The following is a 72,089-nucleotide window of genomic DNA, read 5'->3' as shown; positions in this document are numbered from 1 at the left end:
GTTGATTTTCAGCACTAAGTAGTTGTTAGGGCTAGATCTACCTGCCTGGGTGACTCCCAATCCAGGCCACAAAACAAACAGGCCTATATTCCATGGTGTTGGACTGTTGAAGGCCCTCTATTGATTGAAATATGATAATTCACCTGAAGGCATTCTAATCCGAGAAAAAAAAAATTAATTTTATCCACGAAATTTGCTTCCGGTCAATGTGAGTTATGCTCCGAGTGTGCACATAAATTTGCTCCCACTTGTAAACAAATTAGCACCGAACTCTGTGTCATACTTCCACGGTTCTAAATTATAAGACGTTTTGACTTAATTAGATACACTGTTTTTTTATAATATGTAAGTACCATATCAAAAACTATATATCTAAAAAAGTCAAAACATCATACAATTTTGAATAGAGTGAGTACTAAAGTTTGTGAGTTTTTCTTAGGTGACTCTTTAAGAAAAAAAACGGCACCAATAAACAGGTCATCTTGCAACCAATAGAAAAGAACATACCCAGTGCAAAGAGCTCCCGCTCTGTGCAGGGTCTAGGAAAGGGTGTCAGTGACAAACCTTACCCTCGCCTGTGCAATGCGAGAAGACCGCGACTCGAACCCGGGACCTTCCGGTCACAGGCGGTAAGACTCTACCGCTTACGCCAGGCCTGCCATTCTTGCAACTGATAGAAAGAATCAAATATTGTGGGGATACAAGAAATCTTGTTTACAACTCGGGGGAAGAATAATCACAAATGTTACACGCTGCCAGCCACATGTCCGCAAGAACGACATCGACGACTCATATATCTTACTTATCTATCATACAAGAGGCGGGAGAAAAGCGAAGCTTATGACCCAGCATTTTCTCCTGGGTTAGTCGCCCGCGCATGCGCATTCAGCAGGGGTTGTAGCGCCTTGACAACAATGCTCATGTTTGGCCGGAAGTCTGCTTCGTACTGAACACACAAGGCGGCAACAGCCGCAAACTGTTTCAAAGACAGGAGCACAAACAGGGTTAAAACCTTAGAATGGATCATCGCCAAAAAACACATGAACTCAAGAGCTAACACTTGATAGCACCAGCAGCAAAGGATCAAAGCTTAGCATAATAAACTGATACTGAATGCAAATATGCTTTGAGAACAATGTTCAGTAGCAGGTCAAATTCTATGAGCGCAACATAAGAATTAGACATTTCAATAACAGAAGACAGTTTACTAATCTTTTCTTCTACAACCATCACTTTGTTCTTCATTAACCAGCTTTCTTTGACACTTCCTAAACAGTTAATAAAGCCGACTTAAAAAGTCATGAATAGTTTGAGAAGAAAGGTTGTTCACGGTACCTTTGCAACAGCTTTCGGAGGATAGTCCCCTCCAAGTCTTGAGTCAACACATTGTCTAACCTTGTCTTCGCTAAGTCTTGGTGTAGCCTGTCAGTGTTGAATAAGTCATTGATTTGATTCACCCAACAGAAAAATACAAGTTAATTTTATCTTATAACAACTGGCATGTGTAGATGGAACTTACCCAAGTCACAAGACTCTGCTGTCCCCTTGGTAATGTATGGTCGACAGGTTTCCTTCCAGTCAATAGCTCAAGAAGAACAACTCCGAAACTATATACATCGCTCTTAGAGCTGAGTTGGCCAGTCATTGCATACCTGACCCAAAAAATGTAAACTTACGTTAAGCTTAATTATCTCAAAAGGTCTGTAGAGCAATGGAAAAGGAAATCACGACATACTCAGGCGCATGATATCCAAAAGTTCCGAGAACCCTAGTTGAGTGAAGCCGAGCTGCCATGTCAGGAGCTTGGTTTGACAAATCAAAGTCAGCTATCTTAGCTACATCATCATCAAAAAGAAGAACATTGCTAGACTTAATATCTCTGTGTATGATATGGGGTTGTGCTTTCTCATGAAGATACTCGAGGCCTTTTGCTGCTCCAACAGCTATCTTCACACGTTGTGACCATGATAAGACTGGACCGGGTTGAGCCCCTTTAACACCTTTCCTTCCTGTAAAGAGACATATTCTGCATGTGTTAAGCATGGTTTCTTTTTGGGTAATTTCCTTATATGTCACCGAGAAAACTCACAATCCCTGATATGCCATCACTGTGTGTATGACACATGGGACCCCCACAGTCAGTGGCATATCGGGATTTAAGGTTTAGTCCGTTGCATATAAGAAATTATTCCTTTCTTTTTTTACTTGGACCATGAGACAGTACAACTCATGCAAAAGATAGAGAAAAAAGATAGCACAAGACAATACCATGAAGCATATCATGAAGAGAACCCATAGTAGCAAACTCATAAGCAAGGACGCGGAGTGTCCCATCAGCACAGTAACCAAGCAACTCAACAACATTTTCATGCTTCAGCCTTGATACCATAGACACCTGAAGATCAATTTCAGAATGACATCAAACCACAGACTAAAAAAGATGCGCTGCATTTCATAAACAGGGAAACACAGACCTGCGCCAAGAATTCTTGGTCTGGCTGCTTATTAGAATCCAACTTTTTGACCGCGGCGCTCCTACCATTTCTCAAAACACCGAAGTATACTCTGCCAAAGGAGCCCTCACCAATCAAGGCTTCATCACCAAAACCCTTAGTCACCTCCCGAATCTCATCTACAGGAATAGCAGGGACTGCAATTGGCTGCATTTTCACAGGCTGAGGACCCTTGGGAGGGTGATCAGCAGGGCGGTATGCATCGGCCCCTGCAGGTCAGTTGGAGTTTATCAGAAAAATATTGACCAAGCATCAAAAGCTAAATATATGGTATGAGAAATGGTGCTCTGCAAAGGATTACAACCAAAAAAAAGGTCCATGCTCTTACTTGCTGGATGGTGTCCTGGGTATTGAGTCCTGGTGTCTGGTACTTGGGTATCTTCATCACCGCAGCATGCAAAGCACGACATGTTCTACCCAAAGACAAAACCTGGAAGTTGGAATCAAACGCCTTTGTATTAGAAGCAGCGGCGATATAGCATCAGTCAGAAAACAAGAAACAAAGAAAACAAAATCTGTTAGAAATCGAGCAACCAATTCCATAAGTAATTGATATCCATGACATGCACTCATCGCATCATCCATGGTGTAAACAGGACCATGTATAAATTCTCTCCATCCCCTCTCCCCTGTAGTTCCGCATCCATGTTCTCCACTTACGAACCAAATGTGAGACTAACATAGGTGCACAGCAACCAAATTGACCCACATGTTGCAAACAATTTATGCAAAAGGAAAACTTAAAATATGGAGGTATTTCTGTGTTCTTTGTTGTTTCCCAACTGCCCCCAGGCAGATTAAAATATATCTAGCAGGAAGGTACTAACTACTCAGAGTCACCACTTGCTATGAAGCTGATCAAAGGACAGCTCATTCTGCAATTCTTAATACGCCACAGGTTTCATGCCACCTTAGCTAGAGACAATAATTATGCACATTGGTTGGAAATCTATTACTACTATTAGATTAAGCATCCCACCAGTCAGCTTTGGGGTCATTGCACCACTGGACGAATACTTGCAATTACCCTTCTTTCTGAAAACAAGAAGAAATTCCTGAGCCTGAAACGACATTAGTCACTTCACTTCGCCTACAGATTCATCTCAATCGTGGCTACATTAAAATTTATTGCCGCATCACATGCATTTCATGCACTGCTGCTCCTCCACAGTACCAGCAGTCCAGCACCAAAGGGGTCACCTTTTCCCTCATGCCCACAGCTCACAATCATGCCATTCTCACACACGCCAGCTCGGCCAATCCAAAAGGCTAACATCGTGTTCGCTCCGGCTCTTTCCTTAGCCCTGCCAAACCTGCAATTGCTTCTGCAGTGAAGCATCATTTCGCTGAGCTATCAATGCAGCGATGAATCCCCAAATGATACACCGTGGCACGCCACGGACGAGCTACCTATCCAATCCAAGCAGGGTTCCCAAAGCGGCGCGACCGCCTTGGTGGAGCAGCGGCTGCTGGCTCCAGCCTTGGCGAGGGCGCGAGGCGACTGGCGAGAGGCGGGAGGGGGAGCCGCTGACGCCGCCGCCGAGCCTGGGACTGCCCCGCCGTCCGTCGCTACCGACGAATCTCCGCAAAACGCGCTGAGAGAGAGAGAGAGAGAGAGAGAGAGAGAGAGAGCTGCGAGAGATGGAGGAGCTGGGGAAAAAAAGTAGATCTCACCGGCTCCTTGTCCCTTCTCAGGCGGGATGGACGCCGCTGCCCCTGGATCCACGCGCTGCGGCTCCTCCTCCCTCCTCACGCGCGTAGCCGGCGAAGGAGAAGAAGCCCGGCGGCCAGGAACGACGGGGGGAGGCGGGGCGGCGATGAGAGACGAGACGGCGCGGGAGGCGGGGCGGGCGATGCACGACGGCGCGAGGCAGCGGAGGACGACGCGGAGGGAAGCGAGTAGGAAGGAAGCTAGTACAGCGAGGGTAGGCCTTCCGAGTTCCGACGGACGGAGCTGGCTGTGCCGCCTGTGCGGTCACCAGCGGTGAGCCGTGAGCTTATATACAGCTGCTTCAGCGAGTCTACTGTCCTCCGTCTTCTCCGTGTGCTGTTGGTCGTCTCGTCAGAAAACTCAGAACGCGTGTGTGAGAAAGAGCAAAAGGCAAACCCCCCATGTGCCTGTTCCCATTTTTCTTCTCTTTTTCCTTTTTTTAAAAAACTCCGACGCTTTCATCTCACGCACGGGGAACTTTCAGCTGAACCCGTCCCTCTTTCAACTGGTCAAATCAAATTCCAAAACCTCGGCGATCAGCTTTCAGCAAATCAGCTCGAAACCTGAAAAATGTTCTGTTTCAGATTTGAAAATTAAGGGCGCGTTTGGTTCCCGCCACAGTCCCTGTCCGCTGCCATAGCCGTGGCCGCGCCACGAGTGCGGCGGACGAAACGGCCGCCAGATAGTTGGCGAGTTGTGGCGCGCGTTATGAACTAGCAGCTGCGGCGCGCGCCAAACCTTTCGCCATGTGTGGTGGGAACGTTTGGCTGTTTCAGCATGTCGCACATGTGGCGCACGTTGACCGTGATTCAAACATGCCCTAAAAAGCTAAACAAAGAGACTCTCGTGGAGCTCTCCTGATTTGGAAGAGGAGGAGACGTCAACGAAGCCAAGAAAGAAAAGGAGAGGAATAAGTAATAAATTGAACCGAGAGTGATTTAGTTGTAGCAAGCACCAATTCGATGTCCTCTTCTTCTCCTATGAGCGCCAGAACGACAACTTCCTCTTCTCTCGAGAATTTTGGATCTAGGTTTAGGGTTTCGGATTCAGATTATAGAAGGGAATTTTTGTGGTTGCAGAATTTAAAGGGAGCTTTGGGGAGGGGGGGCTTCTAGAACGGCAGCGATGGTAGGGTGCGCTATGGGTGGGACTGCAGGCAACTACGGAGGAGACTAGTTAGGGATGCACTATGGTGGGGGTGTCCTGTCGTGGCGGTGGCCGCGAGAACTATGGAGGAGGCTAGTTAGGATGGTCCACGGCAAGGTGTCCCACTGTGTCGGTGGTAGCACAGGGTGTCTTGTGCCGTGGCGGCGGTAGCGCGGTGGTGGATTTGGCATCGCCAGATCGGGAGGGGTGGCAGTTGTGGCAGAACCACCTGAAATAACACGCTTACAGGAGTGCTCGTCTTCCACCAGACACTAAGCACCCCGAAAGCAAGCTACAGCGGACGGTATCCGTCAGTCACACCCGAAGGGAGAACGTGAAATAATGAGAACGAGTTACAATATAGGTCCATTTCATACATAAGAGTTTCTTAAAAGTACATTATTACAATACCAAATATCAGAATGCGGAATAATAAACAGTGGAATTTAAAATAAACATCTAGCGATAAGAACGATGATCCGTCTGAGCCCACCAGAAGAATCCTCCACACAAAGGTACTTCTCATGCATCACCTGTAATAGGGGTAAATAAACCCTGAGTACACAATGTACTCGCAAGACTTATCCGATGAGTGAAAATAATTTCCTGACTCCAAGAAATATAAAAAGCTTTATGGTTTGCTGGTTTATTTTAGCAGAAAGCAATACTAATAGTGAGTCCTTATTTATGTTATTATTATCGGCCGTATTAAGTTATTATCTATCAGTCTATATAAGCCCCTATTCTACTTTCAAGCAAGAGTTGAGCAATCAGTTCCATTTCATCATCTTTCATCTTTCAGTTCTTACTACGATGCTAGACCGCAGACAAGCTGTACCGGATTTTCTGGCGATTCGTGAACCAATGTGCCCAGCTGGGTGCCCCAAAGACACACATCCCGCTTGTACCCTAGGCACAAGCAAGACCAACCCATCACTCTCCTGTCCTAGGTGTCCAGGTCCCCGTCCAAACTTGGACTCCAATCCTCCACTCATGAGTCCCAGACTCAGTGCGGTGCAAGGACCTCCACCATCTCCGCTTTCAATCAGTCGGTCTGGAAAGAGCCGGATCCACGACAAGAGAGCAACAAGTCTTCTCTGTGCCCAAACCCAAGTATGCGCTCGGGACAATAGATATGTGACTTGCCTAGAGACTTATGCAACGACCGGTCCTTAATCGACACAGATAGAAAAAAAAATATAACTGAGCTATGCCCTGTTGGCCGCAGGACATAACCCTTTACACTCACCAAAACCCAACCACATCCCTGCCCGGTCACCATTTTCCTTTCCAACATTTTATCACGAGTAATCATATTTATCACCTAGTTATGAGTAACGACAAGTTACCCACGCTACCGACATCCTGAGCATAGCGGCTACTCGACCTATACTAGTAGGACTCATGGGTGGATATATTTATGCACGTAGTTTTTATAAAATGCCTGTAACGTAAATGCACAACACATATATATATATATATCCAGTTATTATTCAAAATAAGGGTTATGCACCAGGGCTTGCCTTGGGCAGGCGGGGTGTCAGCAAACTCAGCAACTAATGGCTCTGGGACTCCCTCCTGCACGAGAACCTCCTCCTTGTATTCCTCGATCACCTCCTTGTACTCCTGCTCGCCCGCAGTCACGAACTCTACCAACTTGTTATCTACATGCATAAAACGATGATGTAACGCTTAGTAATATGGCAACAACAACTCTTAAAATAAGAATACATCTACCAAGCTACTAAGCTAACTCTAATGACTAATACGCAAAGTTACCTATTATTCCCACTAAACAGGTATGAAACATTTCATATATTATCTTAGCAACTAAAGGCATCCTTATTGTTAATATCAATTTACTATATATATGATAAAACAAGGTGCACTAGCTACCATATTTATCAACATATTCTAAGGCCACAAAAATTACAGTGAGCACATGATAATACAATGAACCTACTGTAAAAGAATTCTAGGGCTAGCACTTCTACCAATGCATCACAAAAATCCATTATCTAAATAACCATAATAATAACAAGCAACCTAGAATTAATAAGTAACCCTAAAACATCGTAGAACCATACAAACAAAATATACCAATAGATAGATAAGGAATTTAGAAATCTAACAAAATTTATTTCACAATAAATAAATAAATTCAAATGAGCTCTAGGAAAGAAGAAGATGATAAGGATGGATAGGTCTCGATTTAAATGAATTTAGGAAGAAGAAATAATAGAATCGGAGCTTGGATGAAAGAGATATTGATTTTGCTAGGTGGACGCTAATTAATCCCATAAAGGGTGATTAAGGAAAATGATTAGTGGCATTTGGCTAGCTGGTCACGTGAATTGGATTTCACGTGATGGATTTGGAGTGGGTCTTTGGTCATGGGTGAATTAATTCAAATGATGGACTTTGAGTGGTCTTTGGACTTAACGAGCACATAAGGACTGGAGTGTGCTTTGGGCTAAACGTGCTTGGTGGTGGGGTGCTGGTTCATTCATGCATGTCAAGGAAATATTAGAGAATGAGAAGATCATTTGCAGACTAGCTACCTCAGCTGATTATTGCAGCTCGGGAGAAATCGATAGACGCAACTTTCACGGGCAAGAATAGAGAAACTTGATTTGGGAGAGCAAGATAGTGAGCAGCGGAGTGGGACGGCTTGGTGGCTTGGCGTGTCCTTTTAAAGATAGGAGACACGGGAATGGAATTAAGCAAGAGGAGGATAAGGAGGACGGCGAGAAGGTCAGGCATGGCTACTGTGAATGAACTGGAGAAGCGTGCAACAGTGTGTTGTAGTACTTGAGACTTCAATGTTGATAAACGAATGTGGTGTGCAGTAGACCATGGACCTGGACATATGTACTAGCTAATGAAGCTTTGCCTTGCCATGTTAGCTCCGGCTGGACAGATGAAGTTTCTCGCCAGCCACTCATCAAGTCTCAAACGAGGTCATCGGTCAAGTCTACTTCTGTACCCAAATTTAGAACGGCGATCGTTTGCCCCGTAGCGGACACGCCTCTTTGTGCTAGTGAAAGGGTCAAGATGGCGACTAGAGGGGGGTGAATAGTCCTTTTTTAAAACTTAATCAAGTTGGCTAACCGAAACAAGTGCGGAATTAAAACTATCGGTCTTGCCCTCTATCTATGTTCACTAGCACCTTGCAAAGATACTAATCAAGCAACAAAGGTGCCAGGCTAGCTAGAGCTCTCCTAACCAATTCTAGAAGCAAGGTCACACAAACCTATGCCACTAGTACTTTAAGCTACAAGGGAGCTCCTACACATGCTAGTAAGCAAAAGCACAAAGCCAAGCTCACTAGCAATGCTCAATAACAAGGCAATCAATGTCAAATTAGAGAGCGCAATTACTTAGCTACACAAACTAAGTAATGTGACTAACAAGGTTACATAAACCAAATTAGCCACGCAAGGGAGCTACTTCTATGCTACACAAGCATGAAGGTAACTAGCAAGCTACACAAGCTAACTAATTACAAAAGCAACAACACAAGCTTAATGTATGTGAAAGTAAACGCAAGCTTGTGTAACGGGGATGCAAACCAATGGGAAGAACAAGGTTGACACGATGATTTTTCTCCCGAGGTTCACGTGTTTGCCAACACGCTAGTCCCTGTTGTGTCGACCGCTCACTTGGTGGTTCGGCGGCTAATTGGCATCACCCGCCAAGCCCGCACGTCGGGCGCCGCAAGAACCTACCCCAGAAGTGAGGATTGCTCAATGACATGCTTTACTAAAGTTGCTCTTCGCGGCTCCTGCGGGGCAAGCACAATGCCCCTCACAAGCTCTTCTCCGGAGCGCCGCACAAGCTTCTTGCGGACTTCCACGGAGACCACCACCAAGCCGTCTAGGAGGTGGCAACCTCCAAGAGTAACAAGCACCACTGGCTTGCAACTCGATCACCTAGTGCCACTCGATGCAACCTCATGATGCAATCGCACTAGAAACGCTCACTCACACAATCGGATGATCACTATCAAGTATGTGTGAGATGGAGGGCTCCCAAGCACTCACAAGCATAGACACTAAGTCCCCCGAGGTGCTCAGCACTCGCCATGGCCGAGACCCACTTCTATTTATAGCCCCATGGGCTGAACTAGCCGTTACCCCTTCACTGGGCAAAAGTCGGTCCGACCAGACGCTCCGGTCGTGTTGATCGGACGCTGGACCTTAGCGTCCGGTCGCCCGCAGACGGCCACGTGTCACTAGCTTCAAACGCTATTCGTCAGATTTCAACAGCTACGAAACTGACCGGACGCACTGGCAAAACTGACCGGACGCAAAAGCCTCAGCGTCCGGTCGTTTCCAGTAAGCTCCCCGAGGCGTATTTCTTCGACCAGACGCGTCCGGTCCACCTTGACCGGACATAGACCAGCGTCCGGTGCAATACCCTCGGTACTGTGCAGACCCGTCAGTTTGACCGGACGCACGCTGCCAGGGTCCGGTGCTTTCAGACCCAGCGTCCGGTCAGTTGACCGACACCAGCGTCTTCGTGATCAACTCGTTTTTCAATTCTAACTTCTTCACCCTTGCTCCAATGTGCCAACCATAAGAATTTGCATCCGGCGTAATAGAAAATAGGCATTCCATTTTCCCGAAAGCGACGAATCCATCTCAACCCTGCAAACACCACCTCCTTTGTAGATGTGCCAACACCACCAAGTGTACACCACCATGTGTATGTGTGTTAGCTTTTCACAATCATTTCTCAAAGGATGTTAGCCACTCAACTTGCCACGCCACTCGATCCTAACGATGATGCAAAGTTAGATCACTCGAGTGGCACTAGATGACCGATATGCAAACAAGTTTGCCTCTCTTGATAGTACGGCCATCTATCCTAAACCCGGTCATAAACTTCTCTACACACCTATGACCGGTGAAATGAAATGCCCTAGGTTATACCTTTGCCTTGCGCATTTCATTCCATCTCCTCCAATGTTGATGTAACACATGCACCAACACGATCACCAATGATATGATCCACTTCATATCATCATGTGATCATATTGGTTCATCGATCTTGACTTTACTTGCTCTTCACCGTTGCCATCGTCCATCGGCGCCAAGTCTTGCTCAAGCTTCACCACCACGCGGTCCGTCACTCCAAAGCCTTCGACTTGCCCTTCACGCTTGCAACCGGTCCATCAAGCCAAGTCTTGTCTTGATCTTCTCCACCTTGATCACATGACTCAATGTCATGTCTCATGTGCATTTAAGCTCCTTCATCATCACATGTGTGAGCTTTGCAACATTTCCAAACTATTTTCACCTTCATGGCATATGTTGCTCACACACATGTACCTATGGACTAATCACCTGTGTATCTCACATAAACACAATTAGTCCACCTAGGTTGTCACTCAATTACCAAAACCAAACAAAGACCTTTCAGCTAGCGCGGTCACCAGGTGCGGCGCGCACACGCCTAGACGGTCGCCCAGCGCGGAGTACAGCTCAACAGCGCCCTCACTTAACGCGCAAAGCCACAACCAGCAGCAATGCATGCAAGCGGCAGGAGGCGGCCAAGCGCTGTGCATTGACCTGTTGGTCAAAAGCAGCTACTTGTGCACGACGTGCTGCTTGATGAACAGTGTTTTCTATGGTGAACAGTGTTTTCCTACTGTGCACAATGTTTTCTGCGGTGAACAGTGCACGACGTGCAAGACACGATGAGCCGTGTTTACTTCGTGCTACCGTAATTCTGCGTTGCTACAGTACTAGCACGTGGAAAGGGTGCCTGAGCCATGTTTGCAGAGCAGCAAGTGAGCGGTGTGCTCAGCGGGCCGAGCTTGTGAGTGAGATTAATGTGTAGCGTGTGCGATGCTGTTGCTACGGTCGATCGTCGCTGTGCGCGTGCTGCGCAGGCTAAGCAGAGCAGTGTGCCTTGTGTGCGCTCTAGGAATTAGGAAGAACATGAATACCGAGAGATGGAGTTGGATCAGGATGACAATAGTGAGTTGAGCTGTGCAGGAGAGTATTTGGACAAGGAATAAATTAGAGCTCAAATTAAGAATTAGTGCAATAAAATTTAATTTCTCATTTACCACATGCAATAATACATAAACATGATGCTCATGACATGGTTTTAGCAAAAACTGTACAATATAACACCGAGGGTGTTACAGGAGTGGAGGTGGGGCGCATGATATGGGAGGGGGGCAGGGAGCTCCCAACGTTGTTGCAACAGTTAGCAGCGATGATAGTCATGAGGGCAACGATGATGCCGCTAGATTGGGGAGGCATCGGTGAAGGTAAGGGAGCAGGATCCAATTGTGGTAAGGATAGAAAGAAGATGGAGGAGGTGGTGGAAGGGTGGCCCTCATAGGCATCGGAGGCGACACTTGCAAGGCGGAGGCTGGTGGTTGGACAGGGTTGGGTGGCGTGCACACCGAGGAAAAGGGGGTAGGGGTGGTGTGAACTTACGAAGGAGGAGGTGGTGGGTGATGATTCGTTGTATCTAGAAGGAGAGAGAGTCCTCTCATGCTTATATTATTGTGAGAGGGTTCTCTGTATAGACGAGTCCATTTAAGAAGTTTCGAGACACTTTCCCCAAAGAAAAGTTTTAAGATATGTCATCTTGCATTTATTGTCACTCACACTACTTGCGCGGACTACTACTTTCTCTAGGCAAATAAATATGGAATTTGAGACGTTATACGTGACTTGTTTTTTTTACCTTTTTTGGTTTGTCGATAACATTAGTTGTAGACAGTAGGTCATTGACACTGATGACTTCACATCTCTACCCCTTCTTTACCACTCTCTCCCGCTCTTTCTCACTCCCTCTTTCTCGGCACCAACTTTATTGCCATTTTGCCAAGAACCTCTTCTTAGAACAACTTCAAGAGCCTCTTTATATCTTCCATATTGATAGGAATAGAGATTTTGGTGAAAAAATCCCTCCGACAACTTCTTCAACTAGATCTTTAAATATTCCCATCCTCTATTCTTGATTTCTCGCTCCTCAAAGATAGAGAAGTTGTTGGAGTGTAGAGAGATATATAGAGATTTTTTTATTAAAATGACACTCTCCAATTTCCAAATAAGGATCTAGAGAGTGGGTTTAAAAAAGACTAATGGAGATGCTCTTAGCCGCCAACCTATGAATCATTGAATTGCTTGCCCTAAAGCTAATCTTCCTATCATCCCACATTATGATAAAATGTTTTTGACCTTTTGTAAGATAGTTTCTCAAAGAGCATATGAGACAAAATTTTCGTAGTCAAGTAACCCTCATGAGTTTCTTGACGGACTTATAGTAGTATGATTCCTTTTATCTCCTATCCGGTTACTACTTCCTTGGTTTCATAATACTCCTTTTATATCTCCCATCCGGTTACTACTTCCTAGGTATCATAATACAGCTACTTATAGCATAAAACTTTAGAGTTGTAAAGAAGGTTTTCCAAAAAGGGATGTATGCCAGAAATACTATTCACCTTTCATTTCCATTCCCCCTATTCTAATTTTGCGTGCACGCCAACCATCTTTCCATGTAGATGTGCCAATCACATGAACTTTAGTTTTAACTGGCATGCTGCCAAAGAAAAAACACCAAGAATGTCTAAGAGTAGTTATATTACAAGACATATGAGTCTTTTGCAAGCGTGGCGATGCAAGCATTATCATGAGCGGAAAGGGAAAGAAATGGCAGCAATCGAGAAAGAGTCATGGTCTTGAATTTTCCATTTTTATTTAGGGCCTATTTAGAACGCAAGAATGTAAAATAAAGGAATGAAAAAAAAGCACAGGAATAACATACAGTGAAAAGTAGAAAACTATAGGATATCAAAATACAGGAATAGAAACTTTGGGGGTGTTTGGATTATGGGAAAACAAGAATGTCGCATGTGCCCAAGAAGCAATGTTTCAGGCTTCAAAACGTGAGAAAACATTGCAAGAAAATTTCCTTTGGGTTTCCTGGATGCTTTTTTTCATGTGTTTTGTGAAGCATGGTTAGTCTTTCCTCCGGAATGGAATGCATATTTTTTCTTTATTCCAAACAGTAAGATGAGAAAACTTTCCAAAAGAATCCATTCCTTTGCCTTTCCTTTGAAAATCTTCCATTCCAAACAGACCCTCAATATACAAAGAGTTACCATGATGATGGATGCCTCTAAGTTGCATTACTTTATTTGAGATGCAAGAATACGCAGGCCGTTGTTGTTGGGTAATATTTATATCATCAAAGAAAATAAAGGCATACCATACATATATAGATAGGGCTGGTTAACGAGCCAACATAGGTTATTATAGCTCCCAACAAGGTGGTTTTGAATAAGCTCGTGTAGCTCACGAGCTAGATTGTTAACAAATGCAAAAACAGTAAGCAGTAACTAGTTCATGCAAATATGATGTCACAAATAACTGAGTACAATATACAGCAGACACCACAAGTCACAACATTAAGTTAATTTGGTACTTTATCTGTGTTATTGACTTGTGATGTTCTCAGCTAAAATGCTGGCTTAGATCATCATCATTAATAAAAAGAAAGAAACAAGCGAGAGAGTCGGTCAAGTCATGAGCTTTTAATTTTTTTTTCCAGCTCTAGACTTGCATACTCCCTTATTCTAAAAAAAAAATACAATTGTAGCTACGGTGCTAAGTCATGCCATCTTCAATTTAAATATTTTCTAGGAAAAATGCATTGATATTTAAGATATCAAATAACTGCATGCACCGGGTCAACCATGCATCTGGTCGAGGTCGATCGATCTAACAGTTGAATCGGTCTGATTAAGCTTAGCAACACGGGGAGCAATAGAGCCACACAATGCAAGCATCGCTGACTCCCTACCAAATGTGATGAGAGCCGCTACTCCTCCTGCCAACAGACCGGCCAAGACCATTTCCATTTGACTTTTGATGCCCATGATGAGCAAGCAGTCGTTAGGGATTTGATACTGGAGTGGCATCCTTATTCATATATAAATATAATGATCCTCTCAAACTGTAAAAAAGATGAAAGAGGATCGAGAAAAGATTAGCATTTTACCTCAGAGAAAGAAGCGAAAGATCGTCATTCCTGAAGCCCTGAACTGAAATCAGCGAGGTTTCGACAGAAAGACAGAGCGGAAAGAAAGCAAAGACCCCTACATCGTGACGTGGCAGGCTGAGCCTTTGGCCATTGGAGGATCGGAAGGAGGAGGTAAGCTCACCGGCGGTGGGCGGCCCCCGAAACGGCGGCCTCATTTGACTTACCAAACGCGGCGGCGGTCAGGTGGGGTCAGGTCGGCTTGGCAGCTTGCCTGCCCCTGCCCTGCTCACCAAGCTGTCTGTCTCACATGCTGTGCTGCTACTGTTACCTGTCTACGGTCTAAGCAGAAGTCGTTGAAGCTATAACTAATGCTCTCTGACAGAGTTTCAGACGGTTTTAGTTTATCGTGACAGTATCACGAGAAGCCGAAGTCGGTGGGGGGAAAAAAAGCTTCACCAATTTCTAGTTCATTAAACCCTGCCAATGAGAGAAAAAAAATGAGAAGTGAGGAACTAATTGCCAGTAGAGTACTTGTGCTATGTAGCATGTCTGTGCCTGTTTTGTTCATACTGCCCTTCACACTGAATAGATCGACAGAGGAGCGTTATCTTCAGACGGAACAGGAACAGGAAACGGTTCTAGCTGTCATCTGCAATCAGGTTTCTCCAGATAGCCAGACTGAGCTGCCAGAGAGTACTGTACATCCCCTCGTTCTCCCTTTTCATCCATTTCGATTACGACCACCACAACAACAACAAAGCCTTTCAGTCCCAAACAAGTTAGGACCCAACAGAAGCAAGGTTCAAGCATGTGAATAACTGTTTTCCAAGCACTCCTATTTAAGGCTAAGTCTTTAGGTATATTTCATTATTTCAATTGGTGCTACCCTAATCTATCACGTATATCATTGTTTCAAACTCGATCCCTTCTTATATGTCCGCAAATCCAACGCAACATACGTATTTTCGCGACACTTATCTGTTGAACATGTTGTCTTTTCGTAGGCCAACATTCTACACCATACAACATAGCATGTCTAATTATCGTCCTATAAAACTTGACTTTTAGCTTCTGTGGTACCCTTTTGTCACATAGGACACCAGATGCTTGGTACCACTTCATTCATCCTGCTTTGATTCTGTGGCTAACATCTTCATCAATATCCCCGTCTCTCTGTAGCATTGATTCTAAATATCAAAATGTATCCTTTCTAGGCACTACTTGACCTTCCAAACTAATATCTTCCTCCTCCCGAGTAGTAGTGCCGAAGTCACATCTCATATACTCAGTTTTAGTTCTACTGAGTCTAAAACCTTTGGACTCCAAAGTCTCCCGCTATAACTCCAATTTCTGATTCACTCCTGTCCGACTTTCATCAACTAGCACTACATTGTACACGAAAAGCATACACTAAGGGATGTCCCCTTATATGTCCCTTGTGACCTCATCAATCAGTAAGGCAAACAGATAAGGGCTCAAAGCTGACTCTTGATGTAGTCCTATCCTAATCGGGAAGTCATCCGTGTCTCCATCACTTGTTCGAACACTAGTCACAACATTGTTGTACATGTCCTTAATGAGCCCGACATACTTCGTTGGGACTTTATGTTTGTCCAAAGCCCACCACATAACATTCATTGGTATTTTATCATAAGCCTTCTCAAAGTCAATAAAAACCATGTGTAGGTCCTTCTTCTTCTCTCTATACCGCTCCATAACTTGTTTTATTAAGAAAATAGCTTCCATGGTTGCCTTTCGGGCATGAAACCAAATTGGTTCATAAAGACCCGCGTTATTGCTCTCAAGCGATACTCGATAATTCTCTCCCATACCTTGGTAGTATGGCTCGTCAACTTAATTCCCCGGTAACTTCATTGGTTTCGATTGCAAAAAAAAAAAAAAAAAAAAAAAACTTGAGCGCGTCTGGTGTTTCCGCTAGCTGTTTTTGCGTGTCTATATACTACTGAAACGATGTTTTCTGAAGAGACATGGAGAGAGAGAGAGAGAGAGAGAGAGACAAAGGCCTGATTATCAGTGGTTGCTGGAAGGTAACACCAAGAAACAATGACACAGGGATATATGTCTGTATCACTAATATGCATGCATGACGAAAAATCGCATCGCGAATGATGAGGATGCACGGTAGACAGGCATATGAGTTGGCTTGCGGCGCTGCTGCCAACCCAATGATGATCTGCATGTGGTTTAGCCTCTCCAGATCATGATTTCCTCCTCCGTATCTTGTTAATCAATTAATGATCAATCCTTTGGCTGGGGCATGCATGACAACCAGCCTCGGGGGAATGTTTTTGCTATCAGTCTTGGATTCTCTTGCTCCAGAACATTTCGGTGATTGGTTTTCAGCTTTGCTACCATTTGTCATTATTTCCCATCCTGTTAACCATATCAAATTCCCATTCCTGCTTCTGCTTGGTGGTTGCAGTTTTGTGCTAGCATATATATATTTGGGCCCTAATACATGGGGATAAAACTAAGTAGCAGCATTTCCAATTGGCGCTTTGGGTAACCATACTGTCATAGGGTGCTCCTAGTGAAATCTTGGTTGTAATGCTATACCTATACTCTCCTTCCTCTTATGAAATATGGCCTATATGGGCATTTTGTGTGCTAACAATAAAACCAAGTCAAACCAAATGCATTGGGACTTCTCTGTCTTCTCGTCCCTTGCACTTGCAGTTATTTTGTCATGTGTTTTCCCTCCCCAAAAGGCCAAAAACCTTTACCGCATGCTCTTTTACCCAATACTCAGGGCTGCTGCTGTTTGCACACGACCCAGAAGTTAGTTGCTGTCAACAGAATTCTTACTTGCTACTGCAGTGATAAATAAATACTCCTACTGGCCATGCTCATCGCTGTCAAAGCCATTGTTGTGCCCTGCCTTTGAAGGCAATCTAGCTGCTGAAGTCTCCCCAAGGCCACATGTACCTTTGGCATTTGGCGAAACTATCAGCAGATAACTAACCTGACACTCGCATTTGGCGAAACTACCAGCAGATAACTAGCCTGACACTTGCATTTGATCAATTACATTTGGCACGTACTACAACTGCAACTACTTTATTCATCATCCCTCTGTCGGTCCACCTGCAGTTTCAGTTTGGTGTTCAAGCGTGGCGTGCAGTACAGTGCCACCTTGCCAAACCTGAGAGCCGGTTCACTACCGGATTCAGCTTCTTTGCCGAGTGTCTTAGGCACTCAGCAAAGGCTGATATACACTCGGCAAAGCCTTTGCCGAGTGTTACACTCGACAAAGAGCGCTCGGTAAACAGTTTATCGGCAAAGACCTCTTTGCCGAGTGCACTTTATCGGGCAGAGTGCTAATCTGACACTCGGCAAAGAAAAGTCGCCGTGACGGCGAGCGCCACCGTGACGGAGGTTTTGCCGAGTGTCAAGGTCAAGCACTCGGCAAAGGTCGCCGCTTTGCCGAGGGCCGTTGGCTCAGACACTCGGCAAAGGTGGCCACTGTGCCGAGTGCCACCGGCAAGACACTCGGCAAAGGTAGCCTATTTGCTGAGTGTCCTGTCAAGACACTCGGCAAATAGGAGACCTTTGCCGAGTGCCTGGCCCGTGGCACTCGGCAAAGCTGTGATGTTTGCCGAGTGCAATGGCCTTTGCACTCGGCAAAGCATGTTCGCAGGTAGTCACTTTGCCGAGTGTCATGACCATTGCACTCGGCAAAGTGACTGAAAACAACTTTTTTATTTGTTTTTACACCACATCCAAACAAACAGAAGATATATATAACAAACATCACCAACATCACATATATATCATCAACAACACATATATATCACCAATACCACATATATATCACAAACGTCACATATATATCACAAACATCACATGTTTCACAAATAAGTTCACAAGTAATCCAAGTGCTCCATCATCTACGACCACAATTGCAAAAGAAGTATCATTAACAACCACAAGAATCTTAACCAGATGGCCAATGAGACTGATTTGATGAAGGATTCGCTGAAGCATGAGGATCGTTCGATGCCGCTGATTGATTCTGCACAAAGAAGAAGAGATTGCATGTGTGAGACAAGATAAATATATACCATACATGAATAAAACTTTCATACTCTACTAGGTTTGACCGTAAGCATAAACATACAAACTAAAACATTTATACTCACAAGAGTAGAATAGTGAGGAGGTGGAGGTGGAGTGAATAGCGAAGGTGGCGGAACTACACCCGTAGCGGCGCCAAGACTTTACATGTACTGAAGAATCTTCACCATCCTCCGCTGCTCGGCCTCCCGCTTGGCCTCCACCCTCTCCATCTTCGCCTGCATCTGCTCCCGTATCCTCCTCTCTTGTTCCAGCTGGGCCTACAATATATTCACCCCAATGTTACAATAATACAAAGGAAAGGTATAAAAAACCAATGAACGATGAATAAACCAGGAATAACCTCGAGTGCTTCCACCTGGTGGTGTGAAGTGTCCTACCGAGGTCGTATGGCCAGGCTCGTGCAATCGGATTGAAGAAACCGGGTGGAAAGATCTTCTCCAACTTACAGAGCAACACAGGTGCCATTCTTTCCAAGTCAGCAATCACGGTCCGAGATAACTCCTTGGCACAAAGCTGGCGAAAGAAATAGCTCAACCCTGCCAGCACTAGCCAGACATGCTCAGGGACATAGCCTCGAACCATCGCCGAAAGAAGTCGCTCAATCCATATGTGGTAGTCATGACTCTTCATCCCTAAGACTCGCATAGTAGATAAGTTCACTCCCCTCCTCAGATTAGCTGCATACCCATCAGGGAACATTAACGTCTAGATCCATTCTAGTACTTCCCTCCTTTGGGGCTTGCTCAAGACAAAATCGGCCTTAGGCCTTCTTCATGTCTTGCCGCGACTAGGAGGCTTCATATGTTGGTTTGGTCTATCACATAACGTTGCCAGATCCACTCTAGCCTTAACGTTGTCCTTTGACTTGTCAGGAATGTCCATGATTGTTGCCCAAAGTGCCTCGGCGACATTCTTTTCAATATGCATTACATCAATGTTGTGTGGAAGGAGAAGGTCATCAAAATAGGGGAGTCAAGTCAAGCCCGACTTATGAGTCTACATATGTTGCTCACTATATCTCACAAAACCACCTTCTGGATTGACCACAAGACCATCTATCTATTCACAAACCGCGTCACCCGTCATTATCGGTGGTGCAGGGTCTGTCACTATGACACCTTTCATAAATTTCTTGATGTCTCGTCTGAATGCATGGTCAAGAGGGAGGAATTGTCGATGTTTGTCGAACGATGAATACTTGCCACCCTTCTGCAACCAAATGAACCTCAGACCTTCCTTGCATACTGGGCATGGGAACTTCCCGTGAACACACCAGGCGCAGAATATCTCATACGCCAGGAAGTCATGCAGGGAGTAGTGGTACCAAACATGCATTTTGAAGTTTTTCTTTGTAGTTCGGTCGTATGTCCATACCCCTTTCTCTCAAGCACGAACCAATTCATCAATCACAGGCTCCATGAACACACCCATATTATTCCCCGGGTGTCTAGGAATTATCAACGACAAGAATACGTTCTGTCGTTGAAAGCATATGTCGGGGGGAGATTGAGGGGGATAACGAACATGGACCAACATGTGTATGGGGCAGCCATCATTCCATAAGGATTGAACCAACCTGTTGCCAGCGCAACACGTATATTACGAGCCTCTTTAGCTTTCTCATGATGAATGCCATCAAAGTGGGTCCATGCTTCACCATCGGATGCATGTACCATCCTGTCAGGATTGTATCGTTTGGCATTTTTGTGCCATATCATCTGTTTCGTAGATTCCTCGGTCATGTATAGCCATTGGATCCTCGGTATGAATGGAAGGTGCCGTAGGATTGTCACGGGAATGTGAAGCTTCCTCTTCTGGCCATCACCAGAATCTACCTCCAGGAACCTTGAGGATTTACACTTTGGATAGTACTTTGCTTCTATGTATTCTTTCCTAAATAGGACGCACCCCTTCGGGCAAGCATGTATCTGTTCATACAGCATCTTAAGTGCACGAAGGAGTTTCTGTGACTCGTGCATGCTCTTTATCAGAAGGTGACCCTCCAGAAGTAGGCTGCCAATAACTGTCAACATACCATCGAAGCCGTCTCGACTCAGGCTATACTGGGACTTTAATGCCATTATGCGTCCAATGGCATCCAGTTGAGAAACCTTTGTCTGGCCATGAAGAGGTTTTTGTGTCGCGGCAAACATGTCATAGAACGCCTTTGCGGTTGCCTCTAGCTCCTCCTCCGTACGTCCTTCAGCGAACTGTGCCTCGTGATAGTCATTTAACATGTCTGCTACCCCGGCATCAGCATCATAATCCTCGACGTGTGGTCTCACCACCTCCTCTCTCATACGATCGGCTTCACCATGGTAGACCCACCGGGTATAGTCTACCGTAAATCCAATCTTCCAAAGATGTTTCCCCATGACCTTCTTCGTTTGTCTTTTCCTGTTTGCACATTTGTTATAGGGACAATAAATTTTACTCGCTCCTTTAGCAGCCACGCCAAATACCCGTTCCAAGAAAGCATCGGTCTTGTCGATCCATTCATTGGTGACCTGACCCTGACTTGCGCGGCCCATGTACATCCATTCACGGTCCTCCATCCTCTAACATATATAGCGGTGAGTAATATAAACATCAATTGTATCTACACGACGTCCCTACTATCTAATAGGTGAGGATAGGTCCTAATCCCATGAGAGGATCCGTAGATGAGGTTAGTTTCCATGCTCTACTCCTATCCGAGATAGAATTTCGGCAGCACCTCCTCGTTGTTCTCCAAATACATATCCTGCTAGGGAGAGTGTGTATCCAGAGAACAACAGGGAGATGATGCCGAAACTCTGTCTTGGATTGGAGCAGACCATGGAAACTAACCCCACCTACGCATCCGTGGGCTGTCCAAAAAACGTGGACAATTCGAAACAGATACGGTTTTAGATATGGAAATATCTGCATATTTCCAACCGTATATCTTTCGAACGGGAGACGCCTAACTAGGTTACGTGATCTACGACCATGATACGGAAAGAGGGGTTATACCTAGGGTGTTGGTGGAGTCAGGCTAGCGGGGCCGTGGTAAGTCGGTGCAGTGGCGAGGCGACACGGTGCAGGCAGACCCGAGCGGCGAGGAAGGCGATTGGGGTTGCCGAGGTACTCCGGCTCCGCTCCAACAGGCTCTTCTCTGCAAAAAAGAAATATAAAACTGTCAATACAAAATTTCTACAGCACCTCCCCTGCACGGTGAGGTTTTCAAAACCTGCAAGAAAACCAACAGCATGATGACCGACTTGCACATATATATGAATGGCACAATGGCCGACATGCACAAGATTATATCCAACCACATATATATAATAATGTCACAACCACTCCTACGACTCCTACGACTACCACCACTGCTACTCTACCACAACTACTACCACAACTACTAGTAATACTATGACGATGACGACGGTAGGGCATACCTAGTGGGCGTCGTAGGGCAGTGGTGGTGAAGGGGCTAGGGCGCCGGTGGACAAGGCGACGGCTGGGGAAGCGCTGGGGACATGGCAACAGCGGCCGGGGCACCTCCTCCTCCTTCCTCCTTCCTCCTTCCTCCTCCTCCTTCTCTTCCTCCTTCCTCCTCTCCTTCTCTCCTCCTCCTCCTCTCTTTCTCCTCCTCCTCCGGCGGCGCGGCGCGGGCGGCGGCGGCGGCGCTGGCGCGGTCAGCGTGCGTGTGTGGGCCAGCTAGGCCGCCGGGGTTAAATCCCCCCTTTATTTTTAAATTTTTTTTAATTCTCTGTCGAGTGCACCTGGCCTGGCACTCGGCAAAGAGTTTTTTTTAAAAAAATCTATGCCGAGTGCCCACGATCTGGCACTCGGCAAAGTATTTTTTAATTTTTTAAATTCTTTGTCGAGTGCCATCCGGCCTGGCACTCGGCAAAGAGGGGTATTTTTATTATTTTTTAATTCTTTGCCGAGTGCTAGCCGTCCTGGCACTCGGCAAAGAGGCTCATTTGCCGAGCGCCAAACGCAGACACTCGGCAAATCATTTTTTTCTTCCTGTCCCCAAACTTTTTCTGTAGTCCTCATACAATACCTGGTACTCCATGTTCCAATGTGGCACATTTCTCGGACTTTTTCTATATTTCTTTAATTTATTTCATTTAATTGAATTTTCTTGGATAATTCAAATTATAGTTGCTAGTCATTCGAATAATGAAAAAAATGAATGGAAAAATGATATTCATGTTATTTAGTATAATGTGAGGCCGTATCTAGAAATAGATAATAATTTCGAATATCTTTTTCATGAAACATGACCATGAACTTGCAGTCGAGTTGTTTTTAAATTCTATAAAAAGCAAACGAAGACCGAAAATCTTGAAACTTGTCGAGATGTCATGATATCATATGTGGAGGTTGTGATAAAAATTGAGGAGGTTTCGTACAAGTTTGTCACGTACGATGCTTATCACCTCGTCAGCCTCTTCACGAAATCATGAAACTTCGGAGATTCTTCGGTTTGCAAGCATCGTACGTGACAACTTACGCGAAACCTTCTCAATTTTTTATCACAACCTCCACATATGATATCATGACATCTTAACAAGTTTTATGATTTTCGGACTTCGTTTGCTTTTTATAGAATTTAAAAACAACTCGACCATAAGTTCGTGGTCATGTTTCGTGAACAAGATGTTCGAAATTGGTGGTCTCTTCCTGGATACGGCCTCACATTATACTAAATAACATGAATATCATTTTCATTTATTTTTTCATTATTCGAATGACTAGCAGTTATAATTTGAATTATCCAAGAAAATTCAATTAAATGAAATAAATTAAAGAAATATAGAAAAAGTCCGAGAAATGTGCCACATTGGAACATGGAATACCAGGTATTGTATGAGGACTGCAGAAAAAGTTTGGAGGTCAAAAGTGAAAAAAATGGTTTGCCGAGTGTAAAAAAATGACACTCGGCAAATCACCGCTTTGCCGGCTTTGCCGAGTGTTAGGAGAAGACACTCGGCAAAGGGTTAACGGCGGCGGCCCTTTATCGAGTGTTCTGGTTTGCGGAGTGCCCGACACTCGGCAAACCTGGTCTTTGTCGAGTGTTATTGTTTGCCGAGTGCCAAGCACTCGGCAAACCACCTCTTCACCGAGTGCCAGTTGTTTGCCGAGTGCTTTTTCTCTGGCACTTGACAAATAGCCTCTTTGTTGAGCGTCCGATAAAAAACACTCAACGAAGAAGCCGTCTCCGGTAGTGGTTGCACTGCATTGCATTGCATCTTCGGCAATTTGGTTTGGGTCATCTCATCTCCAACATGATGGAACGGAAATCCTCTTGCCCTCTCATCTCCAAGCTGTGTGATCCCAATCATCGCAGATTCCTAGAGATTTCAGCCGCACAGATTTAGGCCAAAAACACACCCCAAAAGCTGACTCGACATGATCGTCAGAATTCAGATACAGTACATCAGCAGAGGTTGAGAGGGTGACAGACCAAACATCACTTTGCTGATGGGCGATGGTCTACCAGAAGAGAAGATTCAGAGTTTCAGTTCAGTTGTCACTGACATGTACAGCTGACCTGCGAATGGGATGCACTCCGGGTTGCTGGGAAAATTGACAGCTCACCTCATCAGACCTAGGAGATGTATATTCTGATCGATTAATAGAACTAAACCCCTTCTGGTTCTGGTTGCTCACCAACTACCACCTAATGTCAACAACAGGTGGGCAGCATCACTCTACAGGTCACCAGACACAAGAAAGCGATGTTCAGTTACCAGGTAGGTTGCCGCTTCCACAAACACATATACACTCGGCCACTGCAGCTTCACCAAACATTAGCCATTGCAGCTTCACCAGTCACATACACGAGGTCCCATTACAGACCAATGCCCAAGGCAATATAATCACACCTCACAGCATTGCAATATATAACCAAAATGCACGAGGTCCCATTACTTCTCAAAGTAGCTGTAGCCTGTAGCTTCTTTCATTGTTTTAAGCATTACATAAGCAGCGAAACCAGAAATAATCCTCTAGGTAATTAAGCAGACACAGTAAGACCCTCACAAGTACCACTTATTAGGACAGTACAAATACAAATGATAAGCAAGGGGCAGATCAAGAATCACAACATATAGAAGCCATAATAAAACATGATAAGCGCAGCAGACCAAAAGCTTCTTCTGAAAAAGGGCGCCTTAGGCAGAAGGCTTCTCCGCCTTGAGGGGCTTCACCACCTCCCAGGTGAAGTCAGGGTCGTCCCTTCCAAAGTGTCCGTAGGCCGCTGTCTTGAGGTAGCGCCCGTTGCCGCCTTTCTTGAGGTCAAGGTTGATGATGATCATGCCAGGCCTGAAGTCAAAGTTCTCCTTCACAATCTTGAGGATCTCCTTGTCGGGAATCGTGCCGGTGCCGTACGTGTCAACAAACACGGAGAGAGGCTCAGGCACACCGATGGCGTAGGAGACCTGGACGATGGCACGGCGAGCAAGGCCGTCGGCGACAATGCTCTTGGCAGCCTGCCTTGCGATGTAGGCTCCACTGCGGTCGACCTTGGTTGGGTCCTTGCCGGAGAAAGCGCCACCACCATGGGCTCCCCAGCCACCATAGGTGTCAATGATGATCTTCCGGCCAGTGAGACCAGCATCACCGTGAGGTCCACCAATGACAAAGCGACCAGATGGGTTAAGGTGGAAGATGGTCTTCTCGTCAAGGTACTGCTCAGGGATGACAGGCTTGATGACATGCTCCTTCAGGTCAGCAGCAATCTCATCATTGGTGACTGTCTCGTCGTGCTGGGTAGAGATGAGGACAGTGTGGACGCGAATGGGGACCATGGCGCCACCCTCATTGCGGTACTCAACTGTCACCTGGGTCTTCCCATCGGGCCTGAGCCAGGGGCAGGTTCCATTCTTGCGGACCTCGGTGAGGCGAGCACCAAGCTTGGTGGCAAGGACATGGCTGAGGGGCATCAGCTCAGGGGTCTCATCAGTTGCATACCCAAACATGTGTCCCTGGTCACCAGCTCCAATCTCCTCGGGGCGCTTGGTGAAGTGGCCATGCACACCCTGAGCAATATCAGGAGACTGCTGCTCAATGTTCACGAGCACCTTGCAGTGGTCAGCGTCAAGCCCGACATCGGCTGACACGAAACCAATGTTGCGGCAGGTCTCCCTGACAATCTTCTCGTAGTCGACATTGGCCTTGGTGGTGATCTCACCAAAGACCATGACCATGTTGGTCTTGGTGCAGGTCTCGCAAGCAACCTTGCTGTCAGGGTCCTCAGCAAGGCAAGCGTCAAGAACGGCATCTGAGACCTGGTCGCAGAGCTTGTCAGGGTGTCCCTCGTTCACAGACTCCGAGGTGAAGAGGAAGGTGTCAACTGCGGCCATCTTCTCTGATCTGCAGCAGACAATACAAATGATTAGTTACAGAAAATATGTAAAAAAAATGGCTAAGGCAAAGTGAGAATTCTCATAACCAAACAAATTGCATGACCAACAAGGTTGATGTACTCCTATATAAGGGCAATAACTAAGCGATTTATGGAAATGTTTAGATAGCAACAATTAAGCGATTTATTGTTCACCAATCTGGATTCGCAGGGCACAAGCAAACACTGTACTCCTTTTGGCAAAAATGCTTTGTCAGAAATTTTTTCTTTTGCCTCATGCAACAAAAGACAGCAATAAAAAGTGCTAGGCTACTAATCAAGCACAAAAAGGGCATATTTGTTGGCACATAAGACCACAATTTCAGGTTGAGAGATTCTTCACGCAGAGTCAACTAAGTCCCACTGACAAAAGTTTGGCGTTTCTGATCCACTCGTACGAGAATATGCTCCGCATTTGTGCTTTAGTGGATAAGGCAAGAGGAATCTACCAAGCCTCGTCCCGAATCAGCACAAGAATAACAAGTTGTGTAACAAGATTCTAGGAAGAAAACAACCACCCAAATTATATTCTTCCAATACATGTTGCAGGATGGAAAAGTAGTTTCTACTCCCTGTGTTCTAAATTACAAGTCGTTTTGGCTTATCTAGGTACATAGCTTTTGCTATGAATCTAGACATAGCAAATATCTAGGTTCATAGCAAAAGCAATGTATTAGAAAAGCCAAAACAACTTATAAATTGGAACAGAGTATAAAGCAACACCATGAGCATAGTAAAAGCATAAGCTGGCAGCTAGCTTGTAAAAAGAAACTCCCACAAATCCTCTGTTCAGGTAGCAATTTTTTTTTGACAAATCCTACACACAGCTGGCCTATTAATAAGTTTTTAGAACATGTGGTTTATTGGAAGAGGATCATTTTTCGCTAACAATTGCTGGCAAAAGATACTGAGGACCCCTACAATTTTAGCAGCAACCTTCACACAGGTACAACAAAGCACTCGAAAAAACACTACAGAACATGGTAAAAGCAAGAACCAGTAGCTGTAAGTTTCTAGACAGCTTGCAGAAATAATAATTTTTTTGAAATCCCCTGAACCCCGTGCAGCTTGCCTAGCAAAAAGTGTGAAGCATAGCATGTGGTTTCTTTATAGACTAATAAGACAAAAGTAATCCACGATTCTTCTCCCCAACTATTTTATAAGAATACAGATGCAATCAGCATCCGTATCATTTCAGTAGCAACCTCCTTTACAATCTACGGTAAACATAGCCGCCCTATGCAGTTCCTGCACACATGTTTCGCCGGCAGAAAATTCGGATTAGCACACGTATGTACATGTTGACCCGAAAGCTCAGATTTTTCCTAACAACACGGACGGTTTTCCAACGAGATCGTCTCGTCCAACCACGTGCGGAGCCTTGCCCTTCTTTCATTTCCCGCCTCGTGGAACGCGACAAGACGAGAACCATCACTACCACTCCGAACAGGTGCGTGTGAAAGAAGGGAGAAAAAAAAATCCCTCCTTGACTATCGGATTATAATCAATTTAAGAGCAAAACAAAACATTTCGCGGCACGAACGAACGCAACCAGGAAACCTATCATGGCAAGCCCCAACCTGGGCTTTGGCCTTCTTCGACGGCGGCAAGGAATGCGCGAGACGCGTGCCGGAGCCTACCACCGTCTGACCGAGGGAGGAGCAGCTGCCCGCGAGACCAACCATTGCGGGCAGCGAATCAAGAGCCCGCTGCAACTAGAAACGCGTCTTGCTACAGACAACAAAACAAACAAAACCCTACGGCGAAGCAGGCACCGGAACGCAGAGCGCCGGCGGCGGCGAGGGGACAGGCGCCTCGAGGACCGAAGGAGAGGAGAAGGGACGAGGAGATGGATGCTCACCTGCTGCGGCGGCGGCGCGGGGTGGTCGGGCGGATCCGAGTCCGACGAGATCCGGTGGAGGCGGCGGGGCGGGTGGAGTGGGATGGGATGGTAGCAAGTTCCGGTTGAGGGGAGGGGGTCTCGTCTCGTCTCGTCTCGTCTCGTCTCGTCTCAGATCCGACCCGGCCGCAGCGCACGCCGTGCCGGGCCGCGCGCCGGCCCATTTATAGCCCCCGTCGGCACCGGGCACGGCCGCAGCGGAGGCCCGCCGCCGTCGGATCGGATTTGGTCGGATCCGGCGGCCGAGGGGAGTGACGCCGCTGTATAACGGGTGGGTTGGGTTGGGTGGGGGACAGCGACCCGTACCCACCAAACACCGCGGGCCTTCCTGCTGAGACTGCCGCTGACTCGTGGACCCCGAGTCCGGGGGAGGCCGCGTGGTTCGGCCCGCCCCGCTCACCAACCGCCGTGGGCCCCACCCCCGCTCGCTGTGACGGGTGGTGCGGTGCGCTTCACGCACGCACGCACGCACGCCAGTTGGCATGGCCGCACCACACCAGGCACCAGCAAGGCAGCACTATAGGTTAATGACGCTTGACCGAATTAAGTTCGGTCAATCTCACATAATCATCCAGGGTGGCCCGCAGAATGGCATATGGCAAGAGCAGCTCAGCCCATATGCAATCACTATCAGGAAATTGATGTTTGGACCCACCCAGCTAAAAAGATTATACTAAATTAAAACAGGATCAACTAATTAATAGATGAGTTAACTGTTAGCTGGACTCTTATTAGCTAATAACTACTCCCTCCATTTCAAATTACGAGACGTTCTTACTTTTCTAGATACATTGTTTTTACCATGTATTTAGACATACACTATGTCTAAGTGCATAACAAAAGATATGAATCTAGAAAAACCAAAACATCTTATAATTTCAAATTGATGGATTATATCACTAGCTACACCAACCTAGCTAATAATTTGCCAAAATCATTTTTTCTTCTACATGCATAAGAGTTAAAGATGAAAGGAGTTATATAGACAAAATCACAATGCATTCAAATGCATTTAGCTGCTGGATTCAAACAATACGACTAGTATTAGTTATTAACTATTACCCACCAAACTATTTACTTGGATATCCAGACATGACCTTAGTCTATACTATCTTGGCTTGTTTTGTATGCTCCTCTATCAAATCAATGGTTTCATTCAGGGTTCCAAATTTCAGGATTTTTAGCCCCAAATTTTGGTTAGAGGAAATTAAATAAATTGATTTTATGGTTCTCAAATTTCGAAAAAAGGTCTTATGATTGATCCTTCCACCTTAAGAAGGTGGAAGGAGAAGCTTTCTACTATGATATATGCTAATTTATGTCTTTTAGTTGACACAGATTCTATCCAACCTCTAAATACTAGTATTTCTAAACAATTTTTTTTCGCTCACCTCCAAAAACACCAAAATTCATTAAGTCTTCGCTGCTAATCGACCAATATCATTAAATTCTAGAATAAATTCAGATAAATGAGAATGCATGTGTTAAGTCGAGAAATTGACCTAGGTAGTTAAAACATCTTCAACCACAAAGAATCTGACCGAGATATGCTAAATTCTTCTAAATGTTAAGAGTCATATAACATATATTCTTGTTTTTTTTTGCCAAACATTCTAATATGGTAATGACGATAACAACAATAACAATACCAATAACAATCACATCGACTGATCGTCCCCGTTTGATCTGCAAAAGATAGGGCAGGAAACGATTAGGCACGCCATCGAGAAACCATAGTCCTATCCATGTCGCACGGCTGGCCGTATTGTTGGACTCCTCATCTCACTCTATATCAGCTAGCTAGGTCCCCTGTCTCATCGTCATCTATATGGACACTCTATAGGCCCATACACTTGATCAGTGCGACCATGCACGGAGGAGCCGAGGACGAGGACGACGACGGCACAGACAGACGTCAAATCCATTTCCATGCACGGCCGTATCCATATTATCTATCCTCTTGATTTTCTAGCCTAGTACTCGGTCTTCACTCTGTCCCTGAAAATAGATTTCTAGATTTGTCTCAAGTCAAATTTTTTAAATTTTAACCAAATTTTCAGAAAAAACCCGTTAAGACTTATGACATCAAATTAGTATCATTAGATATACCATAGAACATATTATGTCATAGGTGTTATTACCCTTTGCTATAAAGTTAGTCAAACTTAAGATAATTTGACCTGTACGGATTTCAGGAATTGATTTATTTAGGAACGGAGGGAGTATATAATAGTTCACCAAGACAACGCACACGAAGCAAGGAAATAATTGTCTCTTTCATTTGTCCTAAATCAATCTATCTTAAGTTTGATCAAATTTATAGAAAAGAACAATAATATTTTTTACATCACATAAGCTCCATTAGAAACATTATGGAATGTATTTTTACAACTTACCTTTTCGGTGCGGTAGAAGTTAATATGTTTTCCTATAATGTTTGTCAAACATGAGGTTAGTTGACTTAGGATATATATGAAAATACACTATAGTTTGTGACTGGAGATAATATTTCTAGAAAGCAAAATATATCAAATGATTTTGTATCTCCCACTATTAGGGGAATCGGCATGCATGTTTTTAAAGGAATTCCCCTCCCGTCATTTGGGGATGCGGAAGAAGTATTTTGTTTCTCTAGATTCTTTAATTTATTAAGTAATTAAAAAATCGAAAGGAATCGCTTCTGTATCTCCCGTGATTAGGGGAATCGGCATGCATGTTTTTAATATCTCCCGTGATTAGGGAAATCCGCATGCATGTTTTGAAAGGAATTTCCCCTCCAGTCATTAGGGGATGCGGAAGAAGTATTTTTGTTTTCTAGATTTTTTAATTTATTAAGTAAGTAATAAACAAAATTAAAAAATTAACAGCTTAGATTTATTTGAGATATTACCTTTTACTACCTCTGTTCTAAATTATAAATCGTTTTGTCTTTTTTGTACATATAGTTTGCTATATATCTGGACATATGTTATATTTAGATTCATAACAAAATGGATGTACCAAAAAAATTAAAGTAATTTATAATTTGGAATTGAGGAAGTAATAGGTAAAGGGTGTACCTTAGCAAGATAAACGGCTGCAGCGAACAGCCCCAATTATTTTTTGTGTCTCGCCGCGTGATCCATCATTTGGGGCTCGTTTGGGTACCCCAATACCCGCAGGGATCCCCGCCCAATCCGCGGGTGGAGAAGCGCCCGTGCGTTTGCTTCCCCGTCGATCCCCGGTGCCCATTTGGAATCGTCGCGAGCCAGAAAAAGCGCGTGCCTTCTGGACTCTATCCGCGTCAATCGACGGGGAATAGAAAAAACTCCTCCGCAACCGTTTATTTCTTTCCCCATCTCCTCGGCACTCGCTCGGTCCTCCTCGCACTCCCGTGTCTCCTCGCCCAGGAAAGCATGGCGGCTAGGGTTTGAGCGCCGCCACCTCCATCGCTTGCGCTAGCCGTTGTCGTCCCAGCCCGTCAAGGCGCCGCCGCCGCTGCTCCCATATCCTACTCGTCTTCGCGCCTTGTAGGTCCTTCCTCGTTGAGGCACTCGTCGATTTATTTCCCCGTCTCGCTTGCTTTCTTCTCGCCCGTCAGGCGTTCACTCCTTCGGTAGAAGGAATCCATGGCGGCTAGGGTTTGATCTATCCTTTGCTGCTCCCTGCGTCACCAGGCCGCTTTAGATACGTTCGAAGAAGCACGAGCCCTCCAAGAAGCGGGAGATCTACAGGGAGAAGTGGATCTGCAGCGGCCGCCCCCGTTCTGTCTCGCCAAGAACGCCCAGGTACCATCGTCCTAGAGCATGTCGTCACTCTCCAGGGTCGTGTCTTCGCCAATTGTCCTGTCGTCCGTCGTCGTGGTGAGTCTCCATGTCCCTTTCCCCTCTGTCTTTCCCAATCTTGGCTCCGTTGTTTCTTGTTAGATCTGTCGTGGGAGAAGTGGATCTGCAACTGCAAAATATTATTTCTTGTTAGATCTGTTGGTCTTCATTTCTCTGCACTCCCGTCGAAGAATTGGAGGAGCAGTTGGGGACGATCGACAAGGCACAGCAGGAGCAACGAGGGAGAAGGGGAAAGGAGAGGTGAGTGCCCGGCTCTGTTCCTGTTCCCGTTCTTCCTTCTTGGACTTGCCTGCTCCTACAGTACTTTGGATTGCACGCTATTCTCTTCTAGACTATTCTGGAATGTCTGATTTCATCGTGGATTACATGCAGTGTAGTATAGTGTGTGCATATTATTTGGTTGAGTTCTGGATCTTATGTTCAGAGTTGTATTTTTGGACTGATAGTGTAATCAAAGCCTGAATGTCACCAATCACCAGTAGCATCAATGTCTTTGTCTAGTGCCAATAATCACTTGATACATAAAGCTTAGCTAACCCACAAGTGGTCAGGTGTTAATTTCGTGTGCACTTTTACAGAATAAATGTATCAACATATGTCCAATACAAGTGGGATTGCAGGAGAGCACACTGCTGTTCTTTTTTTAAAACACCTTGGTCAGGTGTTAGTAAGCTTTTTCCAGGAGACATTTCCTAAGATAGTGCTCTGTGTTCATTAGTAGTAGTGTAGTTCAGTTCTGATTGATGTGTTGTGTTCATTACTAGCAGTGGCTGCAGATTTCTGCAAAAATTAAGTTGTCAAAGCCTAACCCAGCTCAATGATTTCCTAGTGCATGCAATAATTTTGTCCTGCCGCCCGTGGTCGTGGTGAGTCTCCATGTCCCTGTCCCCTCTGTCTTTCCCAATCTGGTGGTGATCTGGTGGTTCTTGCCACAACTGGTGCTCTTTTTATTGTTCTATGTTTTTTCTTAGGTGCAATCCTGTCACTTTGTTTCCTTCACTTGTTAGCTGCAGTGACTGGTTGCTTCTTTTTTTAGTTGAACATTAGGTTAATGACTCCAGTTCAGTTGAGGTTGTCAAACTAGCTTGCTGCTCTTTGTTTGGCTCAAGGTTTTCTCTGTTTTTGTTTTTCAGATATCGCACTGCAGCTGCATTTTAGAGTGTCAGTAGTAACTGACCAGTGGAGAGTTCAGGTAAAACTCAGTTGCAGACTTCGTTTTTCAGTTAGTTCAGAGATTTCTTTGTAGTAGCTGTTTGTTTTCCATCGGTTGCTAGCTGTCTTAGCTCTTAAGTGCTTCATGTGCATTTTAGAATAGTATTCACAGTTCAGTTCAGTGAGTGCTTTTTGATTTGTTTGGGTAGCCTGTTAGCAGTAACATTTTTTATTAGATTAATTATGTTTACTCATTTCTTTCGTCTGCTTCCGTGATGTTTTAAGCAAGTACTAATTGTTCGTAAGGTCAGTATGTCACAAGTTGGCATATGTGACTTTTACAATTAGAAGAGAGACGCGTTGGGTAATTTTGGAACATAGGCTTCAATTATAAATACATAAGTAGTCCAATATCTCAGCTGGTATAGAGCTGATGCTAATGTCAAATATAAGGGTCACACTATGAATATGTGGACATGCCTCTGTTATTAGTTCGCCCATGCTTACAGAATTAGTACTGCTACCTGTGATCTTGTTCGGTTCAGAGAGAAAAATAAAGTACTAACACGTACTTTATTATAAATACACAAGTAGGATAATATCTTAGCTTGTTTCTATTTGCAACTTTTAGATAATGGGCTCTAGGAAGGAGAAAATTAGGAAATTCATACAGATGGAAGAAGAAGATGATGATGAATTGTTTTTTGTCATTGTTCCTACAATACTTGAATGTCTAAATGAAGAGAAGAGGCCAGAGCATACCTCCGAGTATACTGGTGTTAAGAAGGTGAAGGAAATTCTAGAGGGGCATGAGAATTGGTGTAAATCTGAGTTTCGTATGGAGACACGAATATTTAAGGAGACATGTAACTATCTTAGGCGTGAGGGTCTATTGCGTGACACACGAGGTGTTACCGTTGAGGAGCAGCTAGGGATGTTTATGTATATGATTTCACACAATGCTAGCAATGATAGACTAAAGAAAGCATTTCAGCATAGTGGTGAAACTGTCCATAGGCACATAAGGGCAGTTTTCAATATCATTCCCACTCTCACCTATAGATTTGTGAAGCTTCCTACTTCCAACCAAACTCACCCCAAGATCGCTACGGATCCTAGATTTTGGCCCCTTTTTCGGGTAAGGCATAACACTAGACCTTACTGTCTCTCCAACATTTTGCTCTGTTTTTAAGTTTTATTTTTTTACAGAATTGTATTGGTGCTATCGACGGCACACATGTGCCTATCACAATTGCAGAAGAGAAAGCCCCCCATATAGGAATAGGAAATGCACACTATCTTAGAATGTCATGGTAGCATGTGACTTCAACCTGAACTTCACATTTATCTCTTGTGGGTGGGAAGGGTCTGTTTCAGATGCTAGAGTTCTTCGATCAGCTATTTCCAAGGGTTTCCAAGTTCCTGAGGGAAAGTTTTATCTTGTGGATGGTGGGTATGCAAATGCACCACAATTCCTGGCGCCTTATCGAGGAGTTAGATATCACATTGCTGAGTTTCGGCGGCGCTCATCTCGAAGAAGAGAATATGCTGATCACAAAGAGCTTTTCAATCATCGTCATGCACTTCTTAGAAACCATATTGAGAGGGCTATTGGGATTCTTAAGAAAATGTTTCAAATTCTGAAAGTGGGAACACATCATCCCATAGAAACTCAAATAAAAATTCCAGCAGCAGCCGCTGTATTTCATAACATAATTAGATGTCTAAATGGTGACGAGAATTGGCTAGATCACCAACCTACTTATATACTAGAATCTGATCATGTTGATCTGCCACAAGGAGATGATAATCATCAAAATGATGTGCAGTCGCTGAATTTACAAGACCATGCTGCAAACGTCCTAAGAGATCAGATTGCCATGCAAATGTGGGAACGCTACAATCAAAGTCGTGCTTAGAAAGTAGCAGTCAAGTCGTAGAGCATGAAGATTATTTTGTAGTGTGTTATGTAATAAATGTTGAACATGCCAATGTGCTATTGTATAAGACATCTATGTTTATGACTTCCTATCTATGTGAGTTTTGTTATATGTCGTCAAACTATTACAGTTGTGTTTGAATGTTATTTTTGTAAACTCTAGCTATGACGAAAGGACAAAGCTCAAGAGCATCATGGAGCTTTAATTATGAGAAAGGACTTCTTGATGTACTTCAAGAACACAATCATGAAAGGTTTAAGGGCCAAAATGGTTGGTCACCTGAAGGATGGAGAAGTATCATAAAGCATTTCAATGAGAAGTTTCCATCCGCTGGATTTTCGAAGGCACAGATTCAAGACAAGGAGAAGGACATTAAAGGAAACTACAAGGCCATTCGGGCAGGGATTAAGGAAAGTGGGGTTGGCTGGAATGATTCTTTGTGCATGATCAATGCTTTACCAGATAAATGGAAGAAACTTATTGATGTATGTTGTAAGATCATTTCACTTGCTAGATAATTTAGCTTGTTACTATGCTGCTAACTTTAGTTTGCATTTGCCAGGATCATCCAAGGCTTAAGAAGTTCCAAGCAAAAGCATTTTCTTTGTATCATGAGTGTGAGAAAGTGTATGAAGGTAAACTTTTTATTCAGCTACTAGTGCAGATAGCTTTTTTACCTGTCCTACAGTAGTGTTTAGTATTTAGATTTTTTGAGCTACTAGCATTTGTTTTGAGATAGCTTTTTGTTAGACTACTGCAGCTGTGCAATTGTTCAGTATGTTTTCTTTACTGAAGATTTGGAATCTTGATATGTGTTTGTTTGTCAATGCTGGAGCGGTACATATGAGTCTGCTATCTTTTCTTTGGTTAGGCGTATGTATATCGGATATATCGGATAATGCGTGGTTTGGTTGCCATCTTCTGATGCCTAGCTATATCTACCTGCTGCTGGTAGTTCTGCAATAATCCAAGCATGTGTGTTTTATTAGTTTATGTATGTATATGCTAAACAAAACTAGCTACTACTTCCCGAGCTTCAATAATCAAATTGCATAGTGCATTCCCGAGCATGTGTGCTTGCAATAGTAACCATCCAGCATGCTATTTTTTTTGAAAAATCCAAAGTTGAGGCCCAGAGCTCCAATTGTTATATATGCTGCTACAAAAATAACCATCCAGCATGTGTGCTTGCAATAGTAACTATTTAATTTATCAGATCTTTATGTATAAATTGTTTCATGTAATAGATGATCTTTTCTTGATGATAGAACTGTTTTCTGTAATAGAACCGTTTTGACAAGGAAAATTAGACAAGTGAAGGAAACACACATATATTCTGTGAACTATGTGTTGAACAAATTGGAAAAGGTAATTGTCCAAATGGGCAGATGAAAAATACATATATTCACTTGCTTTGTTTGATCTCTAGTTCCTCTAAATTGCTTGATTTGTTCTTCATCTCTAGTTCCTCTAGATTGCTTGATTTATTCTTCCATAGGCTAGGAGTTTATGTTATAATGATAAGGTGCTAGACATTATGCTTAGACTTGTATCTAACAATATGTCAATTTTTTTGAGTTGCTTAGACTTTCTATGCAGCAATCAGAAGCCACTGGTTTTACCCTATCTAGACTTGAGTTCTGAAATCATTCAAGTGAGGGGTCAGAGGCTAGATAGCACCCTGCTTCACCTAGAAGATCATAACTTTTTATTTCAATGTGTCTTCTGTACAATAGTAGCTTTCCTGCTACTACTATCCTTTTCTGCTAATATTTTTGGGACATTCATGTGACTTGAGTTTATTTATCCACATGAAACAGGAAGCATTGCAACAGGTGAATTAAATTTCACATCAACAGAGCCACTTGAGTTGCACCCACCGTCTTCCACTCAACATGTCAACGCCAGTGACATAGATGCTCCAGATAGCAGCATGAACCCTTTCTCTGCAAGTATGGATGATCATAGGGCATCAAGTGAACCTATAGACCTCACTGGAGCAGAACCGGCTTCCTCTGCTTGTTTGGGACAAAAAGGACCAGGAAGTGGGAAAAAGAGAAGCATTGCTAGAGTTCTACAAGGCTATTTGGACCACAAGATAAAGCAAAGCAAAACTTTTGTGGAATCACTAGATGAAACAAGTAAATGTGACTATTCTATCAAGAAGTGTATGGATCTTCTGGAATCCATGGAAGAGCTCTCAGATGAAGAGAAGGCACAAGCAACAAGCGTCATGAAGTGTGAGGTGAATAGATAAATTTTTATCAACTTCACAAACCCAAGAGTTCGCCTATTGTGGATCAAGGGTGAGATTGCTCCAAAGGTAAGTTTACTGTTCTTGTGACTACCTACTTTGGAGTGCCTATTGACTTTTGAGGACTGAGACTCCAAAGCCACTATTTTTGGATAAGGAAAATATGTGAAGCAAGATTACAGAAGGAACTCATTTTAAATTATAAACTCTACTAAATTATCAGTAGATGGTTTGCATTGCATGGGTATACAACTATATGCTACAACACCCACCTAATAGACAAATATCAATGTCTTAATCCTCTGTATGGAATAAATGGAGAAGAATCCACGAGACAAGGTGCGGTGGTTTCAACCCCCACACCCACATTTCTTTCATCTATTATTCTCTTCTTTCTAGGGTGCGCTGGATATGCTGGAGGCACAATCTTCAGACTTACCTTTTTTCCTTAGAAATCTTTCTAGTGATCTAGTAGTAATTGGCAAAGGTTCTTATTATTAGCGTTTATCTAGATTTATTTTCAGCACTTTATGTCTTAACAATTGGTCCCTAGTATCTGTAACTCATTTATCATAGAAGCCCACTCTAAACTAGGAGACAGTTAAGCTAGCTAGGCACATAAGCCTGATCTCAGGCAAATCTCTCCATTACCAAATTCGCTAGTACTCAATTATTGTCAGACCAGAGCTTCTGGTGCGACAGAAAACAGATGTACTAGAACTGCTCAATAATGCGGCTTGGACAATTTGATGATGTCTTACCAACGAGAGGTCTAAATTTGGTAGTTGGTGATTCGATATCAAAACAGTTCATTAGCTCCAATATTATGCATTTCACTGTTTGGTAGGATTTACGGTGCAGCTTTTTCTGGAGATGAGTTGTATTTCTTAAGTATCTGAATTAGCTTCAGTCTGGGTTTACATTGCATCATTTTATAAATATTACATTGCATCGACTAATAGTGATTTTTCTTCATCCAACTGCAGGGCTAATTCTATATGCTCTAGCTTGCTGATGCTGGTTGTGAGGGAGAGAGTGTAGTGCAGTTATGCCGAGATAGTTGTTAATTCTACCTGGTTATGCAGCAAGATTAATGTAATATGTACTTTTGTCGTAAACCTGTGGACTCTTGTATGTTTTCTTGGGTTGCTTAACACACTCATCTAAAGCCAATGGTGATGACCAGCTCTGAGATGAACTTATGGACTCTTGTATTTTTGAAATCTTCATTTTTTTCTGATTTTTTTTTAAATATTTTTTGTCTGGCCAGGATTTGTATCCCGGTGGTTCCCAAACGGTGGCCGGTAATTTCCCCCCCAAGGGAATTCCGTCTCCGGGGGGGGAGGGGGGGGCAAGGGCGGCAGGTGCAGTTGAGAATTCCCTTGGGAGCTCAAACCCAAGTACCTTTTCCACCACAGTATCCAAAGGAGCCCTTGGAGTTATTTTCTCCCCGCGTGGATTTGACCACTGACCAACTGTTTGGAGAGATTCGTCAGCGCTGCAACTGCAAGCAAGCAAACAACTGCCCCGTTATGCTTTTCACGATGATAGTAATAATACGTGTAGTATATATCATATATATATGCCCCCAAATAATCAGTTCATAGGGGGAAAAAGGTGATCAGGACATTAATTAAAAAAGCCATCAGAAACGGGCACAACTGATGCGTAACAAAAGCAATCGTATGCGTAAGCTAGGCAACTAGCTAGCTGGTGAAAGTGGCCAAGGTTTTCTCCAACCAATTTGTTGCTTGGACTAATGTTGCAAGTTGATGTATGTTGCTATAAATATATATGTATATACGAGCTTTACAGCCCATGGAGCTCACTGATTGAGCTTGTTAATCGAACAGACCGACCTGCACTTTGAGTTTGATGAATCTCCTTTTCCCCTGCCGTCGTCCCTCTGAATATTGCAGGAGGTGAATGACAGCATAACGAGTCATTACAACTAACCTCCTCGCATCGCATCGGCATCCTTTTATATATTTGCAGAGAACGACGACCAGTTGTTCTCTGCTGTGTGTGTGTCTACGATACCCCGATACTTCACCCAGGTTGCGTATGTGTATCGCGATATGTATCGAATAACTCCGATTGATACTTCTGATATTTTTTGGTATATTCATTCCCGATATTTCGTCGATACTTCTGATTTTTTGGGTATATTTATATACTTGCCATATCGGTGTATCCTTGTTTTTGAAAAATGCCGTATCACACCATATCGCCGTATCCGTATCCGCGTATCAGTATCCTGTATTGGTGCATCCTGCTAGGGGTGTGTGTGTGTTTTATATAAAAAACTCTGCTGTACAGTATCAGTTTATGAATTTGCTGGAGGATGCATGCTGCCTTGTTATTTCTCAAAAAGTATCCAGGCCCAAATATCATTTGTAATCGCCGCCCCTTTTGTTTTCTGTTCACAGAAACTTGCGTTTTTTTTTAAACTACAGAAACTTGCGTTGACTGTTCCTTCGGCCGGGTTCTGTTCAATCCAGTTGCTACCTAAGCCCGGAGCTTAGGGCCTATTTGGTTCGTCTAGTAGCTACTAAATTTAGTAGCTTTTAGTTACTTTTGTAACTTTTTAACCAAACACTATGAATAAAAGCTGCTAAAAGAGTTTTAGTCATCTCTAAAAACTCTAAAATTACTAAAAGTGATTAAACCGTTTAGTAACTACTACTCGAACCAAACACCCCTTAGAATGATCGTCGATAGTGGCATAGTGCAAGCTAGGTCGTCTATGAAATCCTCCGATCCTCCACGCGAAGGCCGATAAGTTGGTCGATCCGGCGACCGGTGGCGTGTACCATGTCGATGTAGGTCAATGGTTTGGTAGCAGGAGAGAGACATCTTAGGCTGACCATCACCAAACAGTGTTATAGTACTACGCAGATCGAGACTAGCCACAGCAACTTCTTCACCTACCAAAACCACACCACCACCACCACAGGTCCTTTTCGTCTGCACCACAAACATGTGATGTGTAACTCTTTACAAAGCTCTGCATTTTGTGCAGTAAACAGTCCAGAGCTTTTTCTGCATGATTGGTTTCATTTCATAGAGAGGTCAAGAACGAAGATGGTGACTTGATGCGATGGTCACACACAGGAGCACCTACTACTACTAGGCAAGGCACTCACCTACCCACCAATAAGCTTCGAGACATCAGCACTCACTCACGGCCATGGGAGTCGAGATCAGCGATGGAGATGCAGAGAGATTCTGGATCAGTCTCACCTACCACACAAGATTCATCCCTGAGCTTTGTGCGTGCATAAATAAATCCATGCACAAAACAGACATCAGGAAACCTCAAGAAGGCCGGCTTTGTCTAGTCACTCGAGCTGACATCGACTCTCACAACTAATGCGCACAAATGAAAGTTTCTTTTTGCTAGCTAACACAAAGGGTTTTCTTTTAAGGAGCAATGCACACATGCAACTTTCATGTTTTTTTTCCTTCATATTCTTCATTCACTGGCATCACTGAAACTGTTCCATATGGCTTGTCTCCAGCTAGCAACCTCATATGTATATATGATGCTTCAGAGAAGAACTGGCTTTGGTTTGTATCAAAGCCAATCAGTAAAGCTAAGCACCCCCCCCCCCCCCCCCCCCCCCCCCCCCCCAAGCCCCAGTGTTTGGATAGAGAATTGGTAACTCGTGTTGGCCCAGTGAGGACGACATATCTGGTCTTTGTGATGGCATAAGTACCATCAGTTAACATAAAATCTCTAGCATTCTTGTTAACCTGACTTAAAGTTTGTTTTTGATATATTTATTTGTCAACAATTCTTGCCACATCCCTTCCTTCCTGCACAATTTAAAGAGCCATTTTCTTATCTAACCTTTATTTTTGAAAATCTAAGTTCAGAATCCCAAACCATGAGTCTTCGGTTGATGAAGAATGTTGTAGTTTACTCCTATATTTAACTTTTGTGTGGATCATTGCCAGAAAAATCTTGATCTAAAGTATCTAATTTTTTAAGGACAGTCCTTGGTAAAAGACAAGAGAATAAAATAGGCAAACTAGACAAAACCAAATTAATTAGCATTGCTCTCCTGCCAACAGACAAGTGTTTTCCTATCCACCCTCTTGTTTTTTCTCATTTCTTTACTTGATCATTTTTCGGTCTTTGTTATTTAATGGAACACCAAATAGCGAAAAGGATAGGAGCCAACTTTGCAACAAAATAAGTGAGAATATTGGGACTCGCTCTTTTGTCAAAAGCTGATTTTTTTATCTGATTAAAGTTAAAGATTACAAAAAGTATACAATAATAATTTCATGTTCTTTGCTTGCTAAAAATCATAGTACATAAACATAACCATGTGATCTGCACAATATAGAATAGATAAGCTATCATCTTTCACATGTTCATTCTCCTCCTTAGCTCTAGCAATGCCAACATATCTTCCACTATTTTGAAAAGTCTAGGAGAGAGTGGATCACATTATCTAAGACATTTTTTCATTTGAAAATCAGCCACCTAGAACCAGAAAAAAAAACTGAATCCACTTCCATTAGGTTGAGGAGAAACCTTCATTCTCATTCCCCGTTAGTTTTTTAGTTCTTCTCTTTCTCTTTACTAGCTATGCTAGCTAGCTATGATTATTTTTAATGTATAGAGTATTTATGGTTGTGTGCATTCAACGTTTTGAGAAATTAATGCCAAAATTCTGAAAATCGAATTAAACATTTCAAATGTTTTAGCTCAATACTTTGAAAGACTTGATTTAACATTTGCCAAGTTATATTTAACAATTTTATAATTTTAGCTTAACATTATTTTCTTAAAAACTTATTTTTAACGGTCTATGATATATGAGGTGTTTTGCAATTTTTCTTCCTTAGGGACAAATGAAACTTCCCAGACTTTTACCTTTCTCCCTCAGTTTCCAAAGACATCTACTTTTACTTTAATATATAAATTTTGCAAAGAGTATTTGTTATTTAATATAATAATATTTTTTTTTACGAATCACAGTATAAATATAGACACTCATACATGTATGTATACTCATCTTATAAACACACATGCATATCTTACTCCTATGAGCACCTTGAAAAGATTGAGACTTGCACGCATCAATCAATCAAGCTTAAAGATAATTTAAAATAATCGAGGACCTAAATCTTGCTGTCTGTTTTGCAACGCAATTTATATTGAAGTATACGTTTGTGACGGAGCATTTTTTTTAGAACGGTACACGGAGCATTCGGTTCAGCTCGGCTAACACTTGGGCCGTTCTTACATTATCAGCAATACCACACAAGCTCACAACATAGTGGGTTGGGCTAATCATCTACCTTTGGGCTGATCGAACAGCAACGGCTGTTCCCTATTTCGCAAAAAGAAATGTCGTCCTTCTCTTTAAATCATTTTCCTTAGTTTATTTAATAATTTAAAGATTATTTTTTAATGATAGATGACGTGTCTTGCTTGTGTTTATATATTGAAAAAGTCATATTTGATATAAGAAAATAAAACACGCTTCGCTTCGTACTACTAAAAACCACAACATGTGTTGCTTTAGGACCGTACTTGTGTCGCTCGTGAGATGGTCGTGCTTGAAAGCGCTTGCTTGGTGTTCCAAATCAAACTGTACTGTCGTGTAGTGGCTAGCAATTTAGCTAGATCGCAGGTTAATGGAATCATATTGGTTCCTTTATATATATCTGAAAAACACACACACAAATGCCAACGTAACCAACGTTGCACAAGGTGGGTTCCAGGGTTCCAAAGGTCTATTGGCTTAGTGCATTTTCAAGAGACTCTATATTTTTTTCTTAATTTATGGAAAAAGATATTTTAGTAGAAAAATATCGTCCAACAACTTTTTAAATTGGATCTTTACATATAGAAATCCTCTATTCCTTGCAAGCAAAAGATGAAGAGCGAGAATGTCTCTCTAGAGTGGACACAAGATGTAGAAAAAATGTTGGAGGATACAAAGATATGTATAACACGGTTTTTACTCAAATAACTCTCCGAGTGATAATTTATATAGACTTGTGGGAGAGGTTGGCCTTGATAGGCAACCAACACTGGCTAGGAGTACATGTAGGCGACCCAACTATGTGCCAGTCCCTTTCTCTCTTGCTTAGTGCTCACCATCGCCGCGTGTGACGCTCAACGCGGACGAGCTCAAGCCCCGGCACTGACCGCGCGCCTCGTGGGCGAGCCTGGGCCCCGGCCATCAAGGCATAGGCGAGCTTAGAGCCAGCCGCCGCAGCCCTCTTGGGAGCTCCTGCGGTTGAGCTCAGGCCCGACCGCCGCCGCCCATGGCCGAGCTCAGACGCCAACCTCCACGGCTGCTCGACATGAGAATTATATATTAGCGCGAGGAAGTCATGGATTGCATGCCCGCTTGAGAAAGGGACGACGGGTGTGGCTTCTACCTACGACCACAGGGAGAGTGTGCATGGCGTGTGGTCGCTAGCGTGGGGAGGTCAGACGCTCGTGCGACTGCCGGGGGGTGAATAAGAGCCAATCAAAATTTTTTTGTTACAGAATTTGGTCTATATCCAAAAATCAGCCCGTAACATGTCTCTCCTAATCACCTAGTCCACACATGTCAACAAGTGATGAGATGACCTTAGAGTTGATCAGAGATGTTGAAAGCTCTAGTTTGGTTTTGGTGAATTGATTAAACCCTAAGTGCTAACCTAGTTTATCAAAGTGATTATGAGATATGTAGCACTATTCCAAGTAGTGAGGCAATGGTGAAAATCATGATGATGGTGTGACCATGGTGATGATCAAGTGCTCGGCTTGGAAAAGAAGAAAGAGAAAAACAAAAAACTCAAGGCAAAGGTCAAACTTGATAGGAGCTTTTTGGTTTGGTGATCGAGACACTTAGCGAGTGTGATCACATTTAGGATCGATAGCCATACTATTAAGAGGGGTGAAACTCGTATCGAAATGCGGTTATCAAAGTGCCACTAGATGTTCTAACTCATTGCATATGCATTTAGATCTAGTGAAGAGCTAACACCCTTGAAAATATTTGTGAAAATATGCTAACACACGTGCACAAGGTGATACACTGGGTGGTTAGCACATTCGAGTAAGGGTGAAGTTAGAGTTGAAAAAGAGTTGATTGCGCTGGTCACGGGTGACCGGACATGTCCGACTTTGGGACCGGACGCATCCGGTATGTAACCCAGGCTCGGGCTTGTGTTGTAGACGTGACCGGACACGTCCGGAATTGGAATCGGACGCGTCCGGTATTTGGACCTGAGGTAAGCGACTAAGGCAGAGGTGACCGGACTCTAGCATGTGTCCATTTAGTGGCGATCTGACGCGTCCGGTCATACTCTAGACCTCTCGGTGTAGTTTTTCGATGTGACCGGACGCTCAGTACTTCGAGTGACCTGACGCTGAGCGTCGTGTCCGGTTAGAAGGGGCAGCGCACGCGAGGGTGTGTGACCTAACGCTGGGTGCATCCGGTCAGCAGTACCGGACGCTTCTGGTCATGTTCGAGCAGCTCTGGGAGCTCTCTGGACTCGAGCTGACGCTACCTCTCCTATGTCCGATCACTTTCTAATGGTGCGTCCGATTAGTAATGTTAGAGTGTCACAGAGAGAGCCATTGGGGGCACTAACGGCTAACTCATTTGAAGGGAACACGTGGCTCTCACGGAGCGACCAGACATTGCGACCGGACGCGTCTGGTCGCCACATCGGACACGTCCGGTCGGTGCGCAGACAACCCAATCAGTGAGCCAACGACTCTATTGTTTGGGGGTGTCTATAAATATCGTTTGACCAGCTTGGGCTCACTCTCTTGGCCATTTACATTGACATAGAAACCTTCATTCTCATCCCCCGTTAGTTTTTTAGTTCTTCTCTTTCTCTTTACTAGCTATCCTAGCTAGCTATGATTATTTTTAATGTATAGAGTATTTATGGTTGTGTGCATTCAACGTTTGAGAAATTAATGCCAAAATTCTGAAAATCGAATTAAACATTTCAAATGTTTTACCTCAATACTTTGAAAGACTTGATTTAACATTTGCCAAGTTATATTTAACAATTTTATAATTTTAGCTTAACATTATTTTCTTAAAAACTTATTTTTAACGGTCTATGATATATGAGGTGTTTTGCAATTTTTCTTCCTTAGGGACAAATGAAACTTCCCAGACTTTTACCTTTCTCCCTCAGTTTCCAAAGACATCTACTTTTACTTTAATATATAAATTTTGCAAAGAGTATTTGTTATTTAATATAATTATATTTTTTACGAATCACAGTATAAATATAGACAGTCATACATGTACGTACACTCATCTTATAAACACACATGCATATCTTACTCCTATGAGCACCTTGAAAAGATTGAGACTTGCACGCATCAATCAATCAAGCTTAAAGTTAATTTAAAATAATCGAGGACTTAAATCTTGCTGTCTGTTTTGCAGCGCAATTTATATTGAAGTATACGTTTGTGACGGAGCATTTTTTTTAGAACGGTACACTGAGCATTCGGTTCAGCTCGGCTAACACTTGGGCCGTTCTTACATTATCAGCAACACCACACAAGCTCACAACATAGTGGGTTGGGCTAATCATCTACCTTTGGGCTGATCGAACAGCAACGGCTGTTCCCTATTTCGCAAAAAGAAATGTCGTCCTTCTCTTTAAATCATTTTCCTTAGTTTATTTAATAATTTAAAGATTATTTTTTAATGATAGATGACGTGTCTTGCTTGTGTTTATATATTGAAAAAGTCATATTTGATATAAGAAAATAAAACACGCTTCGCTTCGTACTACTAAAAACCACAACATGTGTTGCTTTAGGACCGTACTTGTGTCACTCGTGAGATGGTCGTGCTTGAAAGCGCTTGCTTGGTGTTCCAAATCAAACTGTACTGTCGTGTAGTGGCCATCAATTTAGCTAGATCGCAGGTTAATGGAATCATATTGGTTCCTTTATATATATCTGAAAAACACACACACAAATGCCAACGTAACCAACGTTGCACAAGGTGGGTTCCAGGGTTCCAAAGGTCTATTGGCTTAGTGCATTTTCAAGAGACTCTATATTTTTTTCTTAATTTATGGAAAAAGATATTTTAGTAGAAAAATATCGTCCAACAACTTTTTAAATTGGATCTTTACATATAGAAATCCTCTATTCCTTGCAAGCAAAAGATGAAGAGCGAGAATGTCTCTCTAGAGTGGACACAAGATGTAGAAAAAATGTTGGAGGATACAAAGATATGTATAACACGGTTTTTACTCAAATAACTCTCCGAGTGATAATTTATATAGACTTGTGGGAGAGGTTGGCCTTGATAGGCAACCAACACTGGCTAGGAGTACATGTAGGCGACCCAACTATGTGCCAGTCCCTTTCTCTCTTGCTTAGTGCTCACCATCGCCGCGTGTGACGCTCAACGCGGACGAGCTCAAGCCCCGACACTGACCGCGCGCCTCGTGGGCGAGCCTGGGCCCCGGCCATCAAGGCATAGGCGAGCTTAGAGCTAGCCGCCGCAGCCCTCTTGGGAGCTCCTGCGGTTGAGCTCAGGCCCGGCCGCCGCCGCCCATGGCCGAGCTCAGACGCCAACCTCCACGGCTGCTCGACATGAGAATTATATATTAGCGCGAGGAAGTCATGGATTGCATGCCCGCTAGAGAAAGGGACGACGGGTGTGGCTTCTACCTACGACCACAGGTAGAGTGTGCATGGCGTGTGGTCGCTAGCGTGGGGAGGTCAGACGCTCGTGCGACTGCCGGGGGGTGAATAAGAGCCAATCAAAATTCTTTTGTTACAGAATTTGGTCTATATCCAAAAATCAGCCCGTAACATGTCTCTCCTAATCACCTAGTCCACACATGTCAACAAGTGATGAGATGACCTTAGAGTTGATCAGAGATGTTGAAAGCTCTAGTTTGGTTTTGGTGAATTGATTAAACCCTAAGTGCTAACCTAGTTTATCAAAGTGATTATGAGATATGTAGCACTATTCCAAGTAGTGAGGCAATGGTGAAAATCATGATGATGGTGTGACCATGGTGATGATCAAGTGCTCGGCTTGGAAAAGAAGAAAGAGAAAAACAAAAAACTCAAGGCAAAGGTCAAACTTGATAGGAGCTTTTTGGTTTGGTGATCGAGACACTTAGCGAGTGTGATCACATTTAGGATCGATAGCCATACTATTAAGAGGGGTGAAACTCGTATCGAAATGCGGTTATCAAAGTGCCACTAGATGTTCTAACTCATTGCATATGCATTTAGATCTAGTGAAGAGCTAACACCCTTGAAAATATTTGTGAAAATATGCTAACACACGTGCACAAGGTGATACACTGGGTGGTTAGCACATTCGAGTAAGGGTGAAGTTAGAGTTGAAAAAGAGTTGATCGCGCTGGTCACGGGTGACCGGACATGTCCGACTTTGGGACCGGACGCATCCGGTATGTAACCCAGGCTCGGGCTTGTGTTGTAGACGTGACCGGACACGTCCGGAATTGGAACCGGACGCGTCCGGTATTTGGACCTGAGGTAAGCGACTAAGGCAGAGGTGACCGGACTCTAGCATGTGTCCATTCAGTGGCGATCTGACGCGTCCGGTCATACTCTAGACCTCTCGGTGTAGTTTTTCGATGTGACCGGACGCTCAGTACTTCGAGTGACCTGACGCTGAGCGTCGTGTCCGGTGAGAAGGGGCAGCGCACGCGAGGGTGTGTGACCTAACGCTGGGTGCATCCGGTCAGCAGTACCGGACGCTTCTGGTCATGTTCGAGCAGCTCTGGGAGCTCTCTGGACTCGAGCTGACGCTACCTCTCCTATGTCCGATCACTTTCTAATGGTGCGTCCGATTAGTAATGTTAGAGTGTCACAGAGAGAGCCATTGGGGGCACTAACGGCTAACTCATTTGAAGGGAACACGTGGCTCTCACGGAGCGACCAGACATTGCGACCGGACGCGTCTGGTCGCCACATCGGACACGTCCGGTCGGTGCACAGACAACCCAATCAGTGAGCCAACGACTCTATTGTTTGGGGGTGTCTATAAATATCGTTTGACCAGCTTGGGCTCACTCTCTTGGCCATTTACATTGACATAGAAACCTTCATTCTCATCCCCCGTTAGTTTTTTAGTTCTTCTCTTTCTCTTTACTAGCTATCCTAGCTAGCTATGATTATTTTTAATGTATAGAGTATTTATGGTTGTGTGCATTCAACGTTTGAGAAATTAATGCCAAAATTCTGAAAATCGAATTAAACATTTCAAATGTTTTACCTCAATACTTTGAAAGACTTGATTTAACATTTGCCAAGTTATATTTAACAATTTTATAATTTTAGCTTAACATTATTTTCTTAAAAACTTATTTTTAACGGTCTATGATATATGAGGTGTTTTGCAATTTTTCTTCCTTAGGGACAAATGAAACTTCCCAGACTTTTACCTTTCTCCCTCAGTTTCCAAAGACATCTACTTTTACTTTAATATATAAATTTTGCAAAGAGTATTTGTTATTTAATATAATTATATTTTTTTACGAATCACAGTATAAATATAGACAGTCATACATGTACGTACACTCATCTTATAAACACACATGCATATCTTACTCCTATGAGCACCTTGAAAAGATTGAGACTTGCACGCATCAATCAATCAAGCTTAAAGTTAATTTAAAATAATCGAGGGCTTAAATCTTGCTGTCTGTTTTGCAGCGCAATTTATATTGAAGTATACGTTTGTGACGGAGCATTTTTTTTAGAACGGTACACTGAGCATTCGGTTCAGCTCGGCTAACACTTGGGCCGTTCTTACATTATCAGCAACACCACACAAGCTCACAACATAGTGGGTTGGGCTAATCATCTACCTTTGGGCTGATCGAACAGCAACGGCTGTTCCCTATTTCGCAAAAAGAAATGTCGTCCTTCTCTTTAAATCATTTTCCTTAGTTTATTTAATAATTTAAAGATTATTTTTTAATGATAGATGACGTGTCTTGCTTGTGTTTATATATTGAAAAAGTCATATTTGATATAAGAAAATAAAACACGCTTCGCTTCGTACTACTAAAAACCACAACATGTGTTGCTTTAGGACCGTACTTGTGTCACTCGTGAGATGGTCGTGCTTGAAAGCGCTTGCTTGGTGTTCCAAATCAAACTGTACTGTCGTGTAGTGGCCATCAATTTAGCTAGATCGCAGGTTAATGGAATCATATTGGTTCCTTTATATATATCTGAAAAACACACACACAAATGCCAACGTAACCAACGTTGCACAAGGTGGGTTCCAGGGTTCCAAAGGTCTATTGGCTTAGTGCATTTTCAAGAGACTCTATATTTTTTTCTTAATTTATGGAAAAAGATATTTTAGTAGAAAAATATAGTCCAACAACTTTTTAAATTGGATCTTTACATATAGAAATCCTCTATTCCTTGCAAGCAAAAGATGAAGAGCGAGAATGTCTCTCTAGAGTGGACACAAGATGTAGAAAAAATGTTGGAGGATACAAAGATATGTATAACACGGTTTTTACTCAAATAACTCTCCGAGTGATAATTTATATAGACTTGTGGGAGAGGTTGGCCTTGATAGGCAACCAACACTGGCTAGGAGTACATGTAGGCGACCCAACTATGTGCCAGTCCCTTTCTCTCTTGCTTAGTGCTCACCATCGCCGCGTGTGACGCTCAACGCGGACGAGCTCAAGCCCCGACACTGACCGCGCGCCTCGTGGGCGAGCCTGGGCCCCGGCCATCAAGGCATAGGCGAGCTTAGAGCCAGCCGCCGCAGCCCTCTTGGGAGCTCCTGCGGTTGAGCTCAGGCCCGGCCGCCGCCGCCCATGGCCGAGCTCAGACGCCAACCTCCACGGCTGCTCGACATGAGAATTATATATTAGCGCGAGGAAGTCATGGATTGCATGCCCGCTAGAGAAAGGGACGACGGGTGTGGCTTCTACCTACGACCACAGGTAGAGTGTGCATGGCGTGTGGTCGCTAGCGTGGGGAGGTCAGACGCTCGTGCGACTGCCGGGGGGTGAATAAGAGCCAATCAAAATTCTTTTGTTACAGAATTTGGTCTATATCCAAAAATCAGCCCGTAACATGTCTCTCCTAATCACCTAGTCCACACATGTCAACAAGTGATGAGATGACCTTAGAGTTGATCAGAGATGTTGAAAGCTCTAGTTTGGTTTTGGTGAATTGATTAAACCCTAAGTGCTAACCTAGTTTATCAAAGTGATTATGAGATATGTAGCACTATTCCAAGTAGTGAGGCAATGGTGAAAATCATGATGATGGTGTGACCATGGTGATGATCAAGTGCTCGGCTTGGAAAAGAAGAAAGAGAAAAACAAAAAACTCAAGGCAAATGTCAAACTTGATAGGAGCTTTTTGGTTTGGTGATCGAGACATTTAGCGAGTGTGATCACATTTAGGATCGATAGCCATACTATTAAGAGGGGTGAAACTCATATCGAAATGCGGTTATCAAAGTGCCACTAGATGTTCTAACTCATTGCATATGCATTTAGATCTAGTGAAGAGCTAACACCCTTGAAAATATTTGTGAAAATATGCTAACACACGTGCACAAGGTGATACACTGGGTGGTTAGCACATTCGAGTAAGGGTGAAGTTAGAGTTGAAAAAGAGTTGATCGCGCTGGTCACGGGTGACCGGACATGTCCGACTTTGGGACCGGACGCATCCGGTATGTAACCCAGGCTTGGGCTTGTGTTGTAGACGTGACCGGACACGTCCGGAATTGGAACCGGACGCGTCCGGTATTTGGACCTGAGGTAAGCGACTAAGGCAGAGGTGACCGGACTCTAGCATGTGTCCGTTCAGTGGCGATCTGACGCGTCCGGTCATGCTCTAGACCTCTCGGTGTAGTTTTTCGATGTGACCGGACGCTCAGTACTTCGAGTGACCTGACGCTGAGCGTCGTGTCCGGTGAGAGGGGGCAGCGCACACGAGGGTGTGTGACCTAACGCTGGGTGCATCCGGTCAGCAGTACCGGACGCTTCTGGTCATGTTCGAGCAGCTCTGGGAGCTCTCTGGACTCGAGCTGACGCTACCTCTCCTATGTCCGATCACTTTCTAATGGTGCGTCCGATTAGTAATGTTAGAGTGTCACAGAGAGAGCCATTGGGGGCACTGACGGCTAACTCATTTGAAGGGAACACGTGGCTCTCACGGAGCGACCAGACGTTGCGACCGGACGCGTCTGGTCGCCACATCGGACACGTCCGGTCGGTGCGCAGACAACCCAATCAGTGAGCCAACGACTCTATTGTTTGGGGGTGTCTATAAATATCGTTTGACTAGCTTGGGCTCACTCTCTTGGCCATTTACATTGACATAGAAACCTTCATTCTCATCCCCCGTTAGTTTTTTAGTTCTTCTCTTTCTCTTTACTAGCTATCCTAGCTAGCTATGATTATTTTTAATGTATAGAGTATTTATGGTTGTGTGCATTCAACGTTTGAGAAATTAATGCCAAAATTCTGAAAATCGAATTAAACATTTCAAATGTTTTACCTCAATACTTTGAAAGACTTGATTTAACATTTGCCAAGTTATATTTAACAATTTTATAATTTTAGCTTAACATTATTTTCTTAAAAACTTATTTTTAACGGTCTATGATATATGAGGTGTTTTGCAATTTTTCTTCCTTAGGGACAAATGAAACTTCCCAGACTTTTACCTTTCTCCCTCAGTTTCCAAAGACATCTACTTTTACTTTAATATATAAATTTTGCAAAGAGTATTTGTTATTTAATATAATTATATTTTTTACGAATCACAGTATAAATATAGACAGTCATACATGTACGTACACTCATCTTATAAACACACATGCATATCTTACTCCTATGAGCACCTTGAAAAGATTGAGACTTGCACGCATCAATCAATCAAGCTTAAAGTTAATTTAAAATAATCGAGGGCTTAAATCTTGCTGTCTGTTTTGCAGCGCAATTTATATTGAAGTATACGTTTGTGACGGAGCATTTTTTTTAGAACGGTACACTGAGCATTCGGTTCAGCTCGGCTAACACTTGGGCCGTTCTTACATTATCAGCAACACCACACAAGCTCACAACATAGTGGGTTGGGCTAATCATCTACCTTTGGGCTGATCGAACAGCAACGGCTGTTCCCTATTTCGCAAAAAGAAATGTCGTCCTTCTCTTTAAATCATTTTCCTTAGTTTATTTAATAATTTAAAGATTATTTTTTAATGATAGATGACGTGTCTTGCTTGTGTTTATATATTGAAAAAGTCATATTTGATATAAGAAAATAAAACACGCTTCGCTTCGTACTACTAAAAACCACAACATGTGTTGCTTTAGGACCGTACTTGTGTCGCTCGTGAGATGGTCGTGCTTGAAAGCGCTTGCTTGGTGTTCCAAATCACTTGCTTGGTGTTCCAAATCAAACTGTACTGTCGTGTAGTGGCTAGCAATTTAGCTAGATCGCAGGTTAATGGAATCATATTGGTTCCTTTATATATATCTGAAACACACACACACAAATGCCAACGTAACCAACGTTGCACAAGGTGGGTTCCAGGGTTCCAAAGGTCTATTGGCTTAGTGCATTTTCAAGAGAGACTCTATTTTTTTCTTAATTTATGGAAAAAGATATTTTAGTAGAAAAATATCGTCCAACAACTTTTTAAATTGGATCTTTACATATAGAAATCCTCTATTCCTTGCAAGCAAAAGATGAAGAGCGAGAATGTCTCTCTAGAGTGGACACAAGATGTAGAAAAACTGTTGGAGGATACAAAGATATGTATAACATGGTTTTTACTCAAATAACTCTCCGAGTGATAATTTACAGAGTAAATTTTATAGACTCGTGGGAGAGGTTGGCCTTGATAGGCAACCAACACTGGCTAGGAGTACATGTAGGCGACCCAACTATGTGCCAGTCCCTTTCTCTCTTGCTTAGTGCTCACCATCGCCGCGTGTGACGCTCAATGCGGATGAGCTCAAGCCCCGGCACTGACCGCGCGCCTCGTGGGCGAGCCTGGGCCCGGCCATCAAGGCGTAGGCGAGCTTAGAGCCAGCCGCCGCAGCCCTCTTGGGAGCTCCTACGGTTGAGCTCAGGCCCGGCCACCGCCGCCCATGGCCGAGCTCAGACGCCAACCTCCACGACTGCTCGACATGAGAATTATATATTAGCGCGAGGAAGTCATGGATTGCATGCCCGCTAGAGAAAAGGACGACGGGTGTGGCTCCTACCTAGGACCACAGGGAGAGTGTGCATGGCGTGTGGTCGCTAGCGTGGGGAGGTCAGACGCTCGTGCGACTGCCAGGGGTGAATAAGAGCCAATCAAAATTCTTGTGACAGAATTTGGTCTATATCCAAAAATCAGCCCGTAACATGTCTCTCCTAATCACCTAGACCATGTAACAGAACCGACCAATTATACGAGATTAAGTAAGGAAATCTTCCGCCGAAGCAGATAATTTAGCAAACTTAAGCCCGTATACCCCGGTAGTCCGTGAAACCACGAAGGATTTCAAACCAATCGACATACAAACCAAGATCGTACAAGTTTAGCAATTACCGTCATATGTTACATAAAGTTCACAATGACAGTTGGATACCTCAGAGTTTAGAACATAAAGTTATTACAACCCAAGTTCAAACTGAAATAGCGGAAGCAAATAGTTTTAAAGCCACACACACACTTTTGGTTCAGATACAGTGCCAGTAGATAGTCATCTCCATCAAAAGCATCAGATGAGGGATACGAAGTGACCATTGCCCTTGGTCCTAGTTGTCACCCATCGCCAGGTACAGGCAGTTAATGCAATAGCCGTAGTACATTTGACCATCTGCAACAACAATGGAAACAACGCCCTGAGTACAAAAAGGTACTTAGCTAGACTTACCCGCCTTAAACCAAAATAAAGCGACACCAAGGATTATGCAAGGCTTTCTTTAGTGGGCTAGCTGACTCGTTTGCGAAAAGCATAAGCTATCATGAAGAAACCATTTTAAGTACTTTGCATTATCTTTATTATGACCTATCCATCTAGGTAAGCACCTATACTATAGCAATCACTTGATTAACCATTAACATCCAGTTACCAACTTAGATCTAGCATATCTCATACCATCCAGATAACCATTAGTGTTCCATCATAATTACTACGATGCTGTAGCTCGAGTCAAGTGCTCACTATCCAAGAGCGATGGCGATTCGAATCGATTCCTAACCAGCTGGTGATTTATTCCTCACACAAACCACACTCACCGATCAAGTGAGCTACAGATCACCAATGACACTTTCTAAGTAGCCGCGGGATAACAGTCAGGGACCGCACTACCCAGGGACCGCCCGACAGCCAGGACGCACCTTGGGCTCACTCTTCACGTCCCCGTCATACCCCCTTCAGCACCAGTCTGCCAATCCGAGTTTATCCCGGCTCAAATAGTGTCACTAGCTTCGTGGTCGAAAGGTACTTTATTCGGCCAGCTAAATGTGAGGCATGCGTTCAACATGACAAGAGGGACGAGCAACGACCGGTCCTTAATCGACACAGACGGAAAACTAACAGCACCCTAGAACCTTATCTGGTTGCCTCCAACTTTTTCCGTCCGGTCTCCAATTATCCATCACACATGGTTAATTCCAGGATATCATTCTTTCCATAGCTAAATTCTTCCAGTAACCACCTATAATGTCGGTGACCGGAAATCACCGATCACTACCGGTCTAAGCAAGGCTAAGCAGTTATTCGATCCTGACCTAACAGGGTAAAAAGGTAATAAGGTAGGCAAGGATAGTAATAAATGCATCAACAGTTTCATTCAACTCCTACAACTTAATGCAACAATATATAAACTCATATATATAGAAAGAATTGCTTTTATAAAGTAGGAGACTTAGAATGCTCCGGGGCTTGCCTCGTTCGAACGAACTAGGTTGATGATTCACGCACTCGGGCAAGTCCTCTCCTTGCTCCTCTTCCCCTGGCACCTCCTGTGCCTGGACTTCTTGTGGATCGGTCTCGGTCTGCTCTTCCTGAACTACTACTAGCAACTCCTCCTGTGATCCTGTATGATGCAGATGTATAAGTGCTAATGCATAGGTGCATCGGAGAGATGACATGTAATGATCATGATGCATGAAATGTAGATGAACATGTTTAACTTTATTGGACATAGTAGAAGTGAAGCTCTTCTACAAGGTAGCCAACATCATCCAAGAACATGTACTACTATACTACTACTACAACCACTGTACTAACATGCCAAGTCACCATAGCAAGTTAAGATGCTTCAAAGATACACCAAAGCAAACATCATTAACTAAACATGCATTAAAGAAGATTATTTTATTTTATTTTAAACTAGGGCTACAAAAGCAACATATATTTCTGGTGCTCATAAAAATCTAAGAAAATTACAATAGCATACTACTACTCTAAGTAGACTACCATAAAATTTTCATGGCATCTGGATAAGTAAAATAGCCTACACAAAAATGACAAGCTATGGTTGATAATTAAGCATGAAAATACTTTGTACTATAAAAAGTGTCAAACAACAGATTTTGTATTTTTCCTATGTTCTACACAGTAAACAATCACTACACAAAAATTATCATACACATATTTTATACAATTTTTGCTCTCTATTAAAATAACAAAAATTATCAATTAAAGGCACTTGAACTACACATCAATATTTCTCTACAGAACATGCATGACATATATTTTTCCTACAAAGTACATCTCAAGAATAGATCAACCAAATTGGAATCATATTTTTCTGATGTATATTCTATTTACTAGACATTTTCTAAGAAATCAACATTTATTCAATTTAAATAAAGCTACACAGAAAAGTATCACAAATTTGACATGCAATATTTTTACAGATAGATCTAGTTACAAGAAACCTAGCAAAATTTGTTTCATCAAATTTGGAGCAATATTTGTCAATTTATAAATTTCCAAAGCATTTAAATAAAATCTGTAAATCATTTCTTTTATTCTTTCTAAAAATCCCGGCTCGAAAATGCTAGATCCACTCGGATCTGAACACACACGTACACACACAGGGGCTGACAAATGGGCCCGGGGGTTAGCGGGACCCCACTCGTCAGCCGAACCGAAACAGAGGAGATCACCGGCGACGAGAGCTCGCCGACGGTGAGGTCTCTGGCCCAGTGAAGGTGACCTACGTGCTCTACGGCTCAAGGCGAACTCAGCTGTGCAACGGGCATGGCTAGAGGTGCACGGAGGCGACCTCGCCGGCGTGCATGGCAGCACGGCGGCTCGGCTCTCCGGCGGGAGCGCGTCTCCGGCCATGGGGTGGCGCGGGGAGCGGCGTGGGAGCTCCACCGAGCCCGGGCGGTGCTCATGCACGTGAAGAGAGAACGAGAAGGAGGACGGAGGGGCGAGGTCCACGGAGTGGAGTATTTCGGCGAGGAGGAGGTCACTCCGGTGAGCGATTCCCGAGGAAGGGAAGCTTCCCATGGCTTACCAAGGCGAGCACGTGGTGCGCGAGGTGTAGGCGGAGCTACTGGCGAGATGGAGCGGTTGACGGCGAGCGGTGGTGGCCAGGCGAGCTAACTCCGGTGAGGCAGCACGGCGGTGGCGGAGGCGAGCGTGTGCTCTGCTGCTGGCGCGGTAGAGGAAACTGGGAGAAAGCACGAGAAAGGAGAGGGGGGCTCGGACAGGGGTCTTGAAGGCGGGGCGGGGCCGGTCGGAACGGGGCAGGCCGGTGGTGCCACGCGGCGATCTCACCGGCGCACGGCCACCACGCGTCTTGCGCGCTCTGGCATGGTCAGAGCGTAGGCGCGGGCGAGCGGGAGGTGCGGCGTGGGCCTAGGCCGGTGAAGCTGCTGCTGGGCCAGAGCGAAGCGCACGGCGCGGGCGCTGCGGGCCAGATTGCGCGAGCGGGCCAGAAGCGGAGCGGCGGCCTGGTAAGAAGCAAAATCAATTTTTTCAAATTATTTTCTATTCCTATGACATTCAAATGCAAATTTTGAGCAATTTCAATCAGTTTAAAACTCTGGCCCAAAAATAAAAGTTGTTCTAAAATTTATTCTCTACAACTTTGTCAAAAGGAGCCAGGGCTAATTCCCACTAGATTTTGAATTACAAAATTAAGGTCAATTTAATTTCAAAACCGTATTTTGGAAGATTATTTTTGAAAGCAAAATTTGAGAAAACTTTGAATATACACCTTGCTCCAAAATGCATGTGAAACATTTCTAAGTCATTTGTACTCCCAAACAATCATGTTAAACATCATTACAAGCACAAACACGACCTAGGTTCATTTAAACAGTAATGCAACATACATGTTTCATGAGCATGTTTCATATGTTTCAAAGCATTGTTTCAGTTATTATTTAACATGATTATGCATGTATGATTATGATGCTTGATGATGCATTATGTTTATGATTTGCAGTGCCTAAATGCTTGCGTAACACTGGGGTGTTACAGACCACACATGTCAACAAGTGATGAGATGACCTTAGAGTTGATCAGAGACGTTGAAAGCTCTAGTTTGGTTTTGGTGAATTAATGAAACCCTAAGTGCTAACCTAGTTTATCAAAGTGATTATGAGATAGGTAGCACTATTCCAAGTGGTGAAGCAATGGTGAAGATCATGATGATGGTGTGACCATGGTGATGATCAAGTGCTCAGCTTGGAAAAGAAGAAAGAGAAAAACAAAAAGCTTAAGACAAAGGTGAAACTTGATAGGAGCTTTTTGGTTTGGTGATCGAGACACTTAGCGAGTGTGATCACATTTAGGATTGATAGCCATACTATTAAGAGGGGTGAAACTCGTATTGAAATGCGGTTATCAAAGTGTCACTAGATGTTCTAACTCATTGCATATGCATTTAGATCTAGTGGAGAGCTAACACCCCGTTTGTGAAAATATGCTAACACACGTGCATAAGGTGATACACTGGGTGGTTAGCACATTTGAGCAAGGGTGGAGAAGTTGGAGTTGAAAAGGAGTTGATCGCGCTGGTCACGGGTGACCGGACGTGTCCGACTTTGGGACCAAACGCATCTGGTATGTTACCCAGGCTTAGGCTTGTGTTGCAGACGTGACTGGACATGTCCAGAATTGGGACCGGACATGTCCGGTATTTGGACTCGAGATAAGTGGCTAAGGCAGAGGTGACCAGACTCTAGCGTGCGTCCATTCAGTGGCGATCTGACGTGTTCAGTTATGCTCTAGACCTCTCGGTGTAGTTTTTCAACATGACCGGACGCTCAGTACTTCGAGTGACTTGACGCTAAGCGTCATGTCTGGTCAAAGGGGGTAGTGCATGTGAGGGTGTGTGACCTAACGCTGGGTGCGTCCGGTCGGTAGTACCGGACGTGTACGGTCATGTTCGAGTAGTTCTGGGAGCTCTCTGGACTTGACCTAACGCTACCTCTCCTGCGTCCAATCACTTTCTAATGGTACGTTCGATCAGTTGTGTCAGTGTGATAGAGAGAGCCATTGGGGCGCCAATGGCTAACTCATTTGAAGGGGACATGTGGCTCTCACGGAGCGACCGGACGCTGTGACCGGACACGTCCGGTTGCCACATCGGACGTGTCTGGTCGGTGTGTAGATAGCCCAATCAGTGATCCAATGGCTCTATTATTTGGGGGTGTCTATAAATATCGTTTGGTCAGCTTAGGCTCACTCTCTAGGCCATTTGTATTGACATAGCAACCTTGTGAGCTTGGCCAAAGCCCTCCCACTCATCTCCATCATTGATTCATCATCTTTGTGAGATTGGGAGTGAATCCAAGTGCATTGCTTGAGTGATTGCATCTAGAGGCACTTGGTGTTCGCGTTTCGCTGTGGGATTCGCTTATTACTCTTGGTGGTTGCCGCTACCTAGATGACTTATAGCAGCGAGGATTGTCGAGCAGAGGTTGGTGATTGTCTCTGGCTCCGATCATGGTGATTGTGAGGGGTTCTTGACCTTTCCCCGGCGAAGAGCCAAAAGGTACTCTAGTGGATTGCTCGTGGCTTGTGTGATCCTCATCTTGTGTTGGTTGTGCAACACCCGGTTGCAGGTTTGGCGTGTGATGCTAATTAACGCGTGAACCACCAAGTGAGTGAATCGTCACAACGAGGACTAGCTTGCCAGTAAGCAAGTGAACCTCAATAAAAAATCATTGTGTCATCTTGTCCGAGGATTTCATTAGTTATCTTGTGATTGATTGATTGGCTCCATCTTATGATTGGCTCAATTCCACAACCCAGTGGTATAATCATCACCATCCCCTCTTGTATTTACATTCCTAGTGTGTAAGCTATGCTCTTTAGTGTAACTAGTTTTGAGAGCTAGCTTGCATCGAGTCTAGTGGTTCATGAGGCTCTTTAGTTAGTCTTTGAGAGCTCACTAACTTAGTGTAGTGACATAGCCATTGTGTGGATAGAGACTATAGATACTAGAATTGTGGTAGGTGGCTTGCACTTTTAGTAGGCTAGCGCAACATTCGCTTTGCCTCATATTTGTCTAACCGGTTTGCTAAGTGTTATTGTAGAAATTTTTAATAGGCTATTCACTTCTCTTTAGCCATTAGGATTTTTTAAGTGGTATCAGAGCCGTGGTCACCATGATTTGAGGCTTAACAACCTTCAGTGTCAAAATGGCTCAAATCAACAACACCAAGAAGCCACCCCAATTTGATGGCATAAATTATCCATATTGGAAGTCAAAGATGACCACACATATCAAGTCAATCAATAGAAAGATATAGAAGGTAGTAGACACCAAGATTGAGGTTACTAATCCGGAGGCACCCACCATGGCCGAAGAAATATTGCTCCAAAACAATGACATAGCTCTTAGTGCAATTCATGATGCTCTTGATGAGAAGACATTTGAGCAAATCAAGAACATTGAGATGACTCATGAGGCTTGGAAGAAGTTGGAGGAATAATTTGAGGGCACTCAAGCGGTGAAGGGCGCCAAAGCATAGATTCTCAAAGAAAAGTTTGCAAGTTTCAAGATGAAGGATGATGAGAGTGTGCCAGAGATGTTCCATAGACTCCAAGTGCTTGTCAATGATCTCAAAGCACTTGGTGAGGAAGTGAAGGACAAGGAATTCTCCCATAAGTTCTTGAGATGCTTACCTTCAAGATTTGGCATGTTGGTCACATTGCTTGTAAGGAGTGGTTTAGACACTATGACACCAAACCAAGTGTTGGGAGATGTGATGACCGATGACACCTATAGAGATGATGATGAGAAGGAAGAAAAGAAGGAGAAGAAAGATGAGAAGAAGGATGAGAAGAAGAAGAGTGTGGCATTCAAAGACACATCATCCAAGGGCAAGGTAAAGCAAGAATCATCAAGTGAAGATGAAGACTTGAGCTTTGATGAGATGGATGATGGGAAGATGGCTCTCTTTGTCAAAAGATTTGGCAAGTTCATGGTGAAGAAGGGCTACCGTGCTAGAAGGAAGAAGTCTTCATCCAAGAACAAGGAAGAGTCAAGAAGGTGCTTCAAGTGTGGAAGCAGGGATCATCTTGTTGCTCAATGCCCATACAATAGCGACAATGATGATGATGACAAGAAGAGCAAGAAGAAGGACAAGAAGGAGAAGATAGACAAGATGACCATCAAGAAGAAGAAGAAGGGTGGTTCATATGTGGTTACTTGGGATAGTGATGCTTCCTTAAGTGATGATGATGAGAGTGATGATGACAAGACCACCAAGAAGAAGGCTCTTGCAAGTATTGCTATCAATGAGAAGCCTTCTCTCTTCGACACTCCATCATTCTTCATGGCTAAGGTCACTAAGGTACAAACTTGTGATGATGGATGTGATGAGAAATATGATAATAAAAATGAAAATAAAAGTGATAGTGATGATGATGAACCTACTAAAGATGAACTACTTGACATGTTAGATGATGCTAAGGAACATTTTGATATTAAGAGAAGGGAATGCAAAAGCTTGTGTAAGGAACTAAAAGCCCTTAAGCAAGCCTTTGATGAGCTCAATGCATCTCATGAGAGGTTAGAGGAAGCCCATAAGAAGCTTGGCAAGGCTCACAAGAAGATTTTGAAAGCTCATTCCTCTCTACTTAATGAGCAAAATGTGAAGGAACATGTTAAAACATGTGATGTGGACTTAACTTATGACATAATTGATAAATCTTTCTATAAGCCTATCATTGTTGCTCCCACTAACCCTTCTTATAGCACTTCCACTTCTACCTCATCTAGTAGTGATGGTTTCACTTGTGATGCCTCACTAATGGTTAAGAATGAGACCCTCAAGAAGGAGGTAAATGAGCTCTCTCGCGCCTTAGGCAAAGCCTATGGTGGTGTGGACCATTTGCTTATATGCTTGGGTAGCCAAAGAGCTTCTCTCTACAAAGAGGGATTGGGCTATACCCCCAAGAAAGGTAAGGTAGCCTTTGCTCCTCATAAGACTAGTTTTGTGAAGAACAATGGTCGATTTTGCACTAGTTGCAAGTAAGTTGGTCATAAAGAGCATGAGTGAAAGACTAAGAACAAGAATGCTAATGTGTCCTCAATTAAGCTTGATTCTTTCTATGTGCTTACTAAGGGTACAAATGGTGTGAAGGCTAAGTTCATTGGTGCACTATGGATGGGCTCAAAGAAGAAAGTCATTTGGGTACCAACTAGCTTAGTTACTAACCTCTAAGGACCCCAGCAAGTTTGGGTACCTAAAAAGAATTGATCTTCTTTTGTAGGTCAATTGCAAAGCCAGAGGAAGGCATTGGGTTCTTGATAGTGGGAGCACTCAACACATGACCGGTGATGCAAGAATGTTCAACTCAATCAACACCAATGGCAATGATGGTTATGATAGTATTACATTTGGTGATAATGGCAAATGTAAGGTCAAAGGGCTTGGTAAGATTGCAATATCCAATGACATGAGCATATCCAATGTGTTGCTAGTTGAGAGCTTGAACTTCAATTTGCTATCCGTGGCTCAATTGTGTGATCTTGGATTCAAATGCATATTTAGGGTAGATGATGTAGAGATCATAAGTGTAGATGGCTCCAATTTGATCTTCAAAGGCTTTAGATATGAGAATCTATACTTGGTTGATTTCAATGCTAGTGAAGCTCAATTATCAACATGCTTGTTCACTAAGTCTAGTATGGGTTGGTTATGGCATAGAAGACTTGGTCATGTTGGAATGAAACAATTGAATAGATTGATTAAGCATGACTTGGTTAGAGGCTTAAAAGATATTGTGTTTAAGAAGGATAAGCTTTGTAGCTCTTGTCAAGCCGGCAAACAAGTTCGAAACACCCATCCTAAGAAGAGCATAATGAGCACTAGCAAGGCATTTGAGTTATTGCATATGAATTTATTTGGGCCAACACAATACACTAGCATCGGTGGAAACAAATATGACTTTGTGATAGTGGATGACTATACAAGATACACTTGGGCATTCTTTCTAGTGGACAAGAGTGATGTGTTTGCAACATTCAAATCATTTGTCAAGGGCATTCACAATGAGTTTGAAACAACCATCAAGAGAGTGAGAAGTGACAATGGTAGTGAGTTTAAGAACACAACAATTGATGAGTTGTGTGATGATTTTGGAATTAGACAATAATACTTGGCCAAGAACACTCCACAATCAAATGGCCTTGTTGAGAGAAAGAATAGAACACTCACTGATATGGCAAAGTCTATGCTTAGTAAGTACAATGTGAGTCAATCTTTTTGGACCGAAGCTATCAACACGACTTGCTATTATAGCAACCACCTCTATTGTCACCCATTGAAGGAGAAGACACCTTATGAGCTCTTGAATGGTAAAAAGCCCAACATTACATACTTTCAGGTTTTTGGTTGCAAATGCTATATCTTGAGAAAAGGCACTAGATTGACCAAGTTTGATAAGAAATGTGATGAAGGATTCTTGCTTGGTTACTCCACTACAAGTAAAGCATATAGAGTTTGGAATTTGGCAAGTGGTACTCTTGAGGAGGTTCATAATGGAGACGGGGATCCCGATCTTCCGTCAGGTGATGATAACTATCGTTGTGGCGGAGAATGACACACCGATCTGGCTTCAGATCGAAAGATCGAACCCTGCAATCTTAGCACCACAGCTCCTCTGGTTATCAACCAAGTCTCAAACCAGGTTGACCTCGCCAAGAAGGCTAATCCCTGCCTGCACAACGAAGAACACAAGCAAGAACAAGAAAGATCGCAACCAAATTGCAGATGTATGATTAATCTCACGAGTTGGGGTCTCACAAACCGATGAACGGCGAAACTGTTCTTGACAGAATAATCTAAGCAAAACCCAAACCCTAATGGAGGAGTGGCGGCTGTTTATGAAGACTCTAGGGTCGTGCAAGACCCCTGGACGCGCCCCTAATGGGCCCAAACTCGATACATGGTCCAACGGACCAAAAGACGGTGTCGCAGCACCCTGGCAGATTCTGGATGCTGACTTGTTTTGATGATTCCTGTTGATTCTGAATAGCTTTTGATGTGAAACCACTTGGATTGGCTTCCTTATCAAATTAGCTTTCCATCCATATGTGGATCATTGAAAATGGAGTCCGGATGCGTCCTGGGCGACCAGTTTAAGGCAGACTGGTCCTGGAGGCCGAGGCAGACTCGAATTCGTGTTGGACTGGGCCTCCAGCTTGTGTTGGACATCCTTGCTGGTCATCATCACCTCCTCCACGTCCTCTTAGTCCCTCTTGACCCTCTCCAATGTTCCTAAGCAAGATAACATCATTAGGTAGTAGTCTATTCTCAAAAGTATGAAAAGGATCGCTTAAGAACGAGCTCACCTATAAATTGAGTTGACGTATTCGAGCCCGGGTCATTGGACCTTGCATGACGGTTGGAGGATCAGCTGGTACATCCAAAGGAGTGATGTCCTCATCATCCTCCCCCTCTTGAATTGGAGTCGTCCTCGACTCAAGCTCATCTTCTTCTCCCAAATAAGGTTTCAAATCTGCAATGTTAAATGTGGGACTAACCCCGAACTCGGGTGGCAACTCAAGTTTGTATGCATTATCATTTATTTTCTCAATAATCTTATAAGGACCAGCTGCTCTTGGCATTAATTTAGACTTACGTAGCTCAGGAAATCTATCTTTTCTTAAATGTAACCAAACCAAATCACCCGGTTCAAGTTTAATCTCTTTTCTACCTTTACTACCAGCAATTCTATACTTTTCATTCATGCTTTCAATATTTGCTTTAGTTGTTTCATGCAACTTACGAATAAAATCAGCACGCTCTCTAGCATCACTATGTATTCTCTCAGTGGTAGGTAAAGGCAAAAGATCAATAGGAGCACGGGGGTTAAAACCATACACTACCTGAAAAGGACTTACCTTGGTGGTGGAATGTTCCGCCCTGTTATATGCAAACTCCACATGCGGCAAACACTCTTCCCACATCTTCAAATTGTGCTTCAAAATGGCTCTCAACATGGTGGACAATGTTCGATTCACAACTTCAGTTTGCCCATCAGTTTGGGGATGACATGTTGTAGAAAATAGCAGCTTGGTCCCTAATTTATTCCACAACGTGCGCCAAAATGACTCAAGAATTTTGCATCACGATCTGAAACAATAGTAGAAGGCATACCATGCAAGCGAACAATTTCTTGAAAGAAAAGGTCAGCAATATGAACAGCATCGTCGCTCTTATGACAAGGAATAAAATGTGCCATCTTAGAAAAACGATCAACCACCACAAAAATACTATCCCTCCCCCTCTTAGTCCTTAGCAATCCCAACACAAAATCCATAGATATATCTGCCCAAGGAGTAGAAGGAACAGGAAGAGGCATATACAAACCATGTGGGTTCAATCACGACTTAGCTTTTTGACATGTGGCACACCGAGCCACGTACCGCTCCACATCATGCCTCATCCTAGGCCAAAAATAGTGTGTGGACAGCACCTCCTCCGTCTTCTTGGCACCAAAATGTCCCATTAATCCGCCTCCATGTGCCTCCTGCAACAACAAAAGACGAACAAAACCAACTGGAATGCATAGGCGGTTAGCTCTAAACAAAAACCCATCGCTGATCATAAACTTATTCCATGTGCGTCCCTCTCTACAATTAAGCAACACATCCTTAAAATCAGGATCAAGCGCATATTGTTCTTTAATGGATTGAAGACCAAAAATCCGGCAATCAAGTTGAGACAGCAATGTATATCTTCTAGACAAAGCATCATCAATCACATTATCCTTCCCTTTCTTGTGTTTGATAATATAAGGAAAAGACTCAATAAATTCAACCCATTTAGCATGCCTATGGTTCAGATTATTTTGAGAGCGAAGATACTTAAGCGATTCATGATCAGAATGAATAACAAATTCTTTAGGCCACAAATAATGACGCCACGTCTCTAAAGAATGGACAAGTGCATACAATTCTTTATCATACGTGGAATAATTAAGAACAGGACCATGTAATTTTTCACTAAAGTAAGCAACAGGTTTACCATCTTGCATCAAAACACCACCAATGCCAACTCCACTAGCATCACATTCTAGCTCAAAAGTCTTACCAAAATTTGGAAGTTGCAGCAATGGTGCGTGTGTAAGCTTGTCCTTCAAAGTGTCAAAGGACTCCTCATGTGCCTCTCCCCAATGAAACACCACTCCTTTCTTCGTCAACTCATGCAATGGGGCAGCAATGGTGTTGAAATCTTTGACAAAGCGGCGGTAGAATCCTGCAAGACCAAGAAAACTCCTCACCTGTGTGACAGTTTGGGGAACCGGCCAGCTCTTTATGGCTTCAATTTTCATCTCGTCCACCTCAATTCCCTATGGAGTTACAACATAGTCAAGAAAAGAAACTCGATCCGTGCAAAAGATGCACTTCTCAAGGTTACCAAATAAACGTGTATCACGTAAGGCATTAAAAACAGCACGCAAGTGATCCATATGTTCATCAAAAGACTTGCTGTAAATCAATATATCATCAAAGTAAACTACCATAAAATGACCAATAAAAACTCTTAAAACCTCATTCATTAAGCGCATGAAAGTGCTAGGTTCATTTGTCAGACCAAAAGGCATAACTAACCACTCATACAACCCGAATTTGGTTTTAAATGTAGTTTTCCATTCATCTCCAAGTTTCATTCTAATCTGGTGGTAACCACTTCGCAAGTCAATCTTAGTGAAAATTATAGAACCACACAACTCATCAAGCATGTCGTCTAGCCTAGGAATAGGATGACGATACCGAATAGTAATATTATTGATGGCTCTACAATCAACACACATACGCCAACTTCCATCTTTCTTAGGAACCAAAAGTACAGGAATGGCACAAGGACTAAGGCTTTCACGTACATACCCACGGTCCAAAAGGTCTTGGACTTGCCACTGAATTTCCTTAGTCTCCTCAGGATTGGTTCGATATGCAGCTCGGTTGGGCAAGGTCGCTCCCGGAATCAAATCAATTTGATGCTCTATCCCTCTCATAGGTGGTAGCCCTGGGGGTATCTCAGCTAGAAAAATGTCCTCATACTCCTGCAAAAGGTTAGTGATAGCAGGAGGTACCGAGCTAACAATATCATCAAGTGAAAATATAGCTCGTTTGCATACCAAAGCATAGCAAATATCATCATCAGAAATTTCAGCAAAGTCACATTTTGTTGTAAGCATAACACCACCCTTCAATTTAATCCCCTCAGCCTTAGAAATAGATGTAGACTTATCCTTTTTAGGTGGGAAAATAGAATTAGCAACTTGCTGATTTTCAGATTGAACATCATTCAAACTAGCAGCGCGTTCTCTATCAGCTTGTACAATTTGAGCAGGGGTCAAAGGTACCAAAGTAATTTTCTTTCCTTTATGCACAAAAGTGTATTTATTACTTCTACCATGGTGTGTAGCATCATTATCATGTTCCCAAGGACGACCCAATAAAAGTGAACAAGCTTGCATAGGTACCACATCACAATCAATAGAATCAGCATAAGAACCAATGGAAAATGAAACTCTACAAGTTTGTGTTACCTTTGCTTTACCAGAATCATTTAGCCACTGAACATGATATGGACGTGGGTGTGGGCGTGTGGTCAAGCTAAGCTTCTTGACCAAATCAGAACTCACCAAATTGTTGTAGCTACCTCCATCAATAATGACACGTGCTCGACGTTCGCTGATGACAAAGAAAATCTGGAACAAGTTATGGCGTTGTAGCTTCTCAGGCTGCTGGACTTGTGAGCTGAGCACCCGCTGTACAATAATGCTCCTATAGGACGCCGTGGCCTCATCACCAAGGACTTCGCCGTCCTCCTCATCTGCATCTTGGTCTTCTTCATCCTCAATGTCAGAGGTGCTGATGTAACCATCTTCTGTAGCAATATATGCCCGCTGACTTGGGTAGTCCTTCTGCACATGGCCAATGCCATGGCAGCGGTGGCACTGAATACCCGAAGTGCGTCCCGTCAATGCAATGGATGAGGAACTCTTGGTATGCACCTGCAAAGAATTTTTACCTAAATCTGAAGGTCGTGCGGGAGGTGTCTTAGGTGTAGCGGAAACTCCAGAGGCTGTTGGTCGCTTGCTCGCTGGTGGAGGCGTCCGAAAAGTGGTTGGCTTGGTCAGCCCCAAAGATGGTGCCGAGCGTGGCGTGTATGTGCTGGTGCTGACCTTGCTCTTGCTCAGCTGTTCACGCCCATGTAATTCCTTTTCTGCAAGCATAGCAAACTGAAACAACTGGTTGACAGTGTTAAATTCTTTATAATCAACAATGTCCTGAATGTCACGCCTCAAACCAGAATAAAAACGACAAATGGCATCTTCGTTTCCCTCTACAACACTACAGCGCATCAATCCCTTTTGGAGCTCACCATAGTAATCCTGTACAGATTTATCTCCTTGTTCTAAACGCATCAATTTCTTACGCAAGTCTCTATGATAAGAAGGAGGAACAAAACGATCACGCATAGCTACCTTAAGTTCTTCCCATGTACTAGGTAAATCATCCTGTGCAGCTAGCCTATTCCACCAAATAATGGAAAAATCCTTAAACTCACTAGTAGCTTGTCTAACTCTATGCTGCTCAGGTACAAGGTGGGCACTAAACTTTTGTTCTACCGTCATCTCCCAATCAAGATATCCCTCAGCATCATAATGACCCGAAAAAGATGGTATTGTGAACTTAATCTTAGCATAAGGATCATCGGGCACACGGTGATTATTACCTTGACGGTGGTGGTGGTGGACACCACCCATACCTGTCGTGTTGCGGCGAAGACGTTGCCGTAATCTCTCTTGTCGAATAGCTGCTCGACCTATGTTTCCAGCGGCATCATGCACCGTGTCTTGACCATCAGTGTTGCTGCCGGAAACGTCGTTGTTGCCCGCCACAAAGGTTTCCAACTCAGTAACCTTGTCGGTTAGTGTGGAAATTCGCTTGTCCAATCTCTCCATGCTATTGCCAATGTTGAGTTCAATGAGTGCGTCAGTGACGGCCTTCCTAATGGCCTCATTCATCCTTTTTTGGGCATCCTCTACAACAGCTTGTAGTTGCTCTTGGCTGACACACTCGCTGAAACCCTTAGGATTGTTATCTGCAGTCTGTTCACCTCCTGCCATTGAAAACACAAAAACAGGAACAAACAGGTGAAAGTTATCCCTACCAAATGACTACATGGTTGTAGTGGTGTCACTTTTCACAGCAAGTGGAAGCGTCTTACCAAGCTCTTACTAAGTTCTTACCAACGCAAGCAGTGGGTAGTACAACCGGCGGCTGGTTCGTGATACCTGTGAGGTAGTGGTACCGAGATTGCAAGGCCCTTTGTCTGTACTGATCTGAAGAATTTGTGGAGCTTGGAAGGCAAACAAAGAGTAATATGTATATCTGGCACACAAGTCAGTAACATAAAGTAATGCTGAATTATAGTCCAAAGTACTTATTCTCGTTGCTAGTCTAAAGTGTTGCAAGTACCAGGTTGTGACAAAAGTATGGTGGATAGCAAGGTGATAGGTATGAGAAAAACAAGTATGGTGGATGGAAACAGCAACACAAACAAGGAACCAGACAGCACACGCAAACACAGCTCACTTTGGGCTTCTCTATGTGCTCCTCTAGATATTGTTCCTCTTTTGCCCCTCTCTTTTTTTCTATTTTTTGGGCTGTTGTTGTTTTTTTTGGAAATTTTGACTTTTTTATTTTATTTTTTTGATATTTTTCCTTTACTTAGGAGCACAAAAGCAGTAACCACAGAAAATATGAGCTCAAACAAGTGTAAGACATAGCCTATGGAATTTTCAGAAAACTGGATGAAAATTGACAAAAACCTTGTGACCACGAAATGAGGATCTTGTGACCACTTTTTGGCCAATCTAAAAATTCTGAACCCCATTAATGGGGGATGGACGGATCCGCAATTTTTTTCTGATCGATTTGCATATATGGAACGTCAAAAACGGAGTTCGTATGCGAAAACTGGACCAGTTTTAAGAATTGGCTCCGAATTAGAGGACAAAACGGGAACAATGTGTGCAAAATTGGTCACAACAACCAAGATTTGATGGAAACGATGGGGGAAAACACACAAACTGAACTCTAACATGACCTAACCAGCAATAAGACCTCGACCAGGACACAAACTCAACATGGCAGACTCTGAAACTGAAATATGCAAAGGCTATGGCGCGAAAGGTTCTAGGATAGGAAAAACGAGTATGGCACTGGACTATGGGACGAATACGAAACACTCAAACTAGGGAATAAAAAGTGAACCTGACGGTATACCTTAGCTTTGATACCACTTAATGGAGACGGGGATCCCGATCTTCCGTCAGGTGATGATAACTATCGTTGTGGCGGAAAATGACACACCGATCCGGCTTCAGATCGAAAGATCGAACCCTGCAATCTTAGCACCACAGCTCCTATGGTTATCAACCAAGTCTCGGACCAGGTTGACCTCGCCAAGAAGGCTAATCCCTGCCTGCGCAACGAAGAACACAAGCAAGAATTATAGGCTTCCAGAGTTTGCTAAGTTTACTAGCCAAGACAGCACAAGCACAATAGAACATGCCAGTCGCTATCTTATACAATTGGGCGAGGCATCCGTTGAAGAGGTCCATCGAGTTCGTTTCTTCTCCCTGTCACTGTTAGGGCCAACCTTCACTTAGTTTTCATCACTGCCAGTCAACTCCATTGCCAATTGGACTGACCTGAAGAAGAAATTTCATACATATTTCTATACTGGGACTAGAGAAAAGAGGATTACCGATTTGACAACTATAAGGCAGAAAACTAATGAATCGGGCACCGAGTTTCTTCAGAGATTTCGAGAGACTAGAAATTTGTGCTTCTCATTAAACTTGGCTGATGATCAGCTAGCTGCTTTGGCCGTTCAGAGGATGCTGCCAACATGAAAAGAAAAGCTGCTATGACAGAAATTTGACAACTTGGGTCAATTGGCTCAACGAGTGACAACGCTCAATAGCCAGTTCCAGAATATGCGTAGAGATACCCGATTCTAGAAAAATACCGCAATAGCCGAAGCTTATAATCCATATTCAGTCGATGACAGCTATGAAGATGAAGAAGAAGAGGTTGCCATGGCTGAATGGAATTAGGGCAAAAAGACAGTAATGGTGTTAAATCCTTGGGGAAGAGGAGTCGAGGAGAGCTATGACTTTGACGTCACAAAATGAGACAAGCTTTTCGATTTCTTGCTTGAGAAGGGACAGATCAAGTTGCCTGATAAGCATGTTATGTTGCCCCTGATCAGTTGAAGAATAAGAAGTTCTGCAAGTTCCATAACGCTACTTCTCATTCCACTAATGAATGCAGAATTTTCCGACAGCATATACAGAGGGCTATTCAGCAAGGAAGGCTCAAATTTGATACGTCTCGGAAGATGAAAGTCGATGATAATCCTTTTCCAGGAGATCAAAACATAGTCGATGCTAGGCTGCTCAAAGGAAAGACTAAGGTCCTGACCTCAACCAAATCAAGAGAAACTAGTAATAGAGACGGGGATCCCGATCTTCCGTCAGGTGATGGTAACTATCGTTGTGGCGGAGAATGACACACCAATCCGGCTTCAGATCGAAAGATCGAACCCTGCAATCTTAGCACCACAGCTCCTCTGGTTATCAACCGAGTCACGGACTAGGTTGACCTCGCCAAGAAGGCTAATCCCTGCCTGCGCAATGAAGAACACAAGCAAGAACAAGAAAGATCGCAACCAAATTGCAAATGTATGATTAATCTCACGAGTTGGGGTCTCACAAACCGAAGAACGGCGAAACTGTTTCTTGACAGAATAATCTAAGCAAAACCCAAACCCTAATGGAGGGGCGGCGGCTGTTTATGAAGACTCTAGGGTCATGCAAGACCCCTGGACGTGCCCCTAATGGGCCCAAACTCGATACATGGTCCAACGGACCAAAAGACGGTGTTGCAGCACCCTGGCAGATTCTAGATGCTGACTTGTTTCGACGATTCCTGTTGATTCCGAATAGATTTTGACGTGAAACCACTTGGATTGGCTTCCTTATCAAATTAGCTTTCCATCCATATGTGGATCATCGAAAACGGAGTCCGGATGCGTCTTGGGCGACCAGTTTAAGGCAGACTGGTCCTGGAGGCCGAGGCAGACTCGAATTCGTGTTGGACTGGGCCTCCGGCTTGTGTTGGACGTCCTTGCTGGTCAGCATCACCTCCTCCACGTTCTCTTAGTCCCTCTTGACCCTCTCCAATGTTCCTAAGCAAGATAACATCGTTAGGTAGTAGTATATTCTCAAAAGTATGAAAATGATCGCTTAATAACGAGCTCACCTGTAAATTGAGTTGACGCATTCGAGCCCGGGTCATTGGACCTTGCATGACGGTTGGAGGATCAGCTGGTACATCCAAAGGAGTGATGTCCTCATCAGTTCATGATGTGGAATTTGATGAAACCAAGGGTTCCCAAGATGAGAATGAGAATCTTGATGATGTGAGAGGCATTCAACTTTTAAATGCCATGAAGAACATGGATGTTGGTGAATTGAGGCCTAGGCAAGTGAATGATGATGAAGATGATCAAGTGCAAGTGCTCTCTAACTCAAATGTGCAAATTGACACTAGTCAAGCAAGTACAAGTGGCTCTCATGACAATGTGCAAGATCAAGTGGCTAGTAC

The 72,089-nt window shown here is 43.6% G+C and overlaps 3 protein-coding genes and 1 pseudogene across 3 annotated transcripts; 2 read left to right on the top strand and 2 right to left on the bottom strand.

Annotated features, from left to right (window-relative positions):
- Nucleotides 1-644: 644 nt before the first annotated feature.
- LOC136512081 (pto-interacting protein 1-like) lies at nucleotides 645-4,559 on the bottom strand. Its single transcript, XM_066506083.1, has 8 exons — nucleotides 4,188-4,559; nucleotides 2,842-2,943; nucleotides 2,475-2,722; nucleotides 2,269-2,395; nucleotides 1,736-2,009; nucleotides 1,520-1,652; nucleotides 1,336-1,422; nucleotides 645-976 (listed from the first exon to the last, which is right to left on the bottom strand). Exons 2-8 carry the CDS (start codon nucleotides 2,921-2,923, stop codon nucleotides 839-841), a joined length of 1,089 nt encoding a protein of 362 aa, XP_066362180.1. The 5' UTR covers nucleotides 2,924-2,943; nucleotides 4,188-4,559; the 3' UTR covers nucleotides 645-838.
- A 19,824-nt stretch (nucleotides 4,560-24,383) lies between these two features.
- LOC136514413 (S-adenosylmethionine synthase 1-like) lies at nucleotides 24,384-27,940 on the bottom strand. Its single transcript, XM_066508378.1, has 2 exons — nucleotides 27,723-27,940; nucleotides 24,384-25,830 (listed from the first exon to the last, which is right to left on the bottom strand). Exons 1-2 carry the CDS (start codon nucleotides 27,923-27,925, stop codon nucleotides 24,630-24,632), a joined length of 1,404 nt encoding a protein of 467 aa, XP_066364475.1. The 5' UTR covers nucleotides 27,926-27,940; the 3' UTR covers nucleotides 24,384-24,629.
- A 5,431-nt stretch (nucleotides 27,941-33,371) lies between these two features.
- On the top strand, nucleotides 33,372-34,656 carry LOC136510410 (uncharacterized; annotated as a pseudogene).
- Nucleotides 34,657-34,841: 185 nt separating this feature from the next.
- On the top strand, nucleotides 34,842-36,934 carry LOC136510409 (uncharacterized). The gene is made up of 3 exons (XM_066504865.1): nucleotides 34,842-35,162; nucleotides 35,240-35,312; nucleotides 36,498-36,934. Exons 1-3 carry the CDS (start codon nucleotides 34,842-34,844, stop codon nucleotides 36,932-36,934), a joined length of 831 nt encoding a protein of 276 aa, XP_066360962.1.
- Nucleotides 36,935-72,089: the final 35,155 nt, after the last annotated feature.

This window comes from Miscanthus floridulus, chromosome 16 (assembly GCF_019320115.1).
Source record: "Miscanthus floridulus cultivar M001 chromosome 16, ASM1932011v1, whole genome shotgun sequence".
Lineage (NCBI taxonomy): Eukaryota > Viridiplantae > Streptophyta > Magnoliopsida > Poales > Poaceae > Miscanthus > Miscanthus floridulus.
Note: the sequence above shows the minus strand (reverse complement) of the source record. Positions and strands in the feature narration are given on the sequence as shown.

Coding starts and splice junctions, on each gene's coding strand:
- LOC136514413 (XM_066508378.1), bottom strand. CDS start 27,925: ATGGGCCGGCGCGCGGCCCGGCACGGCGTGCGCTGCGGCCGGGTCGGA. Junction 25,831..27,722: donor CCGCGCCGCCGCCGCAGCAG/GTGAGCATCCAT, acceptor TGTCTGCTGCAG/ATCAGAGAAGATGGCCGCAG.
- LOC136512081 (XM_066506083.1), bottom strand. CDS start 2,923: ATGTCGTGCTTTGCATGCTGCGGTGATGAAGATACCCAAGTACCAGAC. Junction 2,723..2,841: donor CCCAGGACACCATCCAGCAA/GTAAGAGCATGG, acceptor ACTGACCTGCAG/GGGCCGATGCATACCGCCCT. Junction 2,010..2,268: donor TCTTCATGATATGCTTCATG/GTATTGTCTTGT, acceptor GTCTCTTTACAG/GAAGGAAAGGTGTTAAAGGG.
- LOC136510409 (XM_066504865.1), top strand. CDS start 34,842: ATGACGAAAGGACAAAGCTCAAGAGCATCATGGAGCTTTAATTATGAG. Junction 35,163..35,239: donor AATGGAAGAAACTTATTGAT/GTATGTTGTAAG, acceptor TGCATTTGCCAG/GATCATCCAAGGCTTAAGAA. Junction 35,313..36,497: donor GTGTGAGAAAGTGTATGAAG/GTAAACTTTTTA, acceptor CACATGAAACAG/GAAGCATTGCAACAGGTGAA.